The sequence below is a fragment of the Mesoplodon bidens genome (genome assembly GCF_964165515.1).
Source record: "Mesoplodon bidens genome assembly, chromosome: 17".
NCBI lineage: Eukaryota > Metazoa > Chordata > Mammalia > Artiodactyla > Ziphiidae > Mesoplodon > Mesoplodon bidens.
In genome coordinates this window covers 12,504,328-12,576,416 of record NC_138174.1, presented here as the reverse complement: position 1 = coordinate 12,576,416, position 72,089 = coordinate 12,504,328, and the positions used below count along the sequence as shown (strand labels likewise).

At 41.4% G+C, this 72,089-nt stretch overlaps 1 protein-coding gene across 1 annotated transcript; it reads right to left on the bottom strand.

Moving 5' to 3' along the window:
• Positions 1–13,914: 13,914 nt before the first annotated feature.
• On the bottom strand, positions 13,915–40,726 carry SERTM1 (serine rich and transmembrane domain containing 1). Its single transcript, XM_081215112.1, has 3 exons — positions 40,564–40,726; positions 38,695–38,760; positions 13,915–16,778 (listed from the first exon to the last, which is right to left on the bottom strand). Exon 3 carries the CDS (start codon positions 16,599–16,601, stop codon positions 16,278–16,280), a length of 324 nt encoding a protein of 107 aa, XP_081071238.1. The 5' UTR covers positions 16,602–16,778; positions 38,695–38,760; positions 40,564–40,726; the 3' UTR covers positions 13,915–16,277.
• Positions 40,727–72,089: the final 31,363 nt, after the last annotated feature.

Here is a 72,089-nt window from a genome sequence, read left to right as displayed (position 1 = left end):
TGGTGCAGAATCTGCTCTTATCTGGAGCCCAGGGTTACCCAGTTGCCTTGGATGGCACTTGGAGGACACAAATGGAAAACGTAAACCCTCCTAAGGGATTTCTGAATTTTCTACAGAATTTATATTTCTTAAATATACAGAATTTATATTTCTTTTTTCTCAGTCACAGGATTCTTTTATTTTCAAAAGACTCTCTTAACAATCTCTCTCTTTTCTTCCTGTGGTCTCTATCCTCATCCTTGGTATTAACACCAAGTTAGAAGAGCAAATTTCCACATTTCATTCTTATTTTTATGCATTCACCTTTATTTATCCATGAATATATCCTGCATTGTAGCAACATGAGAATCTTCATCGTATTTGAAAATAACTTTATTTCTACAATGCTCAATAATCAGTTTCCTTTTTCAGGCATAACATTTAAACCATCAACGGAGAAAGGCTTCTGCTATTCATGGTGAAAAATCAAGAGAAGGCTGTTTCAGCATGTCTACTGCAAAACCATTGTTGATGACCAAAGTTCAGTTTAGTTTACTAGACTTATTATTCTTTAAATAGAATTTTCTAACTATGAAATTAAGGAACACTGATGAGATGAGCTATGTTCTTTTGTTTTTTGGGGTTTTTTTGCGGCATGCGGGCCTCTCAGTGCTGCGGCCTCTCCCGTTGCAGAGCGCAGGCCCCGGAAGCGCAGGCCCAGCGGCCATGGCCCACGGGCCCAGCCGCTCTGCAGCACGTGGGACCCTCCTGGACCAGGGCACGAACCTGTGTCCCCTGCACCGGCAGGCGGACTCCCAACCACTGCACCACCAGGGAAGCCCATGAGCTATGTTTTGATAACACCCTAAATATAATTTCATTCATTTAATCCACATTTGAGTGTCTCTTCTGTTTTAGCAACATTCTCAGTGCTAGTGATTCCAGTTTCAAAGAAATAGATGACCCTCCTCTTGACCAGGGCTGATCTCAACCATCTGCACTCTGCATCTCATTTCCTCCCATCTTCTCTGGGATCTTTTAAGTATTAATTATTTAAATTGTTCGTTCATTCATTCAACAAACATTTCTGAAATGCTATACACAGCCCTTTGCTAGGTCTGGAAGTGAAGGGGTGAAAAGACAAACCTGGGCCTGCTGTTAGATGGATCTTGCCATCCAGGGAGAGAAGACTGTCCCCTTTCTGGTCCCTCTTCTGCCTCTCCACTCCATCAGACTCCTTCTCAGCCTATAACACAGCCAAGCTCTTTCAAACTGAAAGTCAAAGTTGATGCAGCCCTCTTTGGACACCTGCTTCTACTCTGCAGTTTATATTCCATGACACTGTGTTCTCCCACTCCTTGCATTTCACACAACTCCTGCTTCATCTTATTGCTGGATTCCTCTCCTTTTATGTGCCTCTTTTTTTAAAATAAAAAGCTTTATTATGGAAGTAGTATTTATTGGGTCATGCACTGCGTTGAGCTATTTTATTATAATATTTAATTTTTTGGAAATCCTATGAAGTAGGTTATCATTTACTGCTCTAAAAGGTTGAGTAGATTATTAGATCTAGGGTTAAAATCTAGTCTGATTCCAGGAGTTGTTTTACTCATAATCAATTCAATACATTTCCTCCCACTAGATTATTAGAAAACAAAAGGGATTTTTACCACAATTAAAAAAAGAAAGAAAAGGGGAAAAATCTACCACAGAATAATAATTCCAAACAAAAGGAATAAATGTAAGTTTATATACTTCAACCATTAATTGGCTTGTATTTAATAACTCCACTTTGAGAATAAACTCATTATATTAGCTAGGTATGTGGTTTATATAGTTCATTTTAAGGTATAAATCAGAAAGCTATATCATTGAGCTAAAAATTCTAATGGTTATTGACTGAAATGACTTTATGGCCAAGTTGAAGGTATAGTTCACTTTTTACAAAGAGATCAGACCTCATTTCTAACAGTTTTCTGTCTAAAATTGAGTCATACTCCCTTATAAAGTATTGAGGATTTTACTCTGCACTGGAATAGATATAAAACTACATCTTAAGAAAAATCTTGGCTGTGTTTTTCAGTGTTCCTCCAACCTACTCCTCAAACAGAAGCCCATCTCCACACTGAGATGAACTTAAGTTTGTTTCTTTCACAGGACCAAAGCACAGGGGTATGTCTTTAAACTGCAAATGAAATGACTATGTTCATACTTACCAAGAACACCTCAAATGTATGGTTATCAAAAGAAGACTTCACTACGCATTTACTGTTCTACCCAGAATTACTTTCTGAGTAACTCATACAACCACATATATTTATACCCTGGCATAATTTCTTTGGTTCTCCCATAGAATTACCTTTATGAAAGCCATTGCTACTATTACTCTAAAGATTCAGGATTGGTGAAAAATCTTTTAGAAAAAAAAAAAGGTTATCAAATTTGTAGGCACATGGTTGTTCATAATATTCCTTTATTATCCTTTTAATGTCCATGGGATCATTAAAAGGATAATAGGGGTCAGGAGGGATGGCTCCTCTTTCATTTTTAATGTTAGTAATTTGTGTCGTCTATTTTTTTAAGTTAGCCTGGCTAGAGGTGTATCAGTTTTATTTAATTTAATTAATTTATTTATTTATTTATTTTTGCGGTACGCGGGCCTCTCACTGCTGTGGCCACTCCCATTGCGGAGCACAGGCTCCAGACGCGCAGGCTCAGAGGCCATGGCCCACGGGCCCAGCCACTTCGCGGCATGTGGGATCTTCCCGGACCGGGGCACGAACCCGTGTCCCCTGCATCGGCAGGTGGACTCTCAACCACTGCGCCACCAGGGAAGCCCGTTTTATTTTATTTTATGTGTGTTTTAACCTCAGTTTTATTTTATGTTATGTGTGTTTTAACCCCAAAGTTCAGTCATTGGCCTCTTCTCTTCTGGATTTGTACAGAACACCTAGGGAATCTCATTCATGTCTTCAGCCTGGCATTCCTGTCAAGTCCAGACCCGTATTTCCAGCTGTCTAAAGGACCTCATCAACAGAGACATCAGAATTGGGACCTCCAAATTCATTATGTCCAGCCTTGCAGACCTCCTTCCCACCTTTCTATTTCTTATCCCACTTGATGATATCACCACCACTCAGCTACGTGGGCCTGCCTCCTTCTCCAGCTCCTACAGCTCTCTTATCACGTTGCTTTGCAGCAAGTTACCACCAGGATAATCTTAGGGAACAGATCTCTCTGAGCCTCTCTTTCTTCTCTGACAGAGCTAATGATCGCAACCACGTGGAGTCATCGTGAGGATGAAGTGAAATTATATATAGCATCTTACATAGTGCCTGTCCTGCAGCAGACACTTAGCTTGTGTTTGTTTCTTCCTTTTCCTTTTTCCTTCCCCTCCTCCCCACCTCCACCACACCGTGAGCTACCTGAGGACGGGTCTGCATCCGTGAGGAGTAATTTAGTGAATCACAGAACCTATGTAACAGGGACCTAAAATAGGCAGACCTTCTAAATCTGTATTTAAAAATCTTTGAGGCTACCAATCTTTCAGCTTTCTGTATTCCTACCGTCAGGAAGTACAATGAGGTACAAGTTTAGGATAAACTCTGTACAGTGATTGCAGTAAATATTAAGGGTTTTATGTAGGGTGTATTTTCACACGTATTTGGAACAGACCACCTATAAAACCTATAGTAATGCATTCAGAACACAACCTGTAGCCCACATTTCTAAAATACACCAAAGTTCTCAATCTGCACATTGTATGAACCAGAGGCTTTCTTGTCCTTGCTTTTAATGGAGTCTTTTGTTTTCATCAAATTTGCATTTCATTCGATGCCAAGGTATAGATTATTTTTGGTAAAATAGCATCTTTATCCTGCGAGAAAGAAATCAGAGTAGCACACTTTCTTCATGAGGAATTCTTTGTTGTAGTTTAGCATTCACTATGACAACGTGGCCAAGCGTGGCTGAATTGCCATCTAACCCTGAAAAAAAATTATGATTCTAGCTATGTTCAGCTTATAAGCAGATATTTTCTAATTATACAGAGATCTGTTCAGTGTTTTTCTAACTTGATTGTTGTGTGGTATGTAGTGGTTAATTGTGTTTGCTTGAGCAAAAAAATCTACTTGTTTAAGAAGGCAGATTGTAAGCTGCTGAGTCACAGAGCTTCCTTTGGCAAAGAGAAAGTGCACCCAAAAGAGAATCAGTGAAGCTGGGGGCACACAGTCCATAGGGAGGGCGTAGGACGGAGTGTGAATATTCTCCTCTGGCCTCTAGAAGCTGAAAGGAACAGGTCCAAAGCCTTGGAAAGCCTGCGGATTGGGAAATGCAAACACTGGAAGAGGCTACTCTGAGCTTTAAGCAGTTAAATGAGTTGGGAAAACCATTTAAACTAAGATTTTTTTTCCTGTTTTCACTCGTTTTATGAGGTATTGTGTAGCTTATAAACAAATATTTTTAAATGAATTTTATTTTGTTTGTTACTCTAAATGAATTCTGTATGGAATTACTAATGAGCCTGAGGGAAATTTAATTCTGTGTTTCATAGATGACACTCAATCATTTGTGGGCTCTTTATGGAGGGAACCTCATGTGCTGGGCCTTGGGCTTTGAGGATAACTTGCAAGCTTAGAGTATCATGTGACCGGGAGACAGATGAATCAACACAGTGATGTGTGCTGTGTATTTACCAACAGGGAGTGGTATGAAACCCATAAGAAATACCTGACTTGGCCTGGGAGGGTCACAGAAGACCCACAGAGGAACTGACATCTAAGTGATAAGCTAAAGGATGTGTATGATCTAGCCAGGCCTTAGGGAAGGGGAGAGGTATTAGTGTTTACAGGCAAAGGCAAAGGAAGCTGCTTGTGCAAAGATGGGAGGGGAGTGGGGGGTTAGGGGGGTATTGCAGGTCCTTCCTTACCTTTTGGGGTAGGTGGAGCATGTGCGCAGGACTGACTGCAAAGAGGAGAAGAGAAGGCTGGGGGAGCTGTAAGAAATAAAGAACAGAGGGGCATTGCCTGAAGGCTTTACAACCAACCACTGGAGAGATTTTATCTTTATTTTAATGGAAAGCCGCTGAAGGATGGTAAATGATGGATCAGATCTGAATTTTCTTAACATTACTTTAGCTGCAGATTGGAGAAGAGATTGGAGGAGAAAGACTGTGGAAGCTGGAATTAATTAATTAAATCAGTTAATTAATTAAGGATTGGAGCTAAGTGGCCTGCAATAGAACAATGGTACTGGGGAGAAGTGAGTGAATTCAGGAGATCTTTGGAGATCTGATGGTCAGGCTTTTGAGACTGTTTGAATGTGGGTGAGGCAGTAGGAGGAGCCAAGCACGGAAGATCTCAGAGGGGGAGCGGCTGTGGGGCAGAGGGCGGGAAGATGAGGACATCAGGGCTGGACGTGCTGAGTTCGGGCCCCGAGGTAGCTGGACGGTAGGTTGACTGAGAGTCGTAAGCATGTAAACGGAAGTGACTCCATGGGAGTGGATGTGATTATGGATGTAAAGAAAAGATGACCAATGACAAATATCTGAGGAACACTAACATTTAAATGAAGAGTCCAGAAAAAAGATGCAGAGAAAGCGATTGGAAAACAGTGGCCAGAGGAATGCCGGGAGCGTGTGGGGTTGTAAAGCAAGGAGAAGAGAGAGTTTTCAGGAGGGGATGTTCAACAGTGTGTCAGACTCTGCAGGGAGTCCACATGGCAGGGGAGAAGGATAGAGTTGTGTCCACTGAAGTTAATGACAAAAAAAGTTGTTGGTGACCTTCAAAGAGCACAGCGATTTTAGTAAAAGGTGTGTGTGTGTGTGTGTGTGTGTGTGTGTGTGTGTGTGTTTGCAGAAACCAGACTGCAGCAGGTTGATGAGTGAATGGAAGCAGAGGAGGTGGAGACAGATCTTTTGCATAGTCTAGATGACATGAGGAGGAGAGAGGGTGAAGGCTGAGGTCCCCTTGCTGCTTTGGACCATTTCATGGGCTCACTCAAGTGCCCTCCTAAGAACCACTCTTCATAAACTAGATAATTTCCCTCCATAACTGCTCTGCCTGTTCCTAGCAACCTTGGTTTCCGGAGCCATGTTCCCAGGGTCTTGACACCTTTCCTATTTGCTCTCTCCCCACAGCTTAAGTTAGGACCAGGGAGGCCCATCCAGAGAATAAGAGAGCGTATCATAAGGAGAAGAACAACCTTTAAAAACGCTACTCTTCATACATGATGACATTCCTCTGCTAAATTATTGTGTCAAATTTGATATGCTGAACATGGCATTCATGTAGGAAGAAAGAGTAGTATCAAGATTAGAGTGAACTGTTTCTACACATATTTTAGTTATATTTTGGAACAGGGGTAGTACCAAGAGTAAGAAAAAGTCATTCCACCACCAAACAAAGCTGATCATTCTAAATGTTTTTTGTGAAGTTATATCAGGTAGTGAGCTCTGTCACAACAGATGGGACCATGCATATTGATGTCATAAATCAATTTCCTCCAAAAAGTTCTCATGGCAGTGTAATTGAAAATCAGATCCTATGGAGAAACCTTTATAGACTGGAGTATAAATGTCTCTAGAACATTGGCTTTGCTGGGATCACAGTCAAGACAGTTTTAAGTGGCCCAGGGTGCAGAAGAACAAGCCAGCTGGTGGTGTGGATTCTGAGCACAGGGCAGACAACTCCCTGAATGAGAGGCTGCTTGTTCCTGGGAAGAGTTGAGGAAGCCAATGGAATCGCTGGAAAAGAGGAACCTCTGGGGTTAATGAAGGACAATATCAGAAGGAAGGGGGAGGGAGGATGTAGCCTAACACGCTATTCTCACAAGTTGGAGGGAACCCAAAGCAGGAGGCAGTAAAACCTCTAGAGGGGAAAAAGAAGTCAGGCAGAACTGTGGATTTCATTTAGCCTTATAAACAGTGTAGGATAAATTGTCTGCAGGATCACTGAAGCAAAGAGTACAAATAAGCTTGAAAGACTCTGATATTTATATGGAACAGCTGATTGAGAACTGCCCTAGCACAGACAGCAAGAGAGGTTTAAAGTCTCAAAGGTGCCAGATTTACTGAACCGAATAAGATGCTTTTCCCTGTTCAGCAATTTATTAGGTTCTTTGGCTTATTACTACTTTCCTCATGTCCTCATGAACGTTTTCATGACATATGGTATGCCCTGCCTTATCCAACTCCTTCTCAATTAAAAAACTCAGTGATCCAAGCTGTGGTTACATATCTCTCAGCCTGATTTCTTTCCACTGGCTTTTCTAAGCAAAAGAGTATTTTCTAGAGCTTCCAGGATGAAACTGACACGTGGAAAGATTCTTAGCCTCGGATTCAAATCGTTGCCACTGGTTTTTTGGATGGTGCCCATGAAATCACTGTGATCAGTTCTCCTCATGGGATTCAGGGTGCTCATGCTGCCCTTCTGGGAGTAGAGGGAATTTGTTCCTGCACGGTTGGTCTGTCTTTCACTTCCTCATGCATTCTGCAAACATCACTAAGCCATCGTATGGCTGGAAAAAAAGACTTTAAAGTTTGCAAAGCACTTTCATATGTATTATGACTCCAAGTTTCAAGAAGCTCAGGAAGCATATGGTCATGTCATTCCCCTGCTTAGGAGGGCTCCACAGCAAGCCCCCAGCTACAGGATAATGCTCCAACCTCCTGTGGCAGACAAGGCCTGATGGTTTACATCCTGGCTGGCGGGGACCATCTCCCACCATGCCCTGTAAGAGCCCTAACTAGCCGTTTTGTCATCCTGGGGTCCAGCAGGAAGCTCACCCTCAGAACCTCAGAGATGAGGTGGAGGTGTATGTAGGAAGGTGGTGAGGAGGAGTGCATGGCCGCTTGTCCTTGATCTTGGATTTCAGATTCCCTCTCCCCACCTTGTAAAAGTGCTGCAACGGGTATTGAGCTACAGGCTTAGAGATGCCACTCAGACAAGAGGACCCCAGGAATTAAGATGCTGCACCAGGAGCGGAGGGCCTAGACACTTTGGAAGCCGGTCCAGTGCCGATCCGCCTTCCTATCTGTGTGTTATATGCTCACGGCATGGAACGCTGTATGATTCCTCACACATACTAAGCCCTCTTGACCGCCACAGCTTTGAACTTGCTGTTGCTGCAGGAATGCCGTCTTCAGCGCCCATATACATGGCGAAGAGCTGGCTCAGGCATCCTCAACTTAGAACAGGCAGAAGCCTCTGTGTGTTTGCTCTACGTTATACTTACTTCCAGTAGAGCTAATTTTACGGCTTTGTAAATTCTAATAGCAGTTTGTTCCCACCTCTAAGCATTTAGCTGAGGCTGGGTTGGCATGACACAAAAGTGTGCATTCGTGTCTATGAAGTGAAAAAAATCACCAAGACATTTGGAAATGGATAGCAAAAGCAAATGGTTAATATCATTTTTAACTTTGCAACCAATTGTTTTCATATGTTTATCCTTTGTGTGAATAAGCAGAGCATATAGACCCAATCAATAGATGGAAGACAGAGGAAGAAGAGGTCAATTTGATGTGTGACGAATTATTACTTTTTGGTTCCTTTTTTTTCCCCAGGTAAATCTGTGAAACCTCTGTTTTGATTTGTGGTCTTTTTGTTGGCCGACTTTGAGTGATTGAAATAATAGAGATTCAATAATTATCTTTACACTGTAATCCTCAGATGATCATCCTTTGGGATGTAATTTCATTTTGGGTAAAGAGAGCCCAAAAAGATGCTCTTTGCAATTCAAATAGCATCGTCTCAGAAAGTCCTCTCTTTCCACCTGGTCTAAACGTCCGGTTACACTCAATTCTTTCTATTTCCTTTTCCTACTTTATTTTTTCTCCTATGCACTTAAATTATCTGACCTACAATGTATTTTACTTATTTATCATGCTATTGTCTGTTTCCTCCACTAGAATACAAACTTCTCGAAGGGCTTTGGTCTGCTTTGCTTACTGTTGAACCCTAAGAGCAAAGAACAATCCTGACATATAGTAGGTGAGCAATAAATATTTGCTGAAGGAATGAACACCTCTTCTTTTCATTAGGAATGAGTCTGCCCCAAGGAGGGGCTCTCTGTGTGCCTTGTATGTGTGTTCTCTGCTCCCAGCTGCTGTGGAGCTGAGACATCTTCATGTCCATGCTGTGGAAGTAGGGTCTTTGCTCAGTGTTCCTGGCTCCAGCTTGGGCACGTGTGTGAGAAAGGAGGCTGTGTGGCACCTGTGTCCATGGTTAGATAAGACAGCAATAGCCTGTGTTCTTCTCTCCATTTTCAGCAGGTACACATTTATACTGGCCTGGGACATATTGCAAAGTTTAATATGTGGTTATATAGTTATTCCTCAGTCACCTTTGTGAGTAAACATATTCCCAAACATATCTATTAAAAATGATGATTTCTGAATGAAAGGAAGAGAGGAGTAAAGAGCAGTAGTTAAGTTGCAGAACTTAGAGCCTGATTCTTTGGGTTGGAGTCCTGATGATTCTGCCACTCACTGGCTTTGTGACCTTCCTCAGTTTCCTCATCTGTAAAATGGGAATAATAATAGTATCTACTGCAAGGAGTAGGAGTGCATACACAAAGTTCTTAAAAGAGTGACGTGCAATAGTGACTATGTAGGTGTTGGCAGTTAACGTTACTTGTCATTATTATTATTCCTGCTTGAATAACGGTCTTGAGCTAAATAAGTTTACTTTTATTGCTAGTAGTAAGCATGCTTAATACTTTCAACATTATTACAACTGATATTATAGTAAACAAATGAATCTGGCGTTTTATTAACCAGAACTCCCTCTGGACTGGCATTTATGCCTATAGAGCTAAAAATGATGTTTATAATGATAATTCTGGGTCACTGGGAGATCTTGAATTCGCTTCTGAATTATCAAAGTTACTACAGCTTTGGGGTTGAGTGGATTTTGTTATAAAGAAACTATAAAATACTTTTTTGAAATATAATACTCCAGAAGTAGCAATATACAAAAATTCTTCAGTAAGTTTACATTCTTGAATGCCAGGGAGAAGTAGTACAAAGACTCCTCGAAATATAAGGGCATAAAGACAGTCTGGGAACCAGTAATACGGTGTGCAACTAAACAGCACATACTGGGAATCCAGAGGTACTGGTTCATTGGGCAGCACTGGATGATTTGGGCAAATATGCAGAGGCACCGTGTTGCCTGACATCTCCAGGCACTGTCTCAATCCACCCTGACTTTCCTAGGGTGATTCCAATTTTGACTGTAACCCCAAATCTCTCCAGCATATTCGTGATGCTTCATAAGTCAGAGGGTGCTCACCAGTCGGCTTCATTCTTGAACTGTCTTTCCGCCATTATTGCTCACATTATGACACATGACTGTCCCCAAAGCTCACAGACCTTGGGAAGGGGATAGGCTGGAATAAGTCAACAGGGTCTCATGTTTCTTCGCTGAGGCCACGGGAGCTTAGAGAGGGGGTAAGGGAAGCAAGATGACAGCAGAACAGGTAGGGCCAAATGAATGAAAGGTTAAGTTGGAGGTGTGAAAAAGAGAAGACTGGAAGAGGAATTAAATTCATGAAGGTAGAGAGAGTAGACAGGAGGCAGGATAACACAGGGATATTTGCACTGTCAGGAGCCAAACGTTCTACCCAGTGTTTGCTTGATATTTGCACATACAGTACTACTTACCACATATTAAGCAATGTGGTGTTAGATGGTTTACATACCATTTCTGCTTAATTTTTACAACCTGTAAGGAAGTTACTATTCTCTTTACGTTATTAAGATCATGGAGGCTCAGAGAGGTTGCCTAAGGTCACAGAGGTAATAATCAGGGCTTAAGGATTTGAACCAGTCTCTGTCTGAATCCACACCCTGTGTTCCGTGGCACATGGAGTGAGTCAAACAGGGCAGGCAGATAACTGAGCACAAACTACCCAAGAATGTCAACTATTCACAAGAGGCTAGAATCATAAAGAATAAGCCATATAGTAGATAAAGCATGACTGCTTTTTCAGGAATGGAATTTTAAAAGTAGCAAAATTTTAAACACTTCAACTTCACTGCAGTATTAGAGTTTTATTGGAACATTAGGCACACATCATGTTAAAAATACTGGAGTGGGCTTCCCTGGTGGCGCAGTGGTTGAGAGTCCGCCTGCCGATGCAGGGGAAACGGGTTCGTGCCCCGGTCTGGGAAGATCCCATATGCCGCGGAGCGGCTGGGCCCGTGAGCCATGGCCGCTGGGCCTGTGCGTCCGGAGCCTGTGCTCCGCAATGGGAGAGGCCACAACAGTGAGAGGCCCACATACCGCAAAAAAAAAAAAAAAAAAAAAAAAAAAAAATACTGGAGTAAGAGTTACATGGGCTGCAAATGATTGAAAGACTTTAGACCAGGGCCAAATGGGGACAAGTGAGGAGAGGAGAGGAGGGGAATCTGAGAAGGTGGGGAGGTGGGGGGAGAAGGAGAGGGAGAGGGAGAAGGAGGGAGGGGAGAGGGAGGGAGGGAGAGAGGTGAGTGTGTGGAGGAGGAAGGGAGTTGTGTGGTAACACTCGTTCTAAGCTAAGACCGTTTCCATGGCTAGAAGATGAACAGATATTTGTAGCAGGGAGAACAACTCTCCACCCACTCCCATACCCCACCCAGGGTGGATCCGAATAGAACTTTGTGTCCATCTCTGGTCTATTTTCCACAAAGCAGCTAGAGTAATCTTTCTTAAACATAAATTCAGTTATTTAACTTCTCTGCTTAAAACCGTTCAATGGATTCCCCCTGCTCTCCAAATAAAACTCAAATTCGGGGCTTCCCTGGTGGCGCAGTAGTTGAGAGTCCGCCTGCCGATGCAGGGGACACGGGTTCGTGCCCCCGTCCGGGAAGATGCCACATGCCGCGGAGCGGCTGGGCCTGTGAGCCATGGCCACTGAGCCTGTGCGTCCGGAGCCTGTGCTCCACAATGGGAGAGGCCACAACAGTGAGAGGCCCGCGCACCACAAAAAACAAAAAACAAAAAAACAAAACAAAAAAAAACCCCTCAAATTCCTATTATAACCTACTAGGCCCTGTATAATCGGCCCCTGCCTACCACTCCAACTTCGTGCTGTGCACCTCAGCACTCTGACTTTCCTGCTCACAAGAGCTGAGATCTTTCCTGCCACAGGGCCTTTGTACATGCTACTCCCTTTGAAAAAATACTCTTCCCAGCGTGTTTCAATGCTTACATGTGATCTCATCAGAAAGGCCCTTCCTGACCACCATATCTTAAGTGAGTTTCCCTTCTTGTCTATCATTTCACCCTTTTATTCTCTTCATAGCACTAACTGTAATTGTAATTATACATATTGTTTGTTCATTTGTTTCTGTATTTTCTTCACTAGATTATAAGCTTCCTGAGGGCAGGAACTATATCTGCTTGTTATGCTTAGTGACAATGGACTTACTTGTTTATTTAATAAATACCTGATGATAATGATGTCTCCCTACAGTGTTCAGGCTGGCACACCCTCCCTCAGAAAGGATCAGAGCTAAGATAAAGAAAAGCAGTCAGTACTTGGAATGGTTTGATGAGGGCTCTGAATAGTCAGATGTGAAGTGACTCCAGGAGTCAGTGAGCTCTGTTTTAACGAAAGGAGCATTACTGGGAATTGTCTTTTACAAAACAGAGATGTTTAGGCATGGTTTTGAAGTTGAAGAATGGCTAAGGAGGAGCTCCTGTGCTCTGCTCACTGTTGAGGGCAGGGTTATAGTGAAGTCAGTGGACGGTGTAAACTGTGTTGTCTTTGAACACTGAGAATTGTTGTTTGTTCCTGGGAGGTTTGTGTGTGTGTGAGAGTGTATGCTACACACACACACCACACACACACACACACACGTGGGATTCTGAGAGCTGCCCACTGGTGACCAGGAAGAAAGAGCACAGTTGCCCTCTCAGGGGGATAGACTGAAGGGAGCTGGCCTGGGAGCCCCAGAGCTCCCCTTGGACTCTTCCACTTCAGCCTCCCCCCAGTCACCCACGGGGACTACCGCCTCCCCCCACACCCTGTGCCAACTCAGGCTCTGGGAAGTGCAGTACTGAGGCTTGGGCTCTGTGTGTTGTACCAAGTAGGACGGATCCTAGAGGGCCTCCTAAAGGACGGGAGGACCTGGCATTGGTCTGAAGTCGGAGACTTCAGGCAGCAAGTCTAGACACTGGGGTTTTTCTTGGAGAACGTTTTCTTTTCATTCGCTGTTCATTCATGTGCTGTTGTTTTCCTTTGGGTTGTGGGGATAGTCTAGTTTGGGTACCGTGTAAAACATTTTCTCTCATTTGATAAACCTCATCGGTGACCCCCCCAGTCCTCTAACCTAGTCTGTTATAGGCACATGATCTTGTGAAAGAGGTGCTACGGGGAAGAAGGGCTGTGACTTTCCTTACGTCCCTCTTCCACGGAGCCCAGTGTGATGGCAGCCGCTTTCCACCTAGGAAGGTGGCCTGGAGTTCAGCCCCGCAGCCCCCAGTGGGCAGGGCTGTGAGCCATGTGAGGGGCGGGGGGACACCTTGCTTGGAGAGACAGCAGTTACTTAGGTAGCGGTCCAGAGGTAAGACCTCCCTGTCCTCCACAAATACGCTTGAGCAATATATGCGACCCCTTCTCTGCCACAGTGTGTCCTACTGACCATGAGCATCACCCAGGGTCCTTGTTAAAAATACCAGTTCCCTGGCTCCACTCCTGAGGTCTGGACTGCGGCCCTGGAACCTGAATATTTCCCAAGCATCCAGGTGATTCTTCTGATCAGGGAAGTGTGGGTCTCACTGCTCCAGAGGGAGGGGACCCTTCAGAGATGGGGAGAGGCTGACATTTGGGCCACTAATTATTGACCCCGCTTCAGAGAGGACATGAAGGAAAAGCCTCCCTAGGAGAGAAGCTTGCGGACCACCTCACTGAGAACAAACAATAAGAGAACAGCCAGGCTTTCAGTGGGCTTGATTTCTTTATTTATAAACCAGTCTTCTAACCTTTCTGAACTTCTTAACACAAATTCATCTCAAGTTGTACAATCTGTTATCCTGACAAGCTGGGAATGACAAATCCTATTTTACATCTTTGAATGTTGCTTCCAATCACTCTAGTTAACCTTGAGAGCTAGAAACATCATGGCAGGGGGAGGAGGAGGTGATTGCAAATTTTTTTTAAAAGTTAGTTTTACTTTTAGAAGCCTTTAGATCTCCTCCAGAAGGAAAGAGTATAAAGTTACCCCTTAGAACAGATCATACTAAGATTGTACTGTTGTGTGGCAAATTTGCTCCTTTATTTTTTAAAATCAGTTCATCCAAGTCCTTTCTTCCTTGGTAACCAAAATAGCACAAGATTAATCAAAGAGCAAAAGTGATAATATAGATGCCTCTGTAATCCTGTGCAGCTTTCACACAACTCTTAATTGGGAGTGTGTGAATATATATATTATATATTCTGAGAATGTGTTGTGTACAGACACACACACACACACACACACACACACACAGAATGCTATAATGGTCTAAAATAGCAGAGTTTTTCTGGTCCAGCATTTATACTACATAATAACATTCTGACACACTGCCATGCTTTAAATGACAGCAAAGGCAAAATTTTTACTAATTATACATTTTAGGGCAGCAACTCTGTGCAGGTCTTATGGTGTTTGAGGACATTTTTGATATATATAAACCTTTCAATGTGGTCTGATTTAAGTGAGGCTTATGGATTTAAAAAAAAAAAAAAAAAACCTTCTGATCCTCGCTTACCGATCCGCATTTCTCTCAGCATTTTAGAATGACAAAGATAGACCCTGTGAAAATGGCAGATTCTTTATCCCATCCCAGTTCTGGATGGAGATGCCACACAACCAAACCAAAGGGTGGCTTGAAGGCCCACCACTTAAGATTAGTAAATGTTTTGGACAAGAAGGATCCAGTTGCCATGGGCAGACGGGGCATGTTGATGCAGTGGGCTTCGTAGGCTGAATACATTCAGTGTTTACACCATGGACCATTTATTTTAAAATTTAAATTAAAATTCTTACTCTTAAGAAGCCACAGTTTGCTTGCTTTGTTAGGTTTTTAGGGGCAGCTTGCTTCCCTCCATATTCCATGTCTATGTTCAGGTGTGTGGCTCATTTCACGGACAAAGCCCGAGTTCAGATGTGCTTGGCTGACCACAGTATGGCAGCCCCAGGATCACTAAGCTCCCAGCAGCTACCCAACGTGAGTGTTTACAATTTTAAACATAAATCCACATCCTGGAATCCTAATGTAGACTATTATGTTAACACACAACAACAAGTTATCAGAGACCTGTAACATTCATGGAGTATATAATAACATGGATATTAGCTATTGAGTCTTCTAAGTTTTGCAACCTAATGTGAGTGAACAAACATCTGACATCTTGGAGTCTTACTATAATCTGCACTAAACTTATAAAGACTGTGAAACTGAATAAAGGAACATACACAACTGCGAGGAGTTATTACTGTACAAAATACAACTAAATGAGTATTTTCCATATGTGTGATTCCATTGATGGGAATCATAGATATAAAATAAACGTCCTGGTGTCTGTTCTGGCGCTTCTCTTAGTAATAGCAACAGCAATTATCACAAAGAATTCCACCATGTAGGGGCATTATGACTATAACATAAGTAGGTAAAAACCCAAGCGGCAGAAATACATTACAAATGGCATTATAACACATATTTGTCTTGCTATTAAAAGTTAGTCTTCCAGAACTTTTCCACATATGACTTAATTCACCAATAAATGTGATTTAGAAAACATTTAAAATATTTTTGCCCCCGGTTTTAGAGATGCTATACATGAAATCTAAATTGACTCTTTTTTAAATTGGTGTTTCCACTTTATCTTTTAAATATGGATAATATCTTCCACATTGCTCAGACTTCACTTAGCCAGTTTCTGCCGAGTCCATTGATTTTACGGTTTTGTAAGAGAAGCCAAGTGCAGAGCCCTGATCCAGCATCCTCTGCTAGGCTGCCTCAGGTGAGTTCTGCCTCAGGTGTCCAACAGGGTGGCCTGACCCACTGAGAAGAAGCCAGCCCCAGATTCACCAAGCAGTCTGGGTGAAATTCTGCACCTTGCATGCATTTCTGTCAGCATCAACTCCGACATTCACAATGAAAAGCATCATGAACAGGAAAAAGAAATCAGGGCTGAAGGAGAAGGAGAACTGGGTCTAATCAGTGGAAAAGAACAAAATGGGCGTTTCTTTCCTGAGGCACGCACTTCATGCGACACTTCCCGAGGGAAAACTCCCCGAGGGGCTGCAGCATTGAAGGATTCTTACATTTTCTTCAGGAGGAAAGGTTTGAAAAAGTGGACCTTTGCGAGGAAATACTGCAGACTTCCAAGTTGGTGAAAGAACTTCCAGCGTCGCTTGGATACTCCGGGTAGGAGGAACTGGAGGAGATGATATTTTTGAGCCTCTGGAGGGCAATGATTAAAAGTAGAAGCAGGAAGGCTAACAGACTGAGGAATATGGACACATAGATGTAGACATTTGACAGGTGGCCTGAGGACGGGTCCACCGATGTGGACAGGGATGTGGGAAATAGCTCGAGGAAAGTTCCATTCTCCATACTCCCCGAGAATACAGATGAAGAGTCAGGTTCAGACATCTTTATGGAAGGTCAAAGAATGCACAGTATATGAAAAGCAGTTTCACACAGGGGTCAACAGGGACAGAATCAGCATTCTTTTTGTCATGATAGCATCAGCAAACATTGCGGGTGGTTAAATCAGTACAGCAAAACTCAGTTTCCAAGCAAAGGCAGCAGGGTATCAGGTGTCCATCACTGCAAAAACAAAGACAAAAAACCCCAAACAACTGAGTACATTATTCAGAAAAAATTACATTTGAATCTCACTTCCAGTTTTCACTTCAGCAAAGGCTTCATTATAAGAACCACCGGGGAGGCAAAAGAATGAAATAACTTCCCCAGGAACAAGTAATGTTTCTGTCTTTATATTACAAATGATGATATAAAAATGCACTTTTATTTGATCTCCACAGTACCCTAGGTGCCAGGTTTCTGCAAGGAACTAAAAATGAAATAAAAAGGAAAATATATTTCTGATACGTTCCATCTGCTGAGATTTCAACAGATGCTCCAAGTGCATGCTCTGAGAATAGGACCCCAAAAGTTAGCTCCAAACCTTCCTCCTCCAGAAAATGAATTTCCCGCACTCTCCAGCCCACCAGCATAATTCCAGACCAGTATTTCCTTCTAGTATGCTTTGGAGAATCACTGCACATGTAAGTTTGCTTTTCATAATTTGCTAATTTGTTTATAAAAATATATCTTCTTGAACTTGGGGGCCATTTCTACATATTTCTTTTCTTTCAGGTCTACCTCTGTACTTTGTTCTGCATATGTTAGGCATTCGGTAAAAAACCTTTAGATTAACTTAGAAGAATAAAGGTTGGATTTCCTCTGAATGGTAGAAAGAGTACTAGCTTTGCTGTCAAGAGATTTAAGTTTGAGGCCTGAATTCTCCTTTATCTTTGGGAAGTTGGGCAAATTGCCTACATTTTCTGAGCTTCACTATTCTCATTCCCTCACTGTGTTATGCAGGGATCAAGATAATAGACAGGGAAGCACTTTGTAAATTGTTAAGATTGGGCCAAAATGAGTTTACTGTGTGTGGGTTGTGTGTGTTTGTGTGTATGTGGGGTGTGTGTGTGTGTGTGTGTGTGTGAATGGGTGCTGAGAAAGAAGTGCTCTTGGCCATGTTCCCCCTCCTCACGGGGTCCCTTTGAGGAACACTGGAAACAAAGTGGACTGAATCAGGCAGGTAGCCCTGGGGCAGAGCATGATTCTGCAGGCTCCAGGCGTGGGGGCGGGTGCCGTGTGTCTCTGACACCCTCGCGTCCATGACTGGGGAAGTCATAGCCAGCTTCTGCCTAGTTTGTGCGGGGGCGAGGCAGGCAGCCTGAGGAAGAATGATCCCTCCCGATGGATGACTGTCTTTCCTCAAATCCAGAAAAGATGCTCTTCCTAACTCTTTATGGCATTAGATCATTTTGTTGTAAATTTCCAATTTCCTTGCATCGGATGTAGGGAAACGCTAATGCGAAAATATCCACTCTGCTCTGGCTTTCCCTTTCCCTAACCTCTGCCCTGCATTTTACCTTGAAAACTTGCCTTTCCCTTCCGCTCCCCAAATCTAATTAAGTGGCTGATTCCTTGAGGGGCTGACAGTGGCCGCTGTGGCTGTGGCTGAGTGGCACTAATGATCCCTGGAAAGGAGGGGACCCTTCTGAGAGGGCTGCCCTGTCCGCAGTCAAGCAGGCTAATCATCTTAGTGGCTCCTCAGAGGAGGCCACGGGCAGTTTTAGCACTTCCTAAAATAATCTGACTCCTAGTCCTCATTACACTTTGCCTGCTGATTTTAATTCCACTAGGCTGCTACAGGCTCCTAACAATCCTTAAAAAGAGAGAGAGAGAGAGGGAGAGAGAGAGAGAGAGAGAATCATAGTGGGACTGCAAATGTGTTATAGTGATCTGGCAATACCTTGTCTTATACAGCATATAAATGCTTTAGCCACTCATCTTTAGGGAAAATAGCAGCATCTCAGAGACAGCATGATGTATAGGCAAGAAAACTAGGAAAGAATCTCATGGGCTGAATCAAAAGAAATCTTCCGGATGTTTTGGTAAGACCTCCTAAGTCTAGCTGAGGAAACTGGGAACAAAGAAGCTGATCGATTTGACAAAAGAAATGTATCTAATTAGAAGATAAGCCAGGACTTTCAGCTCTGCCCATCCTCACCCTTTATACCATCTGGTCTCAATTTTCCTATCGTTTGGTAGTAATGATTTTACACCCTCTTTTTCTGGAATGGGCAAGAAGGTAGGGGCTGTGCATTTTATGTTGCTCCTCACACAAACTAGTTTGTAAGGGAGGTAGAGCAGGAATTATTATTCCCATTTTGCAGGTGAAGAAACCGATCAGCAAAGAAATTGTGATTTACTCAGGGTTCACAGCTAGTCAGCGACAGAGGACTGACAAGAACCCATGCCTGAACAGCGTTCTTAGTTTCCTCAAATATGGTAGGAAGAGAAAATGACGAGACTCAGGTAATTAGTTCCCACCTGCCACTTATTTTGAACACGCTCACAGTTCAGCCTTGATATTTCAGTTTTCCCATTTGTCCAATGATACCTCTCCACGAGATCCTAAGTTAGGATGTGATACCGTGTCCAAAATCATACTTCGAAAATGATAAAAGGCCATCCAAGTAAAGGGCCGGTAGACAGTTCTTTCTCAATGCCTAGAAAGACTAGAGGAACTTCCAGGTCTCTGCTAGTCCAATAATTCTGACACGTGCAGGTCATCGATCCAGCTGGAATTGGCTGATTTTTCTAAAACCACCTTCGCTACCCAGAACTGTATCATTTTCTGGAGGTGAGGTTGGAGGCACAGATAATGTGGCAATTCAATGGCAGGGCTCACAACTGGCTGCCAGACCACTTGCTAAAACAAAGGTATCTCTTTACAGTGTAAATATTCCAAGAGTACTTTTCACATCCTGAAGATCACCTTCTTTCAGACAAAAACCCACTGTGAGCCTCAAATGTCTGTGGAATAGTTTCTAGCAAATGAGGTTAAGATTTGGGGAAAGCATCTGGTCTTCCAAGTGACATTGGAAGATGGTAGAAATGAACAGATGAAACCTTGTGTCCTTATTTGACATTTCACAATTAAGTATCTTCTCTAAACATCCTCCCCCAATACTTTAGATTTAATGTTACTTCCAGAATACTTCTTAATTTAAAATGACAGATATATGAATTTCATTTCACTCTTCTACTCTGAAACAATAGAGCATATGCAGTGTTAGAAATCATTTTAATTTGATGACATTAGTTCCCATTTTCTTATAGATGTTTTAAAACTTGATAAATCTTCTTTCTCTCTGGTGAATGTTTTGACAGTCTATGTAAAATGCTGAGGACGATCCAAATTGTATGTGTTTAGGCACTGGGACAGTGTGAATGAGGCCCAAGGAGGTACTTTGGAAACAAAATCCAACAAGTGTGTTTCAGGATGCTGCTTTTTGGGCTGTTTCTTCCAAACAGATCGGGTTCAAAGGAAAGAAGAAAGCGACTTCATCTTAAATGCATAGCCTTGACCTATCTAGGGGCAGCGACAGCAGACTCTCATTTCAGGTAGCACCTAACGCCATGTGAGGATTGTGTTGCTTTTTTTCTGAGCCATTCTCAGAAAGTGATTTTTGAGAAAGGAAAATGAGACAGTGAGATCAGAATATTATCAATGAAGATCTGTGGAGATGTTTAAGTTCATGGTCAGCCAGCTTTCCCTTTGTCTCTTGGAATAAAGAACTGTGCTGAGGAGAAATCTACAAAAGGCAGTCACCTCCTGAAGTGAGCAAGGAATGACTATAATCTCACCATGAGCCCAGCGGGGTGGAAGATGGAGGGACCGCACAGATAAGTCAGACCTTGCGGGGGTGGGGGGGTGTCTCTGCTTCCATGTCACTCAGCGCCCAGCCACTGTGACTCCTCTGAAAGAATGGAAGCTTTCCTTCCCATGGGGTAACTAGGGCTGTGAAGTTTTGGAGGAACAAAGCATAGTCTCTGGTGTGTACCTTGCCGCTTGGTAAAAGGAAGAAGAGCTGCCGAGCCCTCCACTCTGAGCTCTCTCACCTAAGCATCGCCAGACCCCTGGCCACCAGCCTGTGGGCAGAGCCTCTGCCAGGGCCTTGACTTCTACAATGCAACGTGTATAAAACTCTGCCTACAGTCAACCTCACATCTGTCGCAGCAATCTCTTGAGCTTCTGACCTTTATTTAAATACATTTCTGTGAACAACAACTCTTTGAAAGGTTTTTTGTTGTTGTGGAAAACTGGGACAAGCTGCTTTGTTCCCTTGCAGACATTATTCAGAGTCCCCTAGCTGTTATGATGTCAAACCAACATTTCATCCTTATCAAGCCCTGCTGTGTCATCCTCCAAAAGGTGGTCTCCCAAACCATGAGCAGCGATTTGATAAAGTATTAACGTGATATGGTAAAGGCTTTTTCTGGTCTACACATGTAAAATTTAATAGTATAATGTAATGAATAGTTTTAGATGATACACTGGGTTTCTTTCTCTGTAGAATACAGAAACTACCATCTCCAGAATCTAGAAGGGAACTTGTCACATCTGAGCCCAGCTGCTTTTTGTTCTACTTAGAAAACAGCATGTTTTGTACAAGACCTTGAGCTTTCCTTTACAATTTGCATGATTCTCTTTTCCCTTAACACTTTCTCCTTGCCTAGTCGCCTTTTAGGTTGTGCCAGGTGAGAGAAGATTGGGGCTGACAATACAGACTGGCCACTCACTCTTCTCTAAATGTAACTCTTGACTTGCAGTCAATGGCAGCACTTACCCCTGGGCTTGCAATAATGAAAATAAAGTTTATTATCTGACTGCTAAGCTTATTCAGAGCTGATTAAGTCCATCCATATATTCGCCTGTTTGAGAACTGCTCCTACTTAATCAATACAACGCTTTTTTTTTTTTTTTTTTTTTTTTGCGGTATGTGGGCCTCTCACTGTTGTGGCCTCTCCCGTTGCGGAGCACAGACTCCGGACGCACAGGACCAGCGGCCATGGCTCATGGGCCCAGCCGCTCCGCGGCATGTGGGATCCTCCCAGACCGGGGCACGAACCCGTTTCCCCTGCATCGGCAGGCGGACTCTCAACCACTGCGCCACCAGGGAGGCCCAATACAATGCTTTGAGAGAAGAATTTTGTGTGAAAATGAGTAGAATCTCACTGTGATTCCCTGTTTCAGCACAATAAAAAACAAAAGCAAGTAAAGAAAAAAACTGAGTCTATCTGCTGTCTCATAGGGTTCGAGAACCATCTCATGAAAGGAAGTGTGGAGAGATGAAGATTCTGAATAAGCCCTGGAATTCATGGTCTAGACTGGACAATGGCAGCCAAAAAAATTAAAATGAACAGTCATCTTTATCTGGGGTTCCAAAGAATGATCAGAAAATGTAATCAGAACTTTTTTATGGCACTTTGGTGAAAATTAAAGAAATGTCAAAGTAACAGCTTGGTATCTGTGATTTATGTTAAATGTCAATCTCTAGGGTAGGTCATTAGGTGGCTTTGGATTCAATCCAATCTCTTATTATCTCTCTTTACCTTGGTGATGACTTTTATCTCTCTGGATTAGCCTCAGGCTCAGCAAAATAATTATATTATATTCAGAATACTTTTCTGTTAGACTAATTATTTTGTCCTAATTTTTAAAAGTTAGTTATCCGCATAAGGTATAATCCACAGACACTCAGAATATACATTTCTTGACATGCAAAACAGTGTAGATTGAGTAAAGCTACAGAAAAACCACACACAAGAAAGTATTTCAGAAGGGAATGTAACTGTTTTGACCATCTTATCTTTGTATAGCCTAAAAAGTAATTATATTGATAGATATGACTTCCCTTGCATTTATATAGCAGTGTTTTCCTGGGGAAATCAAACTATTATTCTTAATAAATTTTTGCTTTATCTAAATTTCTTGTGAAGATTTTATGTCCAAATCACTGCCTTAGTAAGAATAATTATTTTAAAATGATACTCCCTTAGAAAAAGAGTTTAAGTGGATAATTTTCTGGATAAAAAGGTCAAATATAAAACCAGTTCTAGGCATAGTATCATGATTGTTTTATGATGTCTAGAAAAGACCAAGGAGGGCTCTGTCCTGCACTTTGGGGAAACTGGACCCATCTTGGTTAACACACTTAGTCTAAATCAAAATGAGAGAAGTAGCAGCTTAAAGGTTGAAGGAAGCCTGCACTGGTTAAGAAGTAGCAAAACAATGAAAGTCATTTTTAGGGAGCAGGAGAAAAGGCTATTGGCTAAACACTTGATTTAGAGAAAAAAACAAACAGCCAAAGAAATAATGACTTAAGGATCATAGGCAAGGTTGAAATGAATCAGTGTGAAGAAAGATGGTTAAGAAGAAAGATCAACCTTTCAAGATGTTACAGCATTTTTAAGGAGGACTTTTGGGTTCAGTTCTCTCCCTCCACTCAGCTTCGATCATTTCTAATATTTTAGAAAAGTAGTAAGAAAAAATACTCTTTATTCTTGGAGCAGCTAGAATTGGTTAAATTATAGCATTAGCATACACAAAAGCTTGCTTATTTTTAATTATACTAGACATGTTTTTGAAAATTCTCATTCAACCATGCTCTGGTTGGAGAATGGTGTTTCCTCCTTTTCCATTGTCTTTCATTCTGTCTCCACAGTTAAAATAATTTGTATCAAATATAGTTTTTGTCCAATCAGGAAATGCTCTTAACAGTCTCCTTATAGAGTATGATACGTGGAAAGATTTTGTTCTCGTAAACTTAATTTTGTGATTGTCATAACTCTATTTTTGAAACCTTTATAGGTAGACCACAAGGTATCCCCAGTCTACTCTCTCACGCTCCAGAGGCCTTTGGGTGCCTCTAAGGAAACAGGAAAGAGCTTGGAAATATGGGTTTTCTATAAGCATTTGATGAAGTCCACCCTACATTTAAGCAGACTCCTCAGAATTGGGCAGCCATGGGCCACTGGTGCCACACAGTATAAGAAGAAAATAAGAGAGCTTGTATGACTCCCGACAAATGCCACTCCTTCTTTTCTTGTTTCTACTGTTACCTCCCTCTTTAAATACATATTACTGTGTTTGTGGCTAATTGTCACCACTGATCCCTCTTTCTCTGAATTCCTCACTCCATTTCCCTTCATCTCCCATTGGCATCCAGGTTAATGTGTTCAGTGAAAACCTTTCTGTTTGTGTATGTTTCTGTAAATGTCTATTGTTCTGTGTATGTTCTCTTGTAAATATTCATTTGTCTTGTAAATTTTCAACATAAGAATGGATCTGTAGTAAATGTTTCATTCACTCCATAACTTAAACCCCAAACTTAATTTCCACTTAAAATATCTTGAGAATTGAGGCATATGGAAGAGAGGAACATAAATTATCTAATATATCCACCTCTCTAATTTTGCACTTAAGAATATGCCAAAAACTAATACCCATTCTCTATCTATAAAATAACATGTACATGTACAATTTGGAAAAAAAAAAGTGATGACATAGGTTGTCTAAAAAGAACTTCAGTATTAGCAAATTAATGAAACAGGTCACTATTTATATTTCTCTATTGACAACTATAGTCATGTATTTGTTTAAACTAAGATGTTTTGTAGCCTATTCCTTAGAAATGGATTGGAATATGACAAGTATGTATAAGGGTTTTAAATCTTGCATTTCCCAGCGGGGACTCAAGCTCTTGGAGTCATCTACATGATGACATTTTTAACCAAGGTATAGTGTTTACTTGAAATAATGAGCCATCGTCCGTCATAATACAACTACAAATAGAACCTTAGTTGATTACATAGTGTATACGTTGCCTATCCCTTCTGGATATTAGCCCAGTGCTTAGCATAATTCATACATATGAATTTTGCTAAATAAGTTCTCTCATTCTTCCATGGCTGGCAGTCAATGTATGATGATGCTTTCCATAATGAAATGTATATTTAAAAAGAATAATGCTTAGTAATTGGCAGCTTAGGCAGGCTAAGTTCTGGTTACATACAGTTTTGGCCATATTACATTATTTAGTAGTCAGATGAATAATCAGAGAAGAAAAAGTAGGATGCAGATTTCAAGATTTATCCTCTAATGTGATGAAAGATCCTTGGACCAATTAAAAGAAAAAACAACATTGTTATAAAGGACATTATTAGGATAACGGGGGAAATCTGGACATAGACTGTATATTGGATAATTGCATTATATCAATATTAAATTTCCTAAGTGTGATGTAGGAGAATGTTCTTGTTATTAGGAAGTACATGTTCAAAGTATGTAACTATAAAGTGTCACAGTTTCAGCATCTAACCAATGGTTCAGCCAAAGTAAATAAGTACACATACACATATACATACAGAAAAGATGATAAAGCAAATGTGTTAAAATGTTAACAACTGATTAGTCTAGTTAAAGGATATATAGGTGTTCATTGTTATTATTCTTGCAACTTTTCAGTAGGACTGGAGTTTTTCGACATACAACTTGGGGAAAAATTATTTATCCTCAAGGATATTAAGAAATATGCTTAGTATAATATGCAGTAAGTCAGCCAAAAGGTTAGAAGCTTCTAAAGAAATACACTGATTAAGCTTGATTCTCCCATGGGCATTGGAGACGTTCAAATATTTGCTGCTACCATCATGCCCACTAATCCACAGGTACAGGAGGTGAAGCATCAGAGAATAAGTTAGAGGAAGTTTAATATGCCCAAGGGCACTGGGTCCATGGTGGTGGGAGATGCTGCCTGAAGACCAAGAATGGTGACTGGCTAGCCAGCCTTGCTCATGACTTCACTCTGCCAGCATCCACTGGTCTGAATCTCAATCTGGGCCTCCAGGATCATGGGATCCAGTTATGTTCATCTTACATCATCAGTCATCTTCAGAGGAAGCCAAGGATATCTTTCTTGCTGTTTAAATACCCAGTCAAAGGGAGGGGCTTTGGAGTCATCTTGAGTCAAGAGAGAGTAGTTTTCTTTCTTTTTAAAAAATTGAGATATAATTGACATATAACATTGTATTAGTTTGGGGTGTACAACATAATGACTTGATATTTGTATACTGCAAAATGATCACCACAATAAGTCATCATCTGCCACCATCCATAGTTAAATTTTTTTTCCTTGCAGTGAGGACTTTTAAGATCTACTGTCTTAACTTCAAATATACAATGCAGTATTATTAACTATAGTCACCATACTGTATGTTATATCCCCATGACTTATTTATTTTATAACTGGAAATTTGTACCTTTTGACCACCTTCACCCATTTCACACACACCCTACCCCCCTCCAATCAGTTCTATCTATGAGCTTGTTTTTTTGTTTTTGGTTTCCTTAGATTCCACATATAAGTGAGACCGTGTGGTATTTGTCTTTCTTGGTTTGACTTATTTCACTTAGCAAAATGCCCTCAAGGTTCGAGAGAGAGTTGTCTTCTAATGAGGACTAATGTGTAGGTGGACTCTGGGGAAGCTCACTGAGATCCCCCAATAGCCAGTGAGCTCCAGCTTCCACACAGGGCCTGAAGGAAACAACAGCAGCAAATAAACACAGTACAAATGGGAGACTTAATTTAGGCAGTAAGCGCCAAACAGTCTTCAAACACCAAGTTCAGCAGATTAAAGAACTCACACTCCGTACAACTCTTAAACTAGCAACCACCTCTCTGACTGCCCTGGTTTGGGTGAATCCTCTAGTGTGGCAAGAGGCTAAACCCAACCACATGAGCTCTCTTACAGTCCAGGGTCCAGTATCTTTTGAAATAGGAGCCAATAAACAATTTTAAGAAAATCTAGTTGTCGCAAAATGCAGCTGCAAATGAAAAGAAAATATGGAGCATTGATATTAACAGTGCTCTTCATCAGTCATCAGCAATCATCTGACTGAGGCTCTGGGTAGGTACCCTAAATTGATGAGTACCAGATGAGTCAGATTTTAGGCAGAGGTTACATAGGACACCAACCCTATAAGGAGACAAAGTGATCTCATGGCTCTGAAATTACTCTTCTACCAGGACTTCCAGGTTTACCAGGGACGGCAGAAGACAGAAAAGAGGACATTGTGTCTTTCATCAGGAAAGCAAGTTCCCATGTGGGATTTCCCACAGTCCTGCTAATCCTTTGTGTGAACAGAGCAGCAGAGCTTGCCTTAATATTCTCGCATGCATCCTCTCTCTCTCTCTCTCTCTCTCTCTCTCTCTCTCTCTCTCTCTCTCACTCCCTCTCTCTCAGGCAGTACAATGAACTCAAAAGTCTGGCTAACAAAGAGAATGTCTACATGTTCCTTGTAACATGGAACAAAATGACATGGCAGGCTATCAAGTGTGGGAGGAAATCAATTCCCCAACAGCCTGTTGTCATATGAGATAACAACTCAAGACCAGAATCTGTCAAAGACAATATGGATGCAGTAAACAAGTGTAGGCTCAGATTCTCCCAGAATGTATTTCAACTTAGAAATGCAAGGAGGTCAAATTGGAAAATAATGAGTAATTATTTATAGAAAACAGACTGCTATACTGATGACCTATATGAAAGAGTTACACATTCTTTTAAAAAATATAAATAAATATGGTTTTACTCATGGAAATCATGAGTATCTTATACAAGATTTAACAGACTTTGGCTTTGTCCTTTATCAGGGTTGTACTCTTCACCTTACCCTTTAAGGTTGTGTGCCCTGTGCTTTTTATTCAATTGTAGGAATAGCCTTGGTCAGAAACACACGTTCACACGTCACTCACTGCTCTTACATCTAAGTTCTCTTTTATTTCAGTCATGTGCCCTGGATGACCCTGGATGTAGGGGGGCACATCATGCCAGAAGAGTGGTGGGAAGTAGAGGGGAGGGGATGGTGGGAGCATCCCCAAATCATTGTGGAATGGGAACAGAACATGACAGGCAGGGAAAGGTGGACCCGGGATGCTTGTGTAGGAGAAGGAATGTCCAGACAAACTAGTTTGGAAAAACAACAACAAAATGAATGACAGCAGCCGATATGTATTAAATAAAAGCATATACTAGTTGTGTGTGTGTGTGTGTGTGTGTGTGTGCATGGTGCAGGTGTATATTCTTTAATCTTCACAGCTCTTTACTCTAGTTATTATTATCCCTCACCTTTCTTTAACCAATGAGAAAATTAAGGATCAGAGAATTTAAAAGCTTGCCCAAGGCTACCCAGCCACATAGAAGCAGGACTGGCATTCAAATCTATATCCCTATGTCTCCAAATTTTATGTTCATTACATTTCTTCTCTCTGGGGAGGTTGGAGGTAAAAGAGGGATAAATTTGAGACCTATGGTCCTTGGTGATGTTCACATGTTTCTGCCGTTCTTCCCTCTGTCCAGGTATGTTGTAGGGCTGCGTGTTTCCACCCCCTCTGAAATTAGGGTGGCCACATAACTTGTTTTGACCAATAAAATTTGGGGAAAAGTGACATGTGTCACTTCTGGGTAGAAAATGTAAGACTGCATGTGAGATTTGCTATATCCCTTCCCTCTGCTGCAATAACGGTGTGAGTTCGAGCCAGCTTCTGTCAGTATTATGTTAAGTGCCCTCTATGCCTACTTTCTGGAGGGTTTTTTTTTTTATCATAAATGGGTGTTGAATTTTGTCAAAAGCTTTTTCTGCATCTATTGAAATGATTATATGGTTTTTTTCTCCTTCAACTTGTTATTATGTTTCATCACATTGATTGATTTGCATATATTGAAGAATCCTTGCATTCCTGGGATAAACCCCACTTGATCATGGTGTATGATCCTTTTAATGTGCTGTTAGATTCTGTTTGCTAGTATTTTGTTGAAGATTTTTGAATCTACGTTTATCAGTGATATTGGTGTTTAGTTTTCTTTTTTTGTGACATCTTTGTCTGGTTTTGGTATCAGGGTGATGGTGGCCTCGTAGAATGAGTTTGGCAGTGTTCCTCCCTCTGCTATATTTTGGAAGAGTTTGAGAAGGATAGGTGTTAGCTCTTCTCTAAACGTTTGATAGAATTTACCTGTGAAGCTGTCTGGTCCTGGGCTTTTGTTTGTTGGAAGATTTTTAATCACAGTCTCAATTTCAGTGCTTGGGATTGGTCTGTTTATATTTTCTATTTCTTCCTGGTTCAGTCTCAGAAGGTTGTGCTTTTCTAAGAATTTGTCCATTTCTTCCAGGTTGTCCATTTTATTGGCATATAGTTGCTTGTAGTAATCTCTCATGATCCTTTGTATTTCAGCAGTGTCAGTTGTTACTTCTCCTTTTTCATTTCTAATTCTATTGATTTCAGTCTTCTCCCTTTTTTTCTTGATGAGTCTGGCTAATGGTTTATCAATTTTGTTTATCTTCTCAAAGAACCAGCTTTTAGTTTTATTGATCTTTGCTATTGTTTCCTTTATTTCTTTTTCATTTATTTCTGATCTGATCTTTATGATTTCTTTCCTTCTGCTAACTTTGGGATTTTTTTGTTCTTCTTTCTCTAATTGCTTTAGGTGTAAGGTTAGGTTGTTAATTTGAGATGTTTCTTGTTTCTTGAGGTAAGATTGTATTGCTATAAACTTCCCTCTTAGAACTGCTTTTGCTGCATCCCATAGGTTTTGGGTTGTCGTGTTTTCATTGTCATTTGTTTCTAGGTATTTTTTGATTTCCTCTTTGATTTCTTCAGTGATCTCTTGGTTATTTAGTAATGTATTGTTTAGCCTCAATGTGTTTGTATTTTTTACAGATTTTTTTCCTGTAATTGATATCTAGTCTCATAGCGTAGTGGTCGGAAAAGATACTTCATATGATTTCAATTTTTTTAAATTTACCAAGGCTTGATTTGTGACCCAAGATATCATCTATCCTGGAGAATATTCCATGAGCACTTGAGAAGAAGGTGTATTCTGTTGTTTTTGGATGGAATGTCCTATAAATATCAATTAAGTGCATCTTGTTTAATGTATCATTTAAAGCTTGTGTTTCCTTATTTACTTTCATTTTGGATAATCTGTCCATTGGTGAAAGTGGGGTGTTAAAGTCCCCCACTATGATTGTGTTACTGTCAATTTCCCCTTCTATGGCTGTTAGCATTTGCCTTATGTACTGAGGTGCTCCTATGTTGGGTGCATAAATATTTACAATTGTTCTATCTTCTTCTTGGATTGATCCCTTGATCATTATGTAGTGTACTTCTTTGCCTCTTGTAATAGTCTTTATTTTAAAGTCTATTTTGTCTGATATGAGAATTGCTACTCCAGCTTTCTTTTGATTTCCATTTGCATGGAATAGCTTTTTCCATCCCCTCACGTTCACTCTGTATGTGTCTCTAGGTCTGAAGTGGGTCTCTTGTAGACAGCATATATATGGGTCTTGTTTTTGTATCCATTCAGCCAGTCTACGTCTTTTGATTGGAGCATTCAATCCATTTACATTTAAGGTAATTATCGATATGTATGTTCCTATTACCATTTTCTTAATTGTTTTGGGTTTGTTATTGTAGGTCTTTTCCTTCTCTTGTGTTTCCTGCTTAGAGAAGTTCCTTTAGCATTTGTTGTAAAGCTGGTTTGGTGGTGCTGCATTCTCTTAGCTTTTGCTTGTCTGTAAAGGTTTTAATTTCTCTGTCAAATCTGAATGAGATCGTTGCTGGGTAATCTTGGTTGTAGGTTTTTCCCTTTCATCACTTTAAATATGTCCTGCCACTCCCTTCTGGCTTGCAGAGTTTCTGCTGAAAGATCAGCTGTTAAGCTTATGGGGATGCCCTTGTATGTTATTTGTTGTTTTTCTCTTGCTGCTTTTAATATTTTTTCTTTGTATTTAATTTTTGGTAGTTTGATTAATATGTGTCTTGGTGTGTTTCTTCTTGGATTTGTCCTGTATGGGACTCTCTGCGCTTCCTGGACTTGATTGACTATTTCCTTTCCCATATTAGGGAATTTTTCAGCTATAATCTCCTCAAATATTTTCTCAGTCCCTTTCTTTTTCTCTTCTTCTTTGGGGAACCCTATAATTCGAATGTTGGTGTGTTTAATGTTGTCCCAGAGGTCTCTGAGACTGTCATCAATTCTTTTCATTCTTTTTTCTTTATTCTGCTGTGTGGTAGTTATTTCCACTCTTTTATCTTCCAGGTCACTTATTCGTTCTTCTGCCTCAGTTATTCTGCTATTCATTCCTTCTAGAGAATTTTTTAATTTCATTTATTGTTATTCATCATTGTTTGTTTGCTCTTTAGTTCTTTTAGCTCCTTGTTAAACGTTTCTTGTATTTTCTCCATTCTATTTCCAAGATTTTGGATATCTTTACTATCATTACTCTGAATTCTTTTTCAGGTAGACTGTCCATTTCCTCTTCATTTGTTTGGCCTGGTGGGTTTTTAACCTTGCTCCATCATCTGCTGTGTGTTTCTCTGTCTTCTCATTTTGCCTAACTTACTGTGTTTGGGGTCTCCTTTTTGCAGGCTGCAGCTTCATATTTCCCGTTGTTTTTGGTGTCTGCCCCCAGTGGCTAAGGTTGGTTCAGTGTGTTGTGTAGGCTTCCTGGTGGAGGGGACTGGTGCCTGTGTTCTGGTGGATGAGGCTGGATCTTGTCTTTCTGGTGGGCAGGACTGGGTCTGGTGGTGTGTTTTGGGGGTGTCTGTGACCTTATGATTTTAGGCAGCCTCTCTGCTAATGGGTGGAGCTGTGTTCGTATCTTGCTAGTTGTTTGGCATAGGGTGTCCAGCACTGTAGCTTGCTGGTCGTTGAGTGGAGCTGGGTCTTAGCATTGAGATGGAGATCTCTGGGAGAGCTTTCACTGTTTGATATTACGTGGAGCCGGGAGATCTCTGGTGGACCAATGTCCTGAACTCAGCTCTCCCACGTCAACGGCTCAGGCCTGATACCCAGCCAGAGCACCAAGACCCTGTCAGCCACATGGCTCAGAAGAAAAGGGAGAAAAAAATAAATAAAGAAAAAAATAAAATATAATAAAATAAAAGTTATTAAAATAAAAAAAAATTTTAAGTATTAAAAATTAAAAAGATTAAAAAGTAATAAAAAAAGAAGGAAAGAAAGAAGAGAGCAACCAAACCAAAAAACAAGTCCACCAATAATAACAAGCGCTAAAAACTATACTAAAAAAAAATAAAAGGACAGACAGAACCCTAGGAAAAATGGTAAAAGCAAAGCTATACAGACAAAATCACACAAAGAAGCATACACATATATACTCACAAAAAGAGAAAAAGGAAAAATATATCTATATATAAAAAAAAAGGAAGGGAGCAACCAAATCAATAAACAAATCTACCAATGATAATAAACTCTAAATACTAAACTAAGATAAACATAAAACCAGAAACAAATTAGATGCAGAAAGCAAACCCCAAGTCTACATTTGCTCCCAAAGTCCACCGCCTCGATTTTGGGAAGATATGTTGTCTATTCAGGTATTCCAGAGATGCAGGGTACATCAAGTTGATTGTGGACATTTAATCCGCTGCTCCTGAGGCTGCTGGGAGAGATTTCCCTTGCTCTTCTTTGTTCGCACAGCTCCTGGGGTTCAGCTTTGGATTTGGCCCCGCCTCTGCGTGTAGATCACCTGAGGGTGTCTGTTCTGTGCCCGACAGGATGGGGTTAAAGGAGTAGCTGGGGCTCCCGTGGTGGCACAGAGGTTGAGAATCTGCCTGCCGATGCAGGGGACACGGGTTTGAGCCCTGGTCTGGGAAGATCCCACATGCCGCAGAGCTACTAGGCCCATGAGCCACAACTATTGAGCCTACGCGTCTGGAGCTTGTGCTCTGCAGCAAGAGAGGCCACGATAGTGAGAGGCCTGCGCACTGCGATGAAGAGTGGCCCCCGCTCGCCGCAACTAGAGAAAGCCCTCGCACAGAAACGAAGACCCAACACAGCCAAAAATAAATAAATAATTAATTTTTAAAAAATAGGACACAGCAAAAGCAGTAGTAAGAGGGAAGTTTATAGTGATAAGAGCCTACATTAAAAACAAAGATTTCACATAAACAACCTAATTTTAAAAAAAGAAAAAAAAAGAAAAAAAGGAGCAGCTGATTTGGGGGCTCTGGCTCACTCAGGCTGGGGGGAGGGAAGGGTACGGAGTTCAGGGCAAGCCTGTGGCGGCAGAGGCTGGTGTGACACTGCACCTGCCTGAGGCGCACTGTGCGTTCTCCTGGGGAAGTTGTCACTGGATCACGGGACCCTGGCAGTGGCGGGCTGCACAGATTCCGGGAGGGGAGGTGTGGAGAGTAACCTGTGCTTGCACACAGGCAGGCTTCTTGGTGGCTGCAGCAGCAGCCTTAGCATCTCATGCCTGTCTCTGGGGTCCACGCTGATAGCCACGGCTCACGCCCGTCTCTGGAGATCTTTTAGGCGGCGCTCTGAATCCCGTCTCCTCGCGCACCCCAAAATAATGGTCTCTTGCCTCTTCGGCAGCTCCAGACTTTGTCCCGGACTCCCTCCCAGCTAGCTGTGGCGCACTAGCCCCCTTCAGGCTGTGTTCACGCCGCCAACCCCAGTCCTCTCCCTGGGATCTGACCTCCAAAGCCCAAGCCTCAGCTCCCAGCCCCCGCCCGCCCCGGTGGGTGAGCTGACAAGCCTCTCGGGCTGGTGAGTGCTGGTTGGCACCGATTCTCTGTGTGGGAATCTCTCCGCTTTGCCCTCTGCACCCCTGTTGCTGCGCTCTCCTCCGTGGCTCCAATGCTTCCCCACCACCACCCCCAGTCTCCGCCAGTGAAGGGGCTTCCTAGTGTGTGGAAATCTTTCCTCCTTCACAGCTCCCTCCCTGAGGTGCAGGTCCCATCCGTATTCTTTTGTCTCTGTTTTTTCTGTTTTCTTTTGCCCTACCCAGGTACGTGGGGAGTTTCTTGCCTTTTGGGAGGTCTGAGGTCTTCTGCCAGCGTTCAGTAGGTGTTCTGTAGGAGTTGTTCCACATGTAGATGTATTTCTGCTGTATCTGTGGGGAGGAAGGTGATCTCCGCGTCTTACCCCTCCTCCATCTTGAAGGTCTATCCAAGGATTCATCTTTCTATCCATGATTCAGCACAGTTTCTGGTATAAAGATGCTCAATAAGTATTTGTTGGATGGTTGCAGGATTGAAAGGATAAAGGAATGAAGAAACTTGAAGCTTCTTGGAGAGGTAGTCCCTATTTGTTCTATTTTTGGTTGCATGATAATATTTATTGAATGAATGAATGAATACGTGATCTTGTATTAATTCATATTGATTAGTCAAAGGGTAATTATTCAATAGTAAAGAAAAATTATGAACACTCACTAAATTTATAAATATTTTAGTTATGGCAATAAAATTAATAGTTCCAGGCTCCAGAGGAAACTCTGACCATACTTTTATCAAACGATTGTGTCTCTCAACAATATTCAACAAATATTTTATTGAATCAAGTGTCCACCAGGATAATTGAGGAAAGGATGGAGGAATCTGCTGTTAATACTGAAATACATTATCATGAACATAGCTGAGTGGTTGGAACGAATGTATTCTGAAGAGCACAATAAAAATCGAAAGGGAGTTTACCACAGTGAGTCAGTGAAGATGTGACTGGATGTGGAAGTAAGATGCATTGTTTTTTATTTAAAGTGTTAAGTTAAATTCTATGATAATCCCATCCTTTGAAAATTACCAAGTCCCTTATAATCACAACCTTTGTCCCCGTGCTCGTCTGTGGAGATAAAAAGGGTCAAGGACAATACGTTGATCATTGTAGGGAAGGGTATTATAATTTACTGCATTCAGCAACATCATGTACCATGGTGGTGTTAGTCACTCTATCTCAAGGATAAACACACCTTCCCCTCAAAAAGACCCTAATTTCAATAGAAAATCAGTACAGAAGGAGAAAATGTTTACATTTTTATAAATTTCTCAATTTAACTACAAAGCCCCACATTAGAGATCAATGCCACTCAGAGTAGCCACTTGGCTCCCTCAGGAATATATGGGTTACGAGTCCTTGTGAGAAGAGGAACTTGCAAAGCAATGCTTCCTTCATCAAGAAGGTCTTACCACCAAAATAGCCATCTAAACTAAAAAGTGTGCTTAGTGCCTTACTTGATTTATATTCTGACTCAAGTTCCATCTCTCATGGTGAATGAGTAATTAACAATTCAAGGGCTGGCACTGGTGCGTGAACTTTACTTTGAGTAGCATTTTGTCTAGATCATAGCCGTGGTGATGTGAGCAGTGATCAGTATTGTGCTCACTATTGTGCTCGGCCTGAGAGTGATCAGTATCAGCAGTATTCTGCTAGGAAACTTAGAAAATAACAGCTTCTTAGAAAAATAACACAAGGAATGAAAACACATGGGCAGAAAAGAAGCAAATATTTTCTCTTCTCATTCATTGTGGAACTAACTTAAAACACTTTTCATGTATCTAACTCATTCCGTCTCTCCTTACGGTCACTCAATATTAACTTTCCTCTATGAAAAAACCAATCTAACAATACCAAAACAAAAACCCAACAAGAAACAACAACCACAACATTAAAGGAGAACGTTTTTCATAGAATCGAGGAGGTGGAAGTCCTTAATAATCAAGAAACTGAGGTCTCCAAAAGTTAAGTAAATTTTGAAGGTCATTATTTGTACTCCTTAAGACAAAGGATGGCAGAAGGAGACAGCTGGAGACAGAAACCACAAACTGAGAGCCCAGGATTCCTTTTCCAACTCTAAATCCATCTATACTCATCTGAGCTGGGTGGCCAACAAGAGGAAATCAAATGAAAAACAAGTTACTCAGTTTCTCTTGTTATTGAAAGTTTATCATATCAATCCAAATATAAGCTAAGTGGGATCGAATGGATAAATATAAGACCAAATTGCTAGGGATGATAAAGTGATAAGAGGACAGAATGAAGGATCTTGGAAACTAATTCAGCTGAACCAGGCCAACTTTGTTGACAAGGAGTCCTTGAAGGTCTGAGAAACATCAGTCAGCATTCCACTGTCAACCTCAAAGGCTTGGTTCCCATAATTTAGCACTCGACTATGAAAACCAAGGTCAACAAACTCACGAAGGACTTTCTCGTGAGTAATTGTTAGAATAATCAATTGGTTGCCAAGGCACGTGAAGAGCACAAAGGGAGGGGATTGGTAAATATTTTATTTTTTGACCTGGATTCCATTTATATGAGTGTGTTCAAGTTGAACACATAAATCATAAATTATGTACTTATGACTTGTATGTTTTCTCTGTGAATGTTAAACAGCAATAAAAATTGTTATTTAAGTGCAAAAAATAATGTTGGGCATATAGAAGACACTCTGGGTCACAGTGGGGGAATATCTACCACTTGTTGGATGAATTATTGAGTGCTTCCTTTTTTACCCAAAAATATATGGCATATAGGCTAATAATATAAATAATGAATTCTGATAATTTACCCTATGGGAAAAAAATCAGACAAATTTAAGATGCACATGCACAAAGATGTACACTGTAGCTAAACACTGGAGCTACCAAGATGACCATGAGTCAAGGATTCGTTAAATGAGTGATGGAAGAGTCATACAAATGGAGGATTCTGGTGTAGTCAAAAGGATTATATGTTCTAGCATGGAAAGATGTATGACAGAGTCAAAAAGTAAGCTTCAGACTCGTGCATAGTATGATTCTGTTTTTTTTTTAAAAAAAAAAAAAAAAAACTACTAGCACGGCCACTGCTACTACACGTGCATCCACAATTTTAAAGGCATGCAAAACCAAACCAAACCAGACTAAACTAAAGGAAATAAGAGGTTACGCACCAAGCTGTTAACATATGATTTGTTAGCGGGTGACATTATGGATATGTTCATATTCTGTTTTGTGTATGTCTGTATTTGAATGTTGGTACAAAGAATATGAATTGAATTTTAATCAGAAAAACAATATGGGTATTTTCATTAAGAAGTAGAAATAAAATTTAATTATAGCTTATGCAGTGAAAACATAACTGATTTTTGAGCCCAGAACTCTTTCTCTTCCTCCTCTTCCTTCTTTTTTGGTAATGTATACACTTAACACAAGCCTTTGAAATGATTCATATGTACCTTTTATTTCAAAGTTTAAGACTCTCAGGCTGAGGCCAGTAAGTCAACCTGCCCAATAGGACTTGACTGCACTTTCTGTTACGGTTGCATTTTACAGCATGTTCTAAATGTTCTGTTTAAGAAATGAGAACATAAATCCCTCTGCTATAATCCTGCTCATAGGAAAATTGAAAGCGAGTAAGAACCAAACCAGCTTAATTGGCAACAGTTGATAGATAGCCAGGTACTGTTGATCAGTACTAGACTACGGTGACAAATGAATCAGGAAGGCTGCTGTCTTGGCTACCCCTGGGGAGGGAGTCTATATGTTAAATGTTCCTTGAATGAATTACTTTAGTATTTTAACTATGGTTAAGTCATCTTCCTGTCTTTCTGAGTCTGAAACAGGTTCTTACAACCACCTATGCTTTTGTTTCCCATCAAAACTTGTATTCAGGGCTGTTAACTTCTTAAGTCACGATTTTTAACAACTGTTATAGACTAACAATTTCCGGACCTGTTCACTGTTGCCTGTAACAGCATCAGCATCAACGTTCAAGCCCATAATACAAATCATAAGTCTGGGCCGACTGATCTCCCATTTTAATGCAACTTAATAAATAATAATTTAAAAGTTAGGAACTCAGGAAATATTAATGACAGTCTATCCTGTTCCTGATATGAATTCAGAGGATTGAAATATTGACACTGTTCTGGCTGGATTGTGCCATGTCGTATTTAGAGATACTGTTAAATTGTATCTCTGATATGAATTCAGAGGATTGAAATATTGACACTGTTCTGGCTGGATTGTGCCTGTCGTGTTTAGAGATACTGTTAAATTGTATATGGCTACTTGACTACTCAGAATCTCCATTTTTTTTTGGCTGTTGTTGTCAAAACTTAGTGTAGACTAAATAATAACTATTTCCTGGTAATGCAAATGCGAGCATGGATTCTATTCATAAGGAACTCTTGAAGAAGGCGTTCTATGTCACGTGACTGAGCATCTCAGAGCACTCTCTCCCAGAGACATCTGCCACAAATCAGAATCAGAGGTGACGAGGCCCTAGAATGTGGCTCGGTTGCCTGCTACCCTGGACCTGCAAAGACCAGTGGATGCACAGATGGACTTTCCAGTTCTGTGTCAAAGGCTAGTCCACATGTGGGTATCATGGACTACTGAATCAAATCAAGCCTCTGGCTTGATTTCTGTAGGTACATCTGTTAGCTAAAAGGAATCCTGCCAACTCAGGCACTTAATTTGAACTTCCTCTCTGTTGGGTTCCCTAATTCCATTAACTAACTTGAAGGCTTTATTGTTTTTTTAGTTGTCATTATGAACAATAATGAAATAGTCTATAAAAGTTAAGTCTGTGATGCTTTGTATTAATGTAGTAATGTAATTATACAATATGTTCCATATATATCTATTTGAAGAAAATTCTTCTGCCATACTACTTTTTGGCTTCTAGTTTCATTTAACAAATGTTTACTGAATGGTTCATGGATGCCAGGAGCCAGGCAAGTGGGACCTACACCAGTGCCTGATGTCAAAGGCTTTTCATAATTTTCCAGGTTCTTAAATTACTATTTAAAAAACCCAAATGAGCAAAACACAAAAATTCAGCCATAATTTTACTTTTTGCTTTTCCCTAATAACTAAGCAAATCTTAAAAAAATATTTAAATATAAAACAGTTAAATATAAATTCTACAAACTTTACAAGCACAGGGAGAAGAGTAAGCCCAGAGAAGAAATATTATCAAATGGGCTGAGACTTGATCTAGAGTAGAAGCCAAATCATAGAATTTTGCCTGTGATGGCTTAATCTTTCATTCTTAGAAAAAATGTATGACTCCAAGTTTACTTAATGATTAGTGTGATTAATCATTCTCACCAATCAGCTCTGTCATCCTTCATCTGCCCTCATTAAAAAAGAAAAATAAAAAAGAAACTCAGGAAGCCTGCAAATAGACCTTCTGAAAGATTTGAAGCCGCACACCAGCATACTGTTATTTATCCCTTTACATCGCAGACATCCAGTAAAATCTGTTGAATTGAACTAACCAACAGCAGGGAGAACAGAATGGATCTTACCTTACGTGAGGCTTCTTTAATGAGAACCGTAAATGTGTGTGTGGTGAAGCTCTTCAAGCACTTTGCCTTATGTAGAGAAATCAAAAATAGTAAAATAATAATAATAAGCCAAATAAATAATAAACTTCAAACACAAAAATGGAATACCCCACCCATTTTCTGGAACTCACTATTCCCAGAATACTTCAGAGGTTGGCAAATGGTTCCCCATCCCCACAATGCCCAGCATTTGAAGGTGACTGGGACGTGCTCTGTGGGGTGGTGTCAATGCGAGACAGTCTCACTAACACACGCTTCAAGAGCCCATTCACGTTACCTATGAGCTATGTGCTGATTATAAAGGGTGTAAGTGGCAGGGGGTGAGAGTGGGGCAAAATGCCTTTATACTTAGCAAAATAGAGCAGTTTAGTCACAAAACATATTTAAGCATGTCTAGGAGCTAGATCACGAATAAGCTAAAACACAGGCTAAATACTGCTTTTTTTTTCTTTTTTTAAAGGATGCATTGGGCTGCAAGACTGCATTATGAGGTAAACCTTTGAAGAAGAGTATTGCTTATCTTGACTCTTCTCCCCTTGATAGGCAGTTGTCTGACAATGAATCTGAAAAATCCAAAGTGAAAAGCACCTGAGAAGAAAGATCTTGAGGCATGGTCCCTCAGGTCGGCCTGGGACTGCCCAGGACGTAATCGCTGCCTATTTCCCGCCCTTTGCACCTGGTGTCTGGACTGAACCAAATGCAATGGCTTCGAGACATCATGCAGCCATCGGATCCCATTATCCCCCGCAAAGAACTACCCAAGTGCTTAATACTTCAGCAGAGAATTTTCCGAAGGAAATTTAACGGGCAGAGGAAACGAAGGACAATAGGAAACGGACCCTGTCCCTGGAGTCTGACACCAAACCCGGGACCAACGGGGTCCCAGGCGCCTGGCGGTGGAAAGCGAGCAGGTGCAGCCCGCTAACCTGGTCTGGTACTCAACAAGATGTTTCTATGAATGAAGGGGTCCTTCTGCTCCCCGCAGGACGGCACATCACACACCTCCCTCCTCAGTTAGAACTCAAACAATTTGCCCATGATGCATGCACCTCGGCAGGGAAACGCAGGATTCCAGCGTCTCATCAGATCAGGGAAAAGGGAAAGGTAGCTGGTGCGTTTTCCTACAACCAAGAGCTCGGGAAACCACGGCTGGGGAACGCCAGGATGTTCTGCGCCAGGTAGAACTTAACCGGATTTGGAGCCACCGGAGACAGGTGAAGAGACTCACGCGAGCAAGGTAAGGTACAAAGCGGCTGTCAGTGTGCGCGCAGCGAGTCCCCAGGAAGGGACGGATGACCCCCAGAAATCCAGGTAGGCGCCAAACACAAGCGTGACCGCACACACCACAAAGGCAGGAATAACCAGAATGCACCCAGAGACACGCTCCGCAAAGTGCAGAACTGTCTGCACTTGCACAGGGAAATCAGTCAACCTCTGCAGCGGCAGACGCGAGGGCAGACCTCCCCGGCTCCCTGCGTCCGGGACAGAAGCGGGTCATCCCGGGACCAAGGACATTGCGTCCTACTGTAGCCCCATGAAGTCACCCCAAGAACAGGGAGAGCCGGGCAGCGGAGGCTGCTAGCGGGCAGTAAGGACGGAGCCGGCACGAAGGGGACAGATTCGGGGGTGTCCAGAGCAAGGAGCCAAACCGCGGAGAGCCGGGGAGAGTTTGCGAGGCGGCTCAGGAGGGAGCGGAGCCTCCGCGACCCGAGGCCGCCCCAGGAGAGGAGACAGGGCGCCCGTGGCAGAGGGCGAGCCCCCTTCCGGGGCGTCCCCGGCGCCCACTCCCCTGCGACTGCTCACGGGCGGCGTCGGGAGCCCCTCACTGACCTGCCAATAGGGACGCGCTGATCTGCCCCGCCGGCTCCCGCGCTCGGGGTGGGACCGGGCTGCGCCGACCTCCTCGCGGGCGCCCGGGTCCCGCCGATCCGCGCCCGCGAAGCCGTCCGCGGGAATGTGGGGCTCACTGGGGCGGCGGGCGCAGCCAAAGTCTTCCTCCCGCCCCCAGCCGCACAGCCAATGACGGCGAGCGGGACCCACTCCCCGCCGCCGCTCGGGCGGGCGCTTGGGGCTAGGACTGGAGCCCCGCTCGGGCGAGGGAGGAGCTTGCGCCGGCGTTGGAAAATCCTGGAGGAGGAGGAGGCGTTTGCGCAGGGGGCCCCATCTGGGGAAGGCAGGTGTGCCCTCAACTTTTGTGCGCGCGTGTGTATTGAGGGAGGGGACGCAGTTTCTTTGGGGACTCAAGGACCTCTCTCTGCAGGCAGAAGCATCTACTTCTTGCCAAGTTTCTTCTCCTCTTATCTTTTATGAGTCCGCGGAGCACCCCGTCCAAACCACGAGTCCAGGTGCATCACAGCAAGCCCAGCTCTGAGCTGTTTGGGGCCCTCGCCCGGTCCTGTGGGCCTGGCCTCAGACGTCTCTCCTTCGGCGTTTCTCTTCTTTCCCCTCTGAATCCTCTGCCTGATCATCAGATGAGCTGAGTAGGATTGCAGTTTCTCTCACTGCCAGGGAGACAGGCAATCATAAAACTCCCTGTTGGGTCACTGGCTTAGAGAGAATCCTACATCTTAAAAGAACTCTGGAAAGGGAGCCTTTAACTGATACTACTGACTCCGGTTACTAGTCAGCCCTGTGACCTTCACCCAGCGATTCTGAAAAACAGGCATCCAGCGATTCTGAAAAACAGGCATCCAGCGATTCTGGATTCCTGTTTTTCAACCGGAAAGTGAGAGGCTTGGATTATTTGATATCTGAGGTCTCTTCCACTTTGACAGTCAACAATCCAGGTGGCTCTATGGCCTGCGAAGTGCTGAGCCCTGGGAGGTGTTGGTGTGGCCACCTTTTCCTCCAGTCCCTGCTCTGCCTGTCCCTGCCTGCGTGTCCTGCTGTGTTCACCCTGACATCATCTCCCTGCGGCCAGGAAAGCACATCATACAAATCAATATTAAAAAATGCTGCTCAAGTCTCAGTGACCATATAAATTTGCACAAATACTGCCACCTACCAGTGCCCAGCTCCTGGGATCATGGTAGCTGTGCCCATGTTCGGTGGTTCTCCAGGTAGAGATGGATGGGGGTGGCAGGCTTAACTCTGAGGCCCCTTTGGTAAGTGAGCAAAGGCTCTATCTCTCCCCTTTCCTTCTCCAGGAGAATTGTCTGTGTGTCAACCTTTTCTATATGAATCTTTCTATATAGGATCTAAAATGCAGGATGCTGGAATGAGCTGCATTGTCCAAAGGGCAGATTCTGAGACCTGCTTCTCTCCCAACACACTTGCATTTGTACCCTAAACTTTACCCATTCACATGCCACTTTCATGAATTTTATTACATCCATCTACCACCTGCTCTATTAGGTACTTAGATTTTTACTTAGACTCATCATAAGCAGTAATATCCATGAAATCATTGCTTTGCTATATACCAATTGCACTTCAATACAAAGTAAGTAATAAATAAATAATCTCTAAGGGTTTTCTTGGTATGTCCTGAACTTGGATTCTTAGGGCTGCTGTAACAAATTGCCACAAGCTATTTCAAAATTGATAGGGAGGCAAAGGTTCCCGTGTCTTTATTTTTTTTAATTTCATGTACAAATGAGCTAAAAAATTTTAATTGTCATACTTGCTTCCATAGAAAGTCTTCAAAAGTAGGTCAGGCGCCACTCAAGGTCCTGGGAGTTTGCAGGCACAGTTTAGAGACATAGTTCCAAGCTTCTCGCAAGCATGATCATCCCATCTTTCCCCCAACCCTTTTCTGTCTTATTCAGAGAGAGATGGATTGGTGAAAAAAAAAAGAGTGTGGAATTTAGAATCAGATGGAGAGTCATTACATTCTGATGCTGTCATTTATTATCTCTGTGACTTAAGCCAATCACTTAACTTCTCTAAGCCTCATTTTCCTTATCTATAAAATGGAAATAATAGTGTCCACATTATTAGGTTGTTGTGAGAGTTAAATGCACACACACACACACACACACACACACACACTGTTCCTAGCAATTGTCTTGCATATAATAAGTGCTTAAAAATATTAGCTCCATCTTTTCTTCTTTGCTGCCATCAAAGCAGCATTCAGAATTACTTTGTCTGTTCTCTAATTTCCTTCTAGGTTATCAGGAAACTTACATTCTGTTTCTGATACTCCCTGGACTCTCTGCTCCCTTTCCTTGATTCCTTCATCTCTGTCCCCCTTTTAATGATTCCTTCCCAAGCTCCGTCCTCTCTCTCATGCCTCCATGTCTCTTTTTTCAAGCAGTTCCCACTTTCCGTCTGCCACAATTTCAGAGATCTATGCCCTGTGAAGGAACTGATAACTCGGAGGACAGCGTGGGTCATAAAAATTCTTACTTCTTTTGCCTTTTCATGATGTTTCAATAGTCCTTCTTGTTTATTTGCTTGTTTAAATCATGGTCTTCCCAAAAGTGTGGAGAAATTTGTGTTCTCTAATGCTATGGAAACATTCCTGGACCACAGTCTTATTAAATTCGTCAGACATTTATGGAGCATCTGCTATATGCCAAGCAGTGCCCCAGGCACTAGGGAGATAAAAATAAAGAAGACAGAGTCTCTGCCCTAAAGTGCTTACAGACCAACCAGGCAGACAGACCTATAAACACCTACTTTGAATATAAGTGTGCCTTGTGAGGCTTCAAACAGTGCACTTGAAAGAATTCCCTGTGCTTTTTTGGTCATGCGATTGTCTTGCACTGGCCAGTCAAAAGGCCCTCCTTGCCCACAGACCCCTGCTGAGTGAAGAGCGCTGTTCTGCTCCCCTGAGCAGAGCTCACTTACTCTGCTTCGTGTGCTGGGTGTCCACATTTTTTTCTTAGGTGCCCATCATCGTGCCACTGTTTGAGACTTGGGAGAGGCAGAGCCCATCCCCCACTGATGAAGCCTGAAAGGCTGTATACTCTTTCCTGCTCTCCCATCACCACCCAAACCCCGTGCAGCTGGGGTGAGAGTATGTGACCTAGACTTAGCCAATCAAATATACCTTCCTTAGACCTGGAATTGGGACTTGGTCACACAAGGGAACTGAGATGAGGAGGGCTCTTTCTGGCAGTGATTGCAACAATGGCCAGTTTCCAGGGCCAGCAAGGGCAGGGGGACAAGCAGTGAGATCTGGTTTCCAGTGCCCAGGTGTCAGTTACAAGTTACAGCTCCTCCTGTTCAGTGATGGCAGTAGTGTCTGCTCTCAGCTAATTTGGAGGTATGATTTGGCTGTGATTCTGGCTTCTCAGCCTCCCTTTGTTTCTGTTCATTTTCTGAGCCTCTCTCTGAAAATCCAATAGCCTTTCAATAAATTTTTTTTTCCCTTAAACCAGCCAAACTGATTCTTAGCAAATAAGAGTGCTTCGGCTGAGGCCTGGTACAAAGGCTCTACCTTAACAAGCACAATGCTAATAAACTGATCCAGGTAACTTCTCCTTCTAGGACATTCAAACTGGAAATATGTGAGTGGGTCAGTTAGAATCCAGAACAGAAGCTAAAAGCACACGCCCAGGGGCTATGTGTAGGCTGAAATTGTGAGTAAGCAGGAGTTATGAATAAGCAAAAGTTGTGATCTAGCAGATGTCAAAGCACATGCAGAGGAGAGGGAGAGGTGGTTGGCTGACAGCTGCAAGGAAGCAGAAGCCAGAGGCATTAAGTCCCCATGATGGTGAGAGAATAGATGAACCCCTGCTCTCCAAGCTCTAGATTTTCCTTGAATTTGAACTATTTTCCATTTTCCAAACTGCATTTCCATTTCTATGAAACTAATTAGCCATAGCTATTCTTGGGTTCCCTTGAAATTCCAGGTTCTCATTTCAATGTATATCCTTACAATAACTTGCCTATTATTTGAGGTAACCAGGATAAGACTGTTCCATATGACCAAAGGGTCCCAAAGATTACAGGATGCTATGACCAGGACACAGGAAACAGCTGTCAAGTAGTATATCTCAGAAGTCACTGACCTGCCTCTCCAAAGATGTCCTTTCTTTTCCTATCTTCCTTGAAGTTTCCCAGCAGCAGAACCCTTCCTCTGGGCTGGAAAATAATGGTTTATAAGAAGTCCCTGTTTAAAATGTACTCTATTACCTGGAGGGAAAGAAGAGCCAGAGGTGTTTTTCTCTGCATTAGCCATTAGCACCTGAGCAGATTAAATGAGTTCCTTCTTAAATTTGAACGCTTAGAGGTCTGATACTTAGGAGATGAGCTGGTTATAGGGCAGAAAAATCAGACACAAGGGAGGGGAGGGTGGGGAGTAGATAATAGAAAATGGCGGGTGAGAGGTCCCAGGGACATTCTAAGGGACTGTCTAATGGAACATTCCCACGAGGGAATGTCCTGGTGGGCAGCCAGTGTGAAGAGTGCTGGGGTCAGTGCGGCCAAAATGGCAGCAAACATTCTCACTTCACAATCTGCCTTCTGCGGCCCTGGAGTACGACCTTGCATAGTTTCTGTTACCCTTCAGCTCTTACAGGAGATGGGGCTGGGCTAAAGTAGAGAGTAAGATGGTCGTCTTGTCTGCCCGCTTTGAGATTCTGCTCAGAAATTACATTAGTCGTGCCTTGGGGTTACTTGCATTCATTGCCACAGGCTTTACTTTATCTCCTCTCACTGCTTGTGCAAAAGGAAATATCTACATGTCTCACCTAGTCAGTAAATGGTACACATTCTAGAAAAAAAATAAGTGATTCTGTTAATAAGGCTTGACACAGAAAGGAACGAATTTACGATGCTGCTGTGTTTGAAGGGAGAGAAGATGCACTGAAGCTGCTTTAATGAAAGCAGAAGCCTGAAGTTATTCCTACAGAGCTTTATTTATTTTCTCAAAGTCTAAAATGTACCTCAGGGCTTGGTGTTTTTCTTCTTCTGAGACTAGTGGGTAGAACTCTTCTCGGAGTAGCAGTGAGTCACATCAGGGTGCAGGTAGGAGAAAAATATTAATGCTAGGGACCCATCTTTTCTTTCTTAGATGCTGGGGGCTGCGTTTGCCTATCAGCTATGTTTGTGTGGCCAAGTGACTTACTGTGGGTTATAAATCAGGGATGAGCAATGTGAAAAGCAGATGGGGAGTTGAATGCATCCTCCACATCTCTGTCGTGTGACTGGCTGAAGTCCATGTGCAATTTTGAAAAGGATGTTTGAAAAGGATATTCATCATTTTAAATCGCTCCGTGGGAGCTTTGCAGTTCATAATGTGCCTCTTAGGTACTTCTCAGAGATGGGTTTGCCTTGACGTGGTTTGTAATTTCATAACAGCAAAAGGGCAACTTGGGCTGTTAGGATAGAAAAGCTAATTTTGAAAGAATTAGCAAGAAATAGGGTTGGGAGGGAGGGTGAAGGGAGGGAGCTAAAGGGGTTTGAAATATTTGGGCTGAATTCTATCCCATAGTGTCTGTCACTGGGAATTCCCAGTGTCTGACAATAGCTTTGCTATCCATGCCTCAGTCCAACCCTCAAATGCTGTTGGGAAAATCTACTTAGGCATGAGCCTTCAGGTGGTGAAAATATACTTGCTCTTGTGGAAAAACAGTTAAAAACCCAGAAGTATAATAGTTTAACAATACTAGAGTTGATCATCTGCGAGAAAATAGAAAATCGTTACTGAAATGATTCTGAGCCAGACACATCTGCTCTATTCTTTGCCTTATTTTGTGGCTTTACTCGGAGGAATCCTCATCAGCAGTGGTGTGAGTGATGTGAGCAGTGACTGTGAGTGGTGTTGACTGTCAAGTGGAGAGTTGGTGTATGGGCACCACCTCCCCAGACATCCAGGTGAAAACAAGTCAGCCATCAGCAGCCTGGGAAAATATGCATCTTGAGCAAATGTGCTCTAAAGTCAAAAAGAGAAGAAAACAGAATTGGATCTGATTCTTTCAGCACAATAAATATGAGCAGAGTATTATGTGTGCAGAATAGGGAAGCATGAGATTTCCACAAACCCTGCAGGGGAAGGGCAGTGAGGAGCAGCAGACCCAACAGGGCTCCTATTGCAGAGTGGGCTCTAACTTTCATATGTTAAAAATGTCTTGTAGAAAAGCCCCAGAAGGTATTGCTATACAAAGTACATGTTACAGAAATTGGGAAGAGTTGCTCCAAAACTATAAATAGAGTAACTGTATTTTCACTTCTTTCATTGATAGTCAAGGCAGGTAGGTAGAGAAAGCTTTCCCTGAATAGTGCCTTGCAGTCTAAATTTCATAAATACGTTCCATTAGTCAACACATCTTTTTTGAGCGCCTCCTGTGTGCCAGGAACTTGTCCACAGTCATGAACAAGATAGACTTGAGCTGGAGTAGATGGTCATCATGAAGATGTCTGAGAAAACAGACCTTCCTGGACATGCTGTGGTCCTGATGCTTCCCCCTGTGTCCCCCCATAACAGTGTGCAAACACTCCCATTGTGCCTTTCTCGTTTTCTCTCTTTTTTTTCTTAAAACAAATTTTATTTCCCATTCTCTTGCTGTCTTTCTCTTGGTTTTCCTTTTCCTACTTCACCATGAACTTCCACTTAACCAATTCTCCAAAGCAGTGGCCTTACAGCTTTTCACAGTTGATCATCCACTCTTTTTTTTTTTTCCACAGAATGTGATTTATTTTTCCTCTATGTATATACCATATTTGGGGGAAGGAGGAGGAGAAGGGAGCCCATATTTCCCTAAAAATAGGCAGTATACATTTCTTAAATTTCTTAGTGTCCTCTTAGAGCCACATGATTTTTGAATTCTGGTACTTGAGTAAGTATGAACTAAATCTAATGACATCCTGTTTTTTAATTTATTACTATTCCTTTTTCTGTTCTTTTCTTTCCTTTTCAGTTATTGTCACTACCTCTTGTGATTGTTCATCATTCACTCTTGTCCTCACTTCTCTCCTTACCCCTCTGAGATTTCACGGGTCCTCATTTCAGTGAGCTTCAAACTCGGTTCCCATAAGGTACAGGAAGGCTTTCCAAGAGAGAACTTGTGCAAATGATAGTTTTAAGGAAAACTTCAACTTCATATTGATTATTTTTCTTAAACTGATCCCCCTGAGAACTCACAGGCATTTCTAATACCCCTACTCCTACTACACATGAGAAAGGCATATACCTCACTGATCCCAAATCTTACTGTGGAAAATAATAATATAATCGATGGCCTATATTTGATATAATTTAATCTAGAAACAAGTAAATTCACCTATGGATGAAATAATTAGTTAGAAAAAAGTGTCCTCCTTTATTAAGAGAAGAACTTCCAATAAAATATTAGTTTTTATGTTTAATAGTTATTTATAAAATTTTAAAATAAATTTATGTTTCGGTAAAAAGCTTTAATATATGAAAAATTTTGTCAATTGTACATTAATAATAATTATAATAGTAATTGATCTAGAAGAAAATTGTTAACACTTAGAGCCTTATGCTCACAGAAAATGTAAACTTACATTAAAACTTCAGTTTATAGACAGTTGACCCTTGAACAATGGGAGAGTTAGAGGCACCGTCCCTCTGCACAGTCAAACATTTGAGTTTAACTTATAGTTGGCCCTCCTTATCCACTGTTTCTGCATATCTGCGGTTCCACATCCTGGGATTCTACCAACCCCAGAACCTGCAATACTGTCATATCTACTATTGAAAAAACCTGTGTATAAGTGGACCTGAGCAGTTCAATCCCATGTTGTTCAAGGGGTCAACTCTATATATTTGTTGCTGAGAAATGAAGGTGATAAATACAAAACTTGTGAGTACAAAAATACAATATGAAATTTAGTTGCCAGGGAGGATACGTGGACTGGAAGTACAGGTTCACATAGAAAGGAAGATGTAAACTGTCAATTTAAAAAGCACTTTTATGTATTTTTAAATGGATGATGGTGGGAAACAAATGTATATGGTATTAAAATTCCTTGACTACTGCTATAGACTGAATGTTTGTGTACCCTCATAATTTTTAAATTGAAAACTAACCCTCAACGTAATGGCATTTAGAATATTAACCAACCACCCTCTGGCATTGATCAGTTACTCATCTGTGGTGTTGGTTAGACAAGGATAAGAGGGAGAGAGGAGAAAGTTTCTGATCCCTAGAAAAAGCCATACCTTGAAATTTCATTGGGAAAAAATGAGTACAAACTGCACAAACAGAGCAAATCAAAGCACATCAATGTAAGCAAACTTATTCTGTAAATGGCCAAATAGTACCTATTTTAAGCTTTTCAGGTTGTATTCTGTAGAGTTTTTGTGACAACTTCACCTCTGCTATTGTAAGCAGCCATAGACCATATGTAAACAGATAGGCCTGGCTGTGTTCCAATAAATCTTTATTTATAAAAGCAAACAGTGGGCTGGATTTAGCCAAATCCTGGTATACTATATGATCCACGTTCCACAAGAAGACTGATGCTCTATTGGGCAGTAGCTGAATCTCGAAGTTACCTAAAGGGAATATTTGCCTCACATTGTCAAGATGCAGACGTTTGGCTTGATCCTTTGACCTGTCGCTGAAGGCTAAGGTTCTCAAATCTTTTGGTGTCCTCACAGCATGGCAGCTGGCCTCCCCCAGGTTTTCTGAGAGAGAGCAAGGAGAAAACCACAATGCCTTTATGAACTATTGTAAGTCATACAGTCACTTTTGTTACATTCTGTTTGCTAGAAATGAGTCATTAAGTCTGACTCTCAGAAAAGAAGAAATACAGACGGCCAAAAAGCACATGAAAAGATACTCAACATTGCTAATTATTAGAGAAATGCAAATCAAAACTACAATGAGGTATCACCTCACATCAGTCAGAATGGTCATCATCAAAAAGTCTACAAATAATAAATGCTGGGGACAGTGAGGAGAAAAAGGAACCCTCTTACACTGTTGGTGGGAATGTAAATTGGTACAGCCACTATGGAGAAAACTATGGAGGTTCCTTAAAAAACTGAAAATTGAGCCACCATATGACCTAGCAGTCCCACTCCTGGGCATATATATGGACAAAAACATAATTCAAAAAGATACCTGTGGGACTTCCCTGGTGGTCCAGTGGTAAAGAATACGCCTTCCAATGCAAGGGATGAAGGTTCAATCCCTGTTCGGGGAACTAAGTTCCCACATGCCGTGGGGCAACTGAGCCTGTGCACCACAACTACTGAGCCTGTGTGCTCTGGAACCCGTGTGCCACAACTAAAGAGCCCATGCGCCACAACTAGAGAGAATCCCACGCGCTGCAACGGAAGATCCTGCATGCTGCAACTGAGACCCAGCTCAGCCAAATAAGTAAAAAAAAGATGCATGTACCGCCCCCCCCCCACCGCAATGTTTATTGCAGCACTACTTAGAGTAGCCAAGACATGGAAGCAACCTAAATGTTCATTGACAGAGGAATGGATAAAGAAGATGTGGTATATATATATACAATGGAATATTAGTTAGCCATAAAAAAGAATGAAGTGATGCCATTTGCAGCAACATGGATGTACCTAGAGATTATCATACTAAGTGAAGTAAGCCAGAGACATATTATCATATGATATCACTTATATGTAGAATCTAAAAAAAATGATACAAATGAACTTACATACAAAAGAGAAATAGACCCACAGTCATAGAAAACAAACGTATGGTTATCAAAGGAGAAAGGGCGGGGGAGGGATAAATTAGGAGTTTGGGATTAACATATACACACTACTATATATGAAATAGATAACCAACAAGGACCTACTGCATAGCACAGATAACTATATTCAATATTTTGTAATAACCTATAAGGGAAAAGAATCTGAAAAAGAATAGATACACAGGGCTTCCCTGGTGGCGCAGTAGTTGAGAGTCCGCCTGCCGATGCAGGGGACACGGGTTCGTGCCCCTGTCTGGGAGGATCCCACATGCCGTGGAGCGGCTGGTCCCGTGAGCCATGGCCGCTGAGCCTGCACGTCCGGACCCTGTGCTCTGCAATGGGAGAGGCCACGACAGTGAGAGGCCCGCATACCGCAAAAAAAAAAAGAATAGATATACATACATGTATAACCAAATCTCTTTGTTGTACACCTGACACTAACACAACATTGCAAATCAACTATATTTCAATAAAAAAGGTCTGACCCTCAGATTTCACCTGTTGAGGGGAGGATTGTCAGAGAATCTGTGGACATATTTTAGAGCTACTGCCAAGTTGTTGTGATGTCTTGTTTTGGTTGATATGTTTTAAGAAATACCACATATATACTTGGAAAATGGAGTATTTTAATTACCTTCTCAGATAGTTTGTGGCTATTCTTAGATGTGACACCAAATGCTGGTTTCTGAAAAGTGAGTTGCATTATGGAATCTGAAACCATATCCATGAACTTTTCAAATTCTGTTACATTAAAATTTATTAGTTTATTTTGTACTTTAAATCGATATTTTACCCATATATTTTGTAATATGATGAATTTTGTAACATGATGCATTGGTCATTTGGAATATTGATTCACTGAATTATGCAGCTCTTTCAAATGTTGGCATATTTCATTATACAGTGTAAAATGTTATATTTGTTAATGTTACTAATCATCAGAAAAGTCTTTGAGCATTGGAAAGCTGCCAAGCTTACACTGGCAGATACAATTTTTCTAAAATTCTAATTTTCACTGCAAAGCTTGAATTTTATCCTTGGCAACAAAACTGTCAGTTGTTTTCCTTGAAATGATAGTCTCATTGGTTCATTGTTGAGAAAATGTCTGCCAAATACCCAAGTCTAAATATGATTCTTTACCAGTTCAAGTAAAAAATGGTATTCTGTGAAAAAAGTGGCTAGTTTAGCTCACAACTCAAACAACCATCTAAGTGCTCCTTTTTGAGACAACCATCATACTTCGGTATGTAGTAGAGGTACTTTTTGTATACTTCCCATTTCATCAAACAGAGTATAAAAAATGATGTACACCTAAGGGCCTACATTTAATAAAGTTAATAATTTATATTGCTTCATAACAGTCATTGTAAGGTGAAACTCTTCTCTGGATTTTTTTTTTTTCTCCTACCAGTAAGTGGCAGTGAAGTACAATGTACATTATAGTAGCACACTGAATTCACATTAAACTAGTACATGATACTGGTACAGTTTGGGGCCATTGCCTTGATTTGTGTTCAGCCACCAACAGTTTTACCCATCATTGCTTCTGTACCATTGATGCAAAACAATGCAATGAAAAAAGGCAAATAATGTCTTAGTATTATTATGAAAGTAGTTTTGCATTTTCAAATGCTCTGCAAGTGGCTTCAGGAACCCTCAGAGGTCCATGGCCTATACTTGGAGTACTGCTGTCCTAAGGTGTTGGCTAATAGCCAGTTTCTCCTGAAAAAGTCAATGAGTCTTCTCACAAACTTTAACCTTGATCTTTTATCTCCCTGCCTCCACCCCTCGCCACCCCTTCCCACCCCCCATCTCCCACCACCAATGCCTTTACCCATTGGACTGAGCAGTTGTACTTCTTTTTTTTTTTTTTTTTTTAATAAATTTATTTTATTTATTTATTTTTGGCTGCATTGGGTCTTCATTGCTGCACGTAGTCTTTCTCTAGTTGCGGCGAGCGGGGGCTACTCTTTGCCGCGGTGCATGGGCTTCTCACTGTGGTGGCTTCTCTCGTTGCGGAGCACGGGCTCCAGGCATCTGGGCTTCAGCAGTTGCGGCACGCGGGCTCAGTTGCTCTGCAGCATGTGGGATCTTCCCGGACCAGGCCTCGAACCCGTGTCCCCTGCATCGGCAGGCAGATTCTCAACCACTGCGCCACCAGGGAAGCCCAGTTGTATTTCTTATCTTAGAAGAGACTGTCTTCTGACTTTTTAAGTTTTGTGGAGAATATTAGAAAAATATTTATTTTAAATATTGAAAGTTTATTTCATTCAGATGATAGAAGTTACCTTAAAATAATTTGTTTTTAAAAACAACCTACTCAATCTTGACGACAGTGGAGGACTGCCGTATCCTTGTTATTAATGTGGGTGAATTTTCTAGGGTATAGGACATGTTACTAAGTCATGAAATTAAAAATGAGAGAAATATGTTTTCCTAATTGGGTGCCGACCATTTATGTGCTCTTAGCTCATCTCTTGCAGGATAATTGGCAAGTATCAGTGAATCAGAAGTGGATTCACATACAAGTTGTGATGCCTTAGCAGAATAGAGTCAGCTAAATACATGGTGTTCAGAGGGCCCTGTGAGTCTTTGATACCTTTTTTTTTCCTCATACTGGCTTGAATCTCTGTGCCATGTTATTTGTCATGGTATGCACTGACTGCTGAATCTTCTGTGTCTCTGAACTCAGTTTTTGCTGAGAGATTTCAGGTATAAAAGGAAAATCAAAATGGAGTTGGTGTTGACAAGAGACATATCTAAAATAGAGCCGGGAGGGCACTGAAGACGTGTGACTCAAGCACCTCTCGGCCTAGAGAAATCTGAACTTGGACCACTTCTTATCTTAACATAGGCACCCAGAACATCTGCCCAATGTTCCAGAAACTCAAGATGCTTATCCGACCCTCACTCTAAAATAATTTGTGACAGCCTATCCCTTAAGGTCAAATGTTTCCTTTATTGTATCAAAGTCAGTCATAGTTCTTGAACAACCTTGTGGTGGCTTTTGCCTTTATAAGCCCCCAACTCTTTCTAATCTCCAGGAACATTCTAAACAGTTTTATCGGAGTCTGTGTCTCCTGAATTGCAATTCCTAAGACCTCAAATGAAGCTCTTTGTTCTTTGCAGCCTCAATAGTGATTATTGTTTGACACAGGATAGATTATGCCTTTTCCCTTGACTTTCCTCGATGTGTCAGAACCTCATGCAGACCCTGTAGGAGTTTCCTACCTGGTAATAAGATTGGAATTAACATCTGCTTGGTCATTTTTGTTGCACTGATCCACCTATTGTTATGCGTCCATGGTGCTATATCTAAACTAAGGCTCTCATTTGCCCCTGAGGCCTAGTGTTCCTGTCCTTAACTCCGGATATCCAAATGATGATGTATGCAGACCGTTTGGCTATATTCACACAAATTGCATTGGGGGCCTTGGTGAAGCTAATGAAACTTAGTTAGAAAATGTCAACTAGACAGATTTTTTGCAACAAATCTCCTTTGCAATGAAATCCTTCTTGCTGTTGGACAGGGTCAGATCTAGGTTTTATAGGGCCTGAAACACATGATTTTGGGGTGCCTCTAAGAAAAAAACTACAAAGTTATAAAAGAGATCTTCGTTAAAATGAGGAAATAAATCACAACAAATTATGGAAGGCTTGAAGGTTCAGAGATCTCTTTAGGCAACTTAGCAGAAATGAATACATAGGAATGCTTCCTGATGAGAACCTTGCTTGCTGGTCCCTCCTAGGACACTAGGACATTCATAGCTCATGACATTCATAGCTCTGTGCAAGGGAGAGACCCTGAAGGGTCAGCTTCATTAACTTCACTGTGGATCCATGTTGGCATTGAGAGAACTGTCTATTCCAGACACTGCCACCTTTCAAATCCTGCTGTCAAGCATGGCTGTTTTTCAAGTGACCCTAAATCAGGCAGAGTAGAATCCTGAATTATGTTGAAGTGACAAAGACACTTAGGTTCTTGCTTTTCATTAAGCATTTAAAATGTCATTTTAAAATGACATTTAAAAGCCCTACTTATTCTAAAATTATATTATGTTTAACATTATTAGACAAGAAAACCTCCCAGAGTGAGCCAAATACCATCTTTGTCTATAGGAAACTTGTAGCTGTTACTGAAAGGAGATGCTACAGATTTCGCAAACTCAATTCATGACTCCCATTAATTTTTTAAAGAGGTCTGCCCCTTAGGAGGGCAATTTGAGAGGCAACAGTTTAACGAGCTCCACTGGAGATCAGGTAATTCATTATCCCAAATATCATGTTTATTATATTAATAGATTTACATGCTAATAAAAGGACAAGTCCCCGTGCTTATGTTTTATAGTGAAAGTAAAACCCTTGGAAGGATGAGATTAGAGTGATGTTAGTTAAAAACAGCAGTAGAGGTCTGTAAGAGTGATCTTTTAAAGCATGCAGCAAGGTGGTCTCTTATAAGGGATTTTCTCTTTTCATCTGGCAAGGTTATTTAGTGGTATCCTCTCTTCTCCAGCATATCACTTACTTCAGTAAATGCGTAAGTACAAATAAGAAAATTGAAAAAAAAAAGTCTACAGAAAAATTTGTGAAAAAATTATATTTTATAAATACTATAGGTAATAGAGTCGTAAAGAGTGAACACATCTATAATCCATCATCTTTTGTAACATCAGAGCAATATATGTGGCTTTTAGAGTATGATTCTCATTACTTGGATAGAACTAGAACATTCTAATCATATGATTCTTGAATCAACCATTCAGTTTATTTATTTATGTGCCACAGAAAACTCATGACAAATATCTCATCAATTAATTCATCAGCTAGACTTTGCAGTGGTTTGAATCAATGTTAGAGATAGCTGAAACCTCTCCGTCCATCTCTTAATGGAGTATATTTAAGATCTATAATACATATTTTTAATTCAGTGTAGATAATGACAGAATCATAAGGCTCAGATTTGGAAAAGGATTGTAATTCATCCATGAATCCTTCTGCCTTCAGACCTTAAATTTTCCAGATAGATAATATATCTGTTTTTAAGGAAGTTTACAGTATATTTTGTATACTACTTAATGATAACATTCACCATTAGAAAAATATATTTTATATTTAACATAAATTATTGATACAATGCCGTAGATTAATTAAATTCTACAAGTGTTGAGTATCTATTCTAAGGTCAGTCCTAACCATGATAGAAGTTGCATGGAGGGTTACATGACAGGAGGATTACAAGTTGAAGGACTGGGATAGATTTCTCCAAAGGAGAAACACCCCAGTGAAACATTTAGTCATAATGACAATGTATGTGTCAATCTTTGTGGTCCCATCCATAAGCACTAAAGGAGGAAACCTGAGAAGATAAAGTTCAATCTTAATGGACTCATCTGGGGAAGGTTTAGAAAGACCTAGGTCTTGTCTAATGACATCGAAGGGAAGTTATATTTGGGTAGGTGGAGAGTAAAGGAAAGCCACATTTAAAATGGAAAGAACAGCATGGGCAACACTGTGGAGAAAACTTTTATTATCTAATTAGGAGAGATTAAAAGATTTTTTTTTTGTACTGAGAAATTATTCAGGCATCTCTTTGGTCTCTTCCTTTCAAGTTAAATAATCTCAGATCCTCTGACCTTTCATTCTACACCCTATTTTCCAGCCCTCAGCCTTTTCTGAGGCTGTCCAAGCTCTCTGTGTCTCTCATGAGCCATATGGCCTAGTGGATGGAGCCTCAATTAGGGGTTCGGGGTTCTGACTTCTACCTGTCATTCTTCCTACTGTGTAGTCTTGACCAGATCCTTACTGGACCTCAATTTCCCTCTGTAATTTAAGGCACAAGACTATGGTCTCTTGACTTCCTTCTCTCTCAAAATTCTGAGCCTTAAATTGTGAAGCCTAGCATTTGATATGAAGTTCTAGCCATGTGGAATAAGGTTAAAGGTTAATTTCCAATCTCCTTCACCCTTCATCCATATTTCTCTTTGGACATTCCAATATCATAATTATCTTTAAAAACCCTGAGTCCAGAAAAAAGTCTAGTACCTACATAGAAACTGAGTTTCCTTGTCCTAGACTTTATCAACAAAAATGTCATTTGTATAAAATGACCTTAAGTGCCAACCTACCCTAAATATGGAGTAAATGTATTTTCCTTTTAGGGATAATGACAATTGCTTTTTAAAGAAGGATTTAGGCTGCTGACCTATAAAGTACTTTAAATATTATGTTGTGGAGGATTGCATTGGAACAGTACTGAATGCAGATTGTTCTCTGACCACATCCTTCCTTACTGAATCATTCTTCAAGATGTTGTCTCTGTCTTTTACTTCTTTTTTCCCCATTGTGCAGCAGTTAGGAAAATGAAATTATGTCTTTTGCTACAAAGCACAAGCCAGTTGTGTGTATGCTCCATCAGAATAAATTTCATCCGTCTTCCTTAACCTTGGATAAACAGAGTATTGTAACCTATTAAAGTAAGTATTTGATTAACAGGTAGGGTGTTTAGAAGTAGGGAATTTCCAAAAACTGAGGCAAAAAATATTGCTTGAAATGAAATAGATGTACTGTAAAGAGGAACCATGAGTCATAGTCACAGAGATATTCCCCACCATGGTTAATGACCCAAGCATGGGTGCTGGAGTCAGATGGCTGGGCTTGAACCCCATTTCTACCACTTACTGGCTGCATTGCCTTGGTCAGTATATTAACCTCCTTGAGTTATAGTTTGCTCCTCTGTAAAATAATAGTGCCTGCATCACAGGTTGTTCTGAAGGTTGAAGATGGTAATGCAAATAAAGTGCTCAGCACCATATCTGACAAAGTCAGAGGTCAATAAATATTAGCTGTTGTTATTGTTATTACCTGAGCTTGTAGCTGTTAGCATTGTGTTTGACAGTGAATAACAAAGACCCACAGGATAGAAGCTTGTTTCTGTTTCACATAGGGATCCGGGAATAGAAAGCCCAGAACTACTCCTTGAGAACCTCAGGCACCCTGGCTCCTTCCAGTTCATTATCCCACCATCCCTAAGATGTGACCTTTGTCCCCATGATCCAAGATGGTGCTAAGAGCTTCAGCCATGTTCTCAGCAGCAGGATTGAGGAAGGGATAAAGAAAAAAGGGAAAGATGTTTAAAAAAAAAAAAGAAAAAAGGGAAAATGGTGGCATGTCCTACTAGCTGTGTTTTAAGGAAGAATCTCAGGAGATGCCTGAGTGTTTTTTGCCCATAATATGTGAAGGACCGACTTTCATGACCATCCAACCCCATTTCAAACTTTTATTTTTTTTTATTTTTTTATTTTTTTGGTACGCGGGCCTCTCACTGTTGTGGCCTCTCCCGTTGCGGAGCACAGGCTCCGGACGCGCAGGCTCAGCGGCCATGGCTCACGGGCCCAGCCGCTCCGCGGCATGCGGGATCTTCCCGGACCGGGGCATGAACCCGTGTCCCCTGCATCGGCAGGCGGACTCTCAACCAATGCGCCACCAGGAAGCCCCAAACTTTTATTTTTTAAAGTATCACAAGAGTTATAGCCTACAGTCTCCTGGGGCTCACTATGACCATGGAATCTTTTTCTGTTATATGTCAACAATATTGATTAACTAAAACATAAAACAGTATGACTAAATTGAATATCGTTTAGGGTTTTGTATCAGGCTGCTGTTGAAATGTTGTTGTCTCAGTGTTTTGAATGTACCTGAATTGTTCAGATTTTAAACTCTGAAATCTAAAATATGATTTTCCTTCCCCTTTGGGAGTCAGTGGCAAGTTAAGCCCGGAAGGCGAGCTTTACATTGTAGGCTGATTGTATAACAAATGCTCTGTCAAGAGTGCTCTGGGGCAGAAGTGTCCAGAAAGGTTGTATGACAGAACAACAAGGTGATGTGGCAGGAAGATTAGCTTTGCCCTAGGATTCACATGAATAATAGATGCAAAGCAGAATAAAAAAATGATTAAAAAAATTTTAAAACCCACTGAAATGGCAGCAACTCAAGGCCACACACCATCCTAGGTATGTACAAGTGGGATGGATCACTGTCACCGTGATGTCTGAAATGTGGTTTCTGTGCTCCCTCCTCTGTTAAATGACTATTACTTGGCTATTAATGAGTAATGACTATTACTCATTAACATGGGCAGTAGAATCACTGAATATAAGGCAGTAGAGTGTAGTATCTCTTGGTCTACGGCATGTTATATTTTGTAACTGATCAAAATGGTACATCCAGGGACATCTTACTCAATATTTCTAATGACAATAAAACCTCTACTGATTCAGATTTCTAAATCCTAGTGCTGCTGCCTTCGCATAGCAATCAGTAGATCACAGTCTTGTAGAGATGATACAGAAGTAGGTATATTTGAGAGTTAAATACAAATTCGTTAACAGCATAATTGGACTAATTTCGAGAAGCAAATATATTAGTTCTAAATATAAGCCCTAGTAATGACTAGGATTCAAGAACACAAAATAATTATCCTAAGAAGGATAAAGTCATTTTCTTGAGTTGAGATATTTCTTTTAAATCAGTTCTCCCATCTGCTGTGATAAATGGGTTGATGGTGATTGACAGGATAATGGCTTTCAGATGACAGGCTCTCTACCCCTTTGGCTCATTAAATAGAGAAGCAAAAGAGTAAGTGAACATTGCTTTTTCTTATCTAATGTTTAATCAGTATTAATGGGCTTCTTTTGAGTAGCTAATGTAATAAACTATAAAATATACAAATGATATCTGTTACCTATTAAATATTACCTATTAAATATCTTCCCACTTCCTGCTTGCTGCCAGAAGCCAGATTTTAGTAAGGGTGGAAACATTAACCTAAATACATGCTTATAAAGCCTCTTTTGCAGTTAGAAGTGTATTGCAGTTGTGGCCAACGAAACAAAGGTGGAATTTGGCTGGACTTTCTAGGAAAGCATTTGCTTTCCCGAAAAAAATGGACAGATGCAACTGGCATTGCTCTTTTCCTTTCTGCCTTCCTCTTTCCTTGAAGGCATGATGTCTAGACCTGTAGCAGCTTTCTTGCAAACTTGAGGTGAAATGCACGAAGTAAAAGCCCCCAAAATGGCTGACTCTGGCTCTGATGTCTCTGAGTGCTGACAATGCTAGCAGCCTATTGCCTCCAAACTTCTTTTGGGTGAATCCCACTTATTTAAGTCACTGGGTTTTTTGCTATTTACAGTCAAGTGAATACCTAATTAAAACCCAGGCCCATATAGAACTTGTTGCCAGTTGGCATTGCCATAAGAATAATGTGGAGTAGGATATTTCAGTGACTCATAAATGAGTTAAAAGGAAGACACAAGCCTTATTTTTAAAGCTGGGCTGATAGGATGTATTAAAAATTATGGGGGTTATATTTACGCTGGTTACTCTCCATTTACCACCCCTTAGGTCCACTCTGTGCCCTTCTGAACCCTCCTCTGTGCCCTAGGAGGCTGACCCTATGAACTGCAACTCCTGACTCTGGCTTCTGTTTGGGTTCAACCAGTGGTCAGCACCAGTAGGAGACTGGAGGTTGGGAGGTGTGACAGGTAATATCTCAACTCAAGAACTGGATTTTCCTTTTTAGAGTAACTGTTTTGTGTTCCTGGATCCAATGACTAGGACTTAGTACTGATGTTTAATATGAATATATTTGCTTCTCAAGGTTAACCCAATTCTGCTGTTACCTTACATTTGTATTTAGTTCCCCAAATACCTAATTCTGCATCAACTCTGTAAGCCTGTGATCTACTGATTGTCATGCAAAGACAGCAGCACTAGGATTTAGTGATCTGAATCAGCAGTGATTTTATAATCAAACAAAAATATTGAATGAGATGTGAATAAGGTAAATGGTGGGAGAGAGAGGTTGCACTGTGTTTTCCCTGTTCCATCCCTGCTTTGGGCAGAGTTTTCTGGCAAAATCTGGATTCCTCAACTCCGTGGGTTCCTGAAATGTCTTATCTTCCCTGTCAGTCTAGGTCCAAGAGTGGTAACCACTTATTCTGGCTAATTTCTAGGGGCATCAACATCTTCTGTCAGTTCCTTATCTTGACCCACATTTTTATGAAATTTCCTTGAACCACCTGATATTGATTCTGTTTCCTGTCAGGACTCTGTCTAATACAATATTCTTATACCCACATTTCTAAAAGTGATGTTAATTTATTTGATGAAAACCATCAAATGTCTTTTAAAAAATTGTCTGGATTTGTCATGTAACTCAACTGAAATTGTATTGATTTGTGTGGCTAAGTGAGCAGTGTGATCCATTGTTCCAAATTAACTCATTAAGGGCAAAGGGATTTTAATATTTGCTAATATATTTATATTCCATTCTCTTTTTATGGCAATGATGAACAGTCTAAGAAGTTCCAAACTTTATTTCAACTGCAAAGATATGTTGCCTGGAGTTAGGTATTCTGATCTAATACAATATTTACAAAGTAATTTTATAATAATTTCTAAGTTAATCCTAACAACCTTCCTATGAACAGGGTCAATGTTATTATCAATCCTTATTTTAGAAGTCTTGTTTCTGAGCAAGGAAGAAGAATGTTCCCCAGCTTATACCACTTGCCAGTTAAGGTCTGGAGCACAGGGTTCCTTGTTCTTGTTCTTGAGGTACTGCTTTAGCTTCCCTTCAAAAATTAATTCCCTGTCTAATTCACTGTCATGCAGGGTATAACATGTTGCATGTCTTGCCTTCCTGACAGCAACCCATCATATTTAGTGTGTGTTTGTTGATTGTTTCTGATTGCTCTGACAATGCCAAGAAATAATGGATTGTCTTATGATCTTTTTTTTCTTCTCAGTTCTCTTATTTTCTCTCTTCATATGCACTACTCCACTGAACCCACTGCTACAGAGACAGAAGAATAGAGATTCTGAGGTAGGAGTGGAATTTTCTAAAACTTCTGTGAGTTTTACTTGTCCTCCCTAAGAGAGGAGTAAGTGTCTGATGGATGATGGCTCTAAGGCCAAATAGTGCCCTCCTGTCTTAGTCTCTCAACCTGATCTTTTTAATAAAGCCTCTAGAATTGTTTCAAAAAGCAACAAACCCATTTAGCCCACATGCACACACTGATATGTTTAACTATTTTTTCTAAACATGGGAAGGCTGAGTTCACTTGCCACATGTGGGATATTTGTCACGAAAGGAAGAAAAGGTTCGTTGGGAGACTCTGCTGTGATTTGTACAAATCATGTTCATTGCGTGAAGTGATCAAGATAATAAGCTTTCTTTGTGGTCCTCCCCTAACCACTACCAGTTTTTATCAAAAATGGGACTCACAATCTTCTCCTCAAAACGTTTTTCCTGGGTTTCTTATGCCCATCATTTGTCCCATTGCCCATACATCAGGAGTCATTTTTTCTTCATGTATGTCTTGTACAGCCAACAGGGCGAGAGGATTCATTCTCCTTTTCCTTTCCTAAACTGCCTGAACTCAGTGAAATCATGGATTCTAAAGACTAGCAGAGAGCTGTTTGGGGTAACGAAATCACAGTTTCTTAAGAGAGTCACAGGTTTGGATGTGTATGAATCATGCATTATCTTTCTGTGACTCCTGTTCCTTCACCTATTCGCTAAAGGTCAGTGTTCCCCAGGGATCCATCTTTGGGCTTCTGGTTTTCTTACTGTGTCTTCTCTGGGTGACTTCTCTCCAGTGGATACATTCTGTTGCCACCTGTGCAGTGATCAGTTTAGCACATCCCTCCGCTGAGCTACAAACCCAGGTGCCTAACTATTGGGTATGTCCACTTGGACATCCTACAAGCAACTCAAAAGCAACATGTTTGGGTTGTATTCCCTTCCAATCTGGTCCTCCTCCTGTATCCCTGTCTTGATGACTGGCACCTCTGCCCTCTGGTCCACCTAAGTCAGAGGTCACTGGGAGTCATCACAGTCTCCTCCCTCTCATTTTCAGCCCTCCATCCTTTCCCTTTCTAACTGCCATCCATTTTCTCCTCTCCTTCACGACTGCCCCTGCTTTATTCTGCCTCATGCAGGGTTACTGCAAGAGTCTCCTAATTAGTTCCCTCACTCTTTCTCCCTCCTCAGGACCCATTTCAATTCATCTTTTACACTGCTGCTATTCGACTCATGTAGTTCCCTGCTTAGAACCCATTATCGAATACAGAGCAAACACCTTATCTTGACCCACAGAGTCCTAATGATCTGGCCACTCTGCAGTTGTAACTCCTGCTATTCCTCCATATGTGAGTGCCCTTGCCCTGATGTTTCTCTGTTTTTGTGATTTTACACCTGACATTTCTTTCCTTCAAATTGCCTTCCCCATCTTTAAGTCTAGCAAACTCCTACTCAGACTTTTAAGAGCACTCTCATTTTATTTATTCTTTGTTTCCTTCCGTTCTTATTTCATTGGTGCAGTCTCATGTCTCTGAGATATTAATGACAGGCTTTCTTTTTAAATTATCTTCTCCTTGCATTGTTTCTATTTCTTCTGAGTATCTTCTTTCCCCTATTTATTTACTTTAGTCCTCAAACATCCAGCAATCCTTGTCTGTCTGGTCCTAATTAAGAATGAGGCCAACCAGTTGTTGATTGGAAGTTCTGTGTGAAAATAACTTCCCTGTTTGTTCACTGCTGGGCTTCACTCTAGGATGATCTGGTTGCCCTGTTTCATTAGGGGCCCCCAATCCTTCTCCCTCGGGCTGGTCAGATTCTGTCTCGGGCTGACCAGAACTGTCTTCCATTCTCCTGCGTAGGGAGCCTGGGCCTGGCTCCCAGTGGTCTAGAAGGCTCGTGGATGATGTGGGCTAGGCAGGGGTCTTGTAAGTCCCTAAACTTTTGCCTAATTCTTGTTTTTACGACAGTGATCTCACCCGCCGTCAGCTGTGCTCTGTGTTTGCTGTCCAGAATGCCTCTGGTTCACCCTCTCCAGCGGTGCTTCTTAAATACAATACTATTTTAACCAATCTTGCTGTCTTCAGCCTCACTTTTGCCCTTCCTTTTAGAGGCAGCTGGTACTGCCAATTCCTGACTTGCTCTGAGCTTCTGTGGGAAAATCACGTTGCTTCTCGGTTTCCACTTCTGCTAGTGTGGATTCCAGCGATCTCTGGACTAAAATGTCACCTGCTTCTCCTGTTTGTTTTTTCGTGCCCACGTGTTCATGACTGTTCCTCAGTTCCAGTCCTCTTTCTTGCTATGGTTTATGTCTTCAGCTGTCATTTAGTGGGAATTAAAGAGAGAACAGATGTAAATGCCTGTGTTAAAGCCCACTTTAGCCAGGATAGCCCTCAGTGTTTTATTCCCCAGCACTGGCCTTCAGTAGAAACTCAGTAAAAGTTTATTGGATGAATAAGTGAAATCTGCTTATAGAGAGGAAGCCTCAGGTTACGTACACATTCCCTGCTTAGGTGTGCATTCTGGTACCCAGAGAAACTTCCAGAGGTAAAAACGAAATTATGTCTCTCAAGCACATACTGTACTCCTGGACTTTTAACGACAAATCTTTGTGTCTCAGGCCTATCCTGAAAAGTCTGGTGATGCTCCAAAAGTGGGCAACACTGGATTCTTAGGAAGTCCATTCTCTTTACATGAGTGACTCAGTCTTGGAACTGGAATTTACATGTGTCCTGATGCTTATAGCCCTCAGCTCTTGAGACTAGGTCAGTCTGTGAAACACCAGGATAGTTGGTGTGAATATTACTCTACAATTTTGAGTGTAAACATTTAACATTCTTTTAAAACCCTTAAGTCAAGATTAATCTTCAAGCCCCCATCCTACCAGGTCACCATCAAATTCCATCTCAGGCATAATGGAGACCCCTTCCTTTGTGTCTAGGTGGACAGAGGGGTTTCAGCGTCTGGGAGAGAGCCCCCCTCACTCCTCACTGGACTATGTCCAAGCCCACGGGGTCCTGGAGGGTGGAAGCCCTGCTGCTCTGGGTCAAGGTCAAGCATGGGTCTTTAGTGACACCTCCATGGCCTCAGCATCCAGCGTACCATCCACAGCATTCCTGATCCACCCCTTTAGAAGTTTTGCCACCTGGTAGCGTCTCAACAAGGGAGTGGAGGGATGGGCCACACCCCTATTCCCTGTCCCAGTACAGGGGCAGAAGGAGCTCATGGAATCTCCTTCAAGTCTCCCTGCTAACAGTGGTGTCACCCTCCATCCTCTCCTCCTCCAGGGTTATCCTGCATAACCTTTCTTAGATTTTAAAACACAGTGCTGGTCTTTCTTCAGAAGGATGTGGAAGAATGAGAGGGTAAAACGAGTCAGTTTTTTTCCCTTCATTGACAGACTTGGGAAAACCAGTATTCTCAGGGATAATCAAAAACAACTGATGATGAGTCTTATTTTTTTTAGATTCCACATGTAAGTGATAAAGTATTTGTCTTTCCTTGTCTGACTTACTTTACTAAACATAATATTCTCTAGGTCCATCCATGTTGCTGCAAATGGCAATATTTAAGGGGAAAGGGATGGGGGAAGGACAGATTAGATTAACAGATACAAACTGCTATACATAAACTAGACAAGCAACAAGGATTTACTGTATGGCACAGGGAATTATATATAATGTCTGTAGTAACCTATAATGGATTATAATCAGAAAAAATAACTGAATCACTATGCTGTATACCTGAAACTAATACAATATTGTAAATCAACTATACTTTTTAAAAAAAACCCAAAACAAACAAACAAAAAAACCTGACTGATGATTAGAACAAAGACTTTGAGCCCAATCAAGAGTGTATGTCTATTGGAAACCTTCCCAGCTGCACTGAAGTCCACTTACTTTTCTTCCTAAGGTGTAATTGATCAGTGTCCCTCCTCCCATGCTAGGAGACACATCTTACAGAAAGATTTCTGTAATTTTGCTTTTGTTCTTTCTATATTAAATTCTAGCCAGATGCTGGGGAATAAAACAATGACATAAAGAAGTTGGATGTAACACAGGCATTTATCTGGTGAGGGCTGAAAATAATATAATTATCACTCAGTTCTATTTTATTCTTTAAGGGGCGAATTTTTCTAATGTTTCTTTCTTGATTAAATTCCTTTCTTGTGTCTTTTTTGTAATTGTTGTGAGAGGGATGAAGAAAAGAAAATAGTACTTTTGAGCAGTGGCTCTGGACCTTGGCTGTGCATTGGAATCACCAAGGGAGTTTACAAAATACTAATGCCTGGGGAGCTAAACCCCAGGAACTCAGATTTAATTGGCCTGGGATGCAGCCTGGATGTGGGATTGTTAAGCACTCCTCACCTGATTCAAATGTGGAGGAAAGATTGAGAACCAAACCTTAAACTATACTTAAACTGTAAAAATAGATGACTTATAAAACAGATAGCTAGTGGGAAGCAGCTGCATAGCACAGGGAGATCAGCTCGGTGCTTTGTGACCACCTAGAGGGGTGGGATAGGGAGGGTGGGAGGGAGATGCAAGAGGGAGGAGATATGGGGATATATGTATACATAGAGATGATTCACTTTGTTAAATAGCAGAAACTAACACACCATTGTAAAGCAATTATACTCCAATAAAGATGTTTAAAAAAATAGATGACGTTCTACCTTAAGTAAACCAGCAAGTCACTAAGTTAGTAGCAGACATTTAGGGAATGAGCATTTAATCCCAATAAAAATTCTGGGCACAGAAGTGCATTTTACGGTTTGCTTTGGTTTGTTTTGTGTATGGATGCAGCCAGCACAACCTGGCATGCCACAAAGGCGTTGTATGGGAAGCATTTGGAAACAGTTAGGAAGTCATTTTCCTGTTATGCTCTAATCCCAGAATTTTCTTCACCATTGCCAGTTTCCCAGGCAATGTTTGGCTTCCCCAACTGTTGATTTCCCCAGGGTTTGCATTCAGCTCTCACAGATCATAGACTTCCTGGAGCAGGCTGATGGAGGTGGAGATTTTCTCAGAAGGAAACAAAAGCCAAAGAATGTTCCTGGTAGAGAGGGACCAGACTTCAATACATCTCCTTAAAGTGCTGACTGAATGTCTTCAATGGTCTCTCTCTGCTTTCTCAAATTTCACCCAGAGCTCTAACACTACTTTTGGCTTGCTATATTTTTGTTCATTGATTTTGTCCACAGTGTTCCAAGGATGCATTCAGATTTCTCTGCATCTGATTCACAACTGTAGACACCCAATCCTAAATTAATTTTAGTGAACTTGTGCTCTACTTATTAATGATGATTTTGACCACGCAGTCATGGCTAGAAGAAAGCTTTCATTTGAAAAATAATAATGTGACTAATAATGGATGTAGATGTGGAGTTTACTAACACTAAAAACTGTAAAAAGGAGAAAATAGAAAGACCACGGATTGTGATTTGTAGAACTGGATTTATCAGAGGAGATTGGTAGGAAGCACCGGCCGTCTTGACAGTAAATCAGGAGACCTGAGCCCGACTGCTGCTTCTGTTCTGCAATAACGGGTGGCCTTGTGTAACTCAGTGACAGCACTGTGCCCCTGGTTCTTCATACAAAAATAGAGTTCATGGTATCTTCCCTGTCTACCTTCCAGGGTTGTTGTAAAGAGCTTATTTACGTAACTCTTTTCACCACATCACATTACTAGGCTGCAGGGCTGATTTAATTTTGTTTTGATACTTTAACATATCGAGTGGTGTTCAAATTTTAATCTGCATCAGAATCACCAGGAGGGCTTGTTATGACAGTTTGCTGGACCCCGTCTTCAGAGTTTCTGATTCATTAGATGTGGGCAGGCTCCCAAATTTGTATTTCTAACAAGTTCCCGGGTGATGCTTGCTGATGCTGCTGGACCACACCTGGAGAACCGAGACTCGAGAGCTTGTTCCCTCATGTACAAGGCACAGCAAACCCTAGTGTTGTGGCCTGAATTGTGTCTCCCCCTCCAAATCCATATGTTGAAGCCCTAACCCCATTGTGACAGTATTTGGAGATGTGCCTTTAGGAAGGAATTAAGATTAAATGAGGCCCTAGTGGATTGGGGGCCTCATCCAATAGGAATGGCGTCCTTATAAGAAGAGCAAGAAATACTTCAGCTTAAATGAGACCATGCAACCCCCTAAGCCTTTCCCTTCTCCCGTCACAATTTAGTCATTATCTGTACACACCTGAAAACCATTAGGTGGCAGAACTAAAGGGCGTGGTCCGATTTAAGCTGAGGTGTTAGTAGCAGATAATATATTACCCTACTGGGACTTCCAGATTAATCAACACTTTGTTGCTCACTTCTTGAGTGCCAGACCCCAGGATAATTACTGGGTGCATATTGGTGAGTAAAATATACATTATCCTTGCTTTCATGGAGCTTTCGGTTCTGAAGAATGAGGAAAATAAATTTCAGACAGGTGAATGGAACCAGTAAGTGGAGATGCCTCTTTGATCCCTTTAAATATTAGAGGAAGAAGTTGGAAGCTTACTGCTGGGGGTCCTTGAGTCTCCTGTCCCTTGTGTCCACCAGGGCCAGTTCTGCCACCTCTCACAGAGGCAGCTAAATTGCTGGGTGAAATTGATGGCTTCCAATCCTAGGGTCTTGAAAAAACAGCATTATTTTAGCTAATATTTCAGTGCTTACCAGGTGCCCAAGTCTGTTCGAAGAATTTTACATGTATTAATTTACTTAATCTACATCAGCCCATGAGTTACAGACCACTATTATCCCATTCTGCAGATCACAAAATGGAGGCATAGATGGGCTACCTAATTAGCTCATGGTCACATGCTGTTAAAGGGGGGATGGAGTCTGAATGTGAAAGGGCCTTATGCTCAGTGACAGTAAACAGTCTCCTGGACACCCTGTCATTTCCCTGGTGACGTTCCCTGTTCTTTCTCAGGGTGGGTTGTGGGAAACTGTTGAAGGAAGACATGCATGTTTTTTAGTCATTGTTTTATGTAAAGACATTGTATTTTTCCTCTTCAAAATCTGTTGAATCTGTTACGTTTACTTATAATAAGTAAGATGGATTTGTGCTATTAAGTAAATACAGGTAACTTCATATGTAACTTCATATCACTGCAGGAACTCTCACAGCAGCCTGTCTGCTTGAAAATATGCTTCTCTGACTTTTGAACCACTGGACTAGAAGCAAAATCTCCCAATTATAATGCTTCAGTGTTCCTAGCATACACGAGTGGGTCTTAAAGAATTATTGGTTTACACAATGTCTCAGTGACTCAAGCGAAATGCTCAGACATTTTATAAGCACACAGTACAATTACCCAAAGGAACTGAATTCAGATAAAATACTAAGGTTATACCTATTTCAAAAAAACTTCTACAAGCTAGAGAGAGGGTGACAGCCCCAGAGATTTGTGAATCACATAGTGTAAAAAAATTGCAGGTGGCTTTGGAAGATATACCTCCTCTCATTTATTGCTTTTACCCACAGTCTTGCTAGCTCCTGAGGAATGGATTCCTAACCCAGGCTACACACTAGAATCACCTGGAAATCTCTTAAAATTCCTTATTCCAATGCCCAGATCAATGATATATCAGAATCTCCAGGGGTGGGACCCAGGCATCCATATCTTTTAAAGATCTACAGGCAATTCTGATGCGCAGCCAAGGCTGAGAACCACTTGAGAGAGAGGGGACCAGAGACAAATAGCAATGCTTTCCTTCCTGCAAGTGTTGAGGAAATATTAATGAGCACCCTGGCATTTGCCTGATCTCCATCATCTGGGACATTCTGCAATAATTTATACAAGTAATTTAATTAACATGAAAGCAAAAGCAAAGCACACCGTGAACACCTAGATAACTCATAAACTGACTATACACAGCTTTCCATGGGGCAGTAGATTCTGACATTTTGAAAGAGGTAGAATTAACTACATGATAGAGGTTTAATAAAACCCTAACTGAATGAAGGTTCTGTTACCTGATAGGTGCAGTGCATACAGATGAGGTAGGCAAGATGGAAATCTTACTATTGAGGAAATCTGTACAAGCAGAGAGTTTAGAAAATTTACTTATAATCTATCTGTTCATTTGAGCAGATATTTTTAGCAGGGTGGTAATAATCTATTAAGGTAAATTGTATTACCTTTCAGGTACTAAACAATTTAACAAAAAAACTAGTTTTGCGTCTGAAAAAGTGATTTCTTTAAATTGTTGGGTCAGGAACTGTTGCCACATTGTGAATCAGCGATACAGCCAGTAAAAACATTAGCATTCAAAATCCATTTAGAAATATATGTCTTGACTTTCTGAATGATAACCACAGAGTTCTCTGGCTTTTCCTTTCTTTAATATATTCTTCTTTTCTTAATGAGTTTATTAGCTTCCTGAATACCTATGTGTAATGGTTAAAGGAGGACTGTGGAATCAGATAACGTGCATGCAGTGTCATCCCCACCAGTGCCTAGCTTTATGACTTTACAGTACCATCTTTGTGCTACAGTTTCCTCAGCTGTAAAATGGGCACTGTGAAAGAACCTGACTCATAGAGTCATTGTGAGAAGAAATGAGTTACATGTGGAATTCTAGAATGGAGCCAGGCGCATGGTAAAGACCATATGCATGTTAACCCTGCTAACAGGGACAAAGATCCCATATATGGAACCACACACTTCTCTTTCCCTTTTTCCTCTTGCCTTTTGGCTGCCTTCAGGCCATTTCACTGTTAATTAACACCTCTATCTTATCATGAAAGAAAATCAAGACAGTTGATTTTGGTACTAATTACCACCTAGTTAAAAAAATAAAAAGGCTAAAGCCATTAGCATAAATGAGATTTGGGGTTGCCTATAGAATTCAGTTATCTGTGTTCCTCCCAGACCCTGCAATTCTCTCTCAACTTGCCCTTGACATGGATAACTGGAGGTTGGTTATCCAAACTAATGGCTCAAAAATCTGGATATACTTTAGAAACATCAGGATGTTTTTTAAAATACCTTTACCCTGGCCTCATCCCAGATCATTGTCACTGGAATCTCCATATTGTCTTTTTTAGAAGCTCCGTGTGTCATTCTGATGTACAGCCAGGATTGATTAAGATTGACCTTGAGGGGGATTTCTGATGGCCTTTAATAATTTAGGGAGAGTGATCGCTGTGATAAGATTTGAGTATCACAGATGCATTGCTCCTGGTTCTTGGTTAAATTCCCTGTGGAAGGTCATCTGATAGAGAGTGGAAGCAGCTCTTCAGCCCTATCTGGCCTCACTCCTGTCCCTACTCAGACCAGACATTGTAATTGATGACTTGAATCTTTTCCTCATCAACATTCTTGATTACCTTTTCTTCTGAGGTGCACCACCAGCCCCAGATCATTCCCCATATCGTCTACTCTCCTACCTCGGGGCAATCAAACACTGCTAGATAAAAACATCACTGTGCTTTGGAGACTGTTGCCATCACACATCTGAAGTCTTGCCCATAGTCAGCCTTGCTTTCAGTCATTTCCCTTGGTGTCTGTCACAAACATCCACAATCCTCCAGCTCCCTCCCTAGTCCCTGGCCTCCAGACCTCTCACTCTGGATTATTTGCTGCTGCCATTCTCATCCGCTAACTTATCTACTGTCCCTATGCTCATCCTTGCCTTCTCCCTCTAGTTTCAAAGGACATATCCTTACTTTTGTACAAGAGCAACCCCTCCTTCCTCTCTGAATGCCATTGTTCCATCAATACCTTCCTGGAATTCATATTTTCAAGCTTTTCCTCATCATTGGCTCTTTTTCCATAATCCATAGAAATGTATTTAAGTGTCAAACCCCCAAAACTCTTTTCCTTGAGTCTGCATCGTCCCTTTACTGCCCCCATCTCTCCTTCGCTTCACAACCAGGCTTCTTGAAAGGTTAATTCACATTGTCTGTTCTACTTCTTGATCTCTGCATTCATTTGTGTTGGTCTCAGCCTATGGATGGTGATGCTATCTATGGGCTAGGAATGCCTGAGACCCTCGCCTGGGACCATACTGCTTGTGATGAGCCCCACAGACATTTCCCTGACCACACCAGTGCTGTGACTGGACCAGCCCTTATGGTTCTTATTATGATTGTAGGACACACCTCAGCAACAACCATCGGGGAAGTTTGAAGAATAGATTTATTACCCACAAATCCAAAAGGTACATGGAACACCCAGGGCCACACAACGAGGTCTTGGATAGAGGGAGGGGGAGGAAGTGTGGACCTTGGACTTGCCTTTATTAAGGTCCAAGGGTAGGGTGTCTAGGGTTTCACAGGCTCACTCTTTACTGGAAAAGTTAAAACGCAGGAGTGCGAATTAGAGAGCAGGAAGGGAAAAAGCGAGGTCACTCAAGCCATCCGTTATCTAGGCTACCCTAGACCTTCTAAAAGGGGTACTTCATGGGTGGGGATTGCCTGGTTCCTTATCTAGTTGGTTTGCTAGTAGCTGTGTCATACAGCATGCAATGTGTTTACTCTTGGTGGATGTCTTTGAAATGAATGCCTCCTCAATCAAAAGCCTAACGTCTGGCACTTATATTACAATCAAAAAACTCTTCATGTCAGCACTCACACTGCATCACTCTTACACCCTCTATCATCTGTCTTTCGTCCTCATCTCCTGATAACATCTCTCTGACAAAGACCATCCATGACTGTCATAACATCCAATCTGAACAATAATTTTCAGCTCTCTTGTTATTAAACTTCTCTTCTGCATCTGACACTATTGGTCATTCCCTCTTCCCTGGAATTTTCTACTCTCGTGGGTTCTGGGGGAAAATCTCTTGCCAATTCTCCTTCCTCCTCTCTTACCCTTCCTCACTGACCTCCTTCATAGTTCCTGTTCTTCTGGCCACCCCCAATCTCTTGTTCTTCCCAGAGTTCCTTTCTCAACTGCTC

What these genes read in the sequence shown, in the direction of transcription:
- SERTM1 (XM_081215112.1), bottom strand. Translation starts at nt 16,601, where the DNA reads ATGTCTGAACCTGACTCTTCATCTGTATTCTCGGGGAGTATGGAGAAT.